Source organism: Artemia sp. Qi Xiang Cuo, chromosome 16 (assembly GCF_049724085.1).
Source record: "Artemia sp. Qi Xiang Cuo chromosome 16, ASM4972408v1, whole genome shotgun sequence".
In the NCBI taxonomy this organism is placed as follows: Eukaryota; Metazoa; Arthropoda; class Branchiopoda; order Anostraca; family Artemiidae; genus Artemia; species Artemia sp. Qi Xiang Cuo.
The window spans coordinates 53518077-53590165 of NC_142809.1; the positions used below are offsets into that span (position 1 = coordinate 53518077).

At 36.7% G+C, this 72089-nt stretch overlaps 1 protein-coding gene across 1 annotated transcript; it reads left to right on the top strand.

Annotated features, from left to right (window-relative positions):
• The first annotated feature begins 8182 nt into the window (after positions 1-8182).
• Positions 8183-27304, top strand: LOC148943096 (retinal homeobox protein Rx1-like). Its single transcript, XM_089102203.1, has 3 exons — positions 8183-8420; positions 15905-16155; positions 26589-27304. The coding sequence occupies exons 1-3, from the start codon at positions 8183-8185 to the stop codon at positions 27057-27059; spliced, it is 960 nt and encodes a 319-aa protein (XP_088958329.1). The 3' UTR covers positions 27060-27304.
• Positions 27305-72089: the final 44785 nt, after the last annotated feature.

Sequence of the window (72089 nt, forward strand, 5' to 3'; positions counted from 1 at the left end):
AATAGCAACCGACACATCTCAAATCATAGGTTTCAGCCACCACACACCTACGAAAGACTAAGAAATCTAGTGATGAAAAGTCGGAAATAGCAACCTACACATCCCAAACTATTGGTTTTAGACAACATTCACCTACGAAATACTAGAAAACCTTAGCTCAGAAAAGCCTGAAATAGCAAACTATACATCCCAAATCATAATGTTCTGACAACATATACCTATGAAAGGCTAAGAAACCTAACTCATAAAAGTAAAAAATAGCAAACTACACATCCCAAATCATAGGTTTCAGACACTACACACCTATGAACGACTAAGAAATCCAACTCAGAAAAGCTTGAAATAGTAATTTTCATATCCCAAATCATAAGTTTCAGACAGCATTCACCTACGAAATACTAAGAAACCTTAGCTCAGAAAAGTCTGAAATAGCCAACTACTCATCCCCAAACTCGAAGTTTCAGACAACAAACACCTATGAGTGACTAAGAATCCTATCTAAGAAAAGTCCAAGAAGCAAACTACACCTCCCGAATCATAATTTTCTGAAAGGACACATATATGATAGGCTAAGAAATCTAGCTCAGAAAAGTCAAAAATAGCAAATTAACCATCCCAAATCATAGGTTTCAGTCAACACACACCTACGAATGGCTAAGAAATCCAGCTCAGAAAAGTCAAAAAAATAGCAACCCATACACCCCAAATCATAGGTTTCAGACATCACACACCTATGAAAGACTAAGAAATCCGGTTATGAAAAGTCGGAAATAGCAAATTACTTATCCCAAATCATAGGTATCAGACAGAGCACAACTAAAATTGAAATAGACACCTAGGTCAAAAAAGTCAAAAAGATCCAACTAGTCATTCACAAAATATATGTTTCAGACAGCAAACACCTATGAATGGCTAAGAGATCCAGCTCAGACCGTTCAAAAGTAGCAATCCACCCACCCCAAATCATAGGTTTCATACACTACACACCTATGAAAGACTAAGAAATCCAACTCAAAAAAAGCCTGAAATAGCAAACTACATATCCCAAATCATCGGTTTCAGTCAACACACACCAACGAAAGACTAAGAAACCTAGCTCAGAAAAGTCAAAAATAGCAAGCTATTCATCCCAAACTATTGGTTTCAGTCAATATTCACCTACGAAATACTAGAAAACCTTAGCTCAGAAAAGCCTGAAATAGCAAACTATATATCCCAAATCATAATTTTCTGACAACGCATACCTATGAAAGGCTAAGAAATCCAGCTCAGAAAAGTCGAAAATATCAAACTACACATTCCAAATCATTGGTTTCAGCCACCACACACCTATGAAAGACTAAGAAAAACAACTCAGAAAAGTCAAAAATAGCAAAATACATATCCCAAATCATCAGTTTCACTCAACACGCACAAACGAAAGGCTAAGAAACCTAGCTCATAAAAGCCTGAAATAGCAAACTACTCATCCCAAACTATTGGTTTCAGACAGCATTCACCTAGGAAATACTAGGAAACCTTAGCTCAGAAAAGCCTGAAGTAGCAAACTACACATCCCAAATCATAGGTTTCAGACAATACACATCAACGAAAGACGGGTGCTCGGGGAGAGCCTTTGAGGATCTGGGGGTTCCTTGAGGGTCGGTGGTCCTTTGGGGGTGCGGGGGGGCAGTTGGGGAGCGGTGGAGGGCCTTTGGGACCCCGTTGGTCCTTTGGGAGCTCGATGGGCCTTTGGGGACCGGCGGAGGACCCTTGGGGCTCCGGGTGGGGCGTTGGGGCTCTGGGTGGACCTTTGGGTGGGCGGTGGGTCATTTGGGGAGCGGTGGAGGGCCTTTGAGACCCGAGTGGTCCTTGGGGAGCTCAAGGGGCCTTTGGGGACCGGAGGAGGCCCCTTGGGGCCCAGGGAGGGTCATTTGGGCACAGGGAGGGCCGTTGGGGGTCCGGAGGGGCCGTTGGGGCGCGTTGGAGGGTCTTTGGGCCCCCGTCGGTCGGTTGGAAGCTCGCTGGGCCTTTGGGGACCGGCGGAGGGCCTTTGGAGGCACATGGAGAGCCTTTGGAGCACAGGGAGGGCCTTTGGGGGTCCGGGGAGCCCTTGAACACTGATTGGGCCCTTTGGGGCCCGGTGGGTCCGTTGGGGGTCTGGGTGACCCTTGAGGACCTGGGGAGGACCTTTGGGGGTCCGGTGGGTCCCGTTGGTGGTCCGGTGGTCCCTTTGGGAGCCCGGTGGTCCGGTGGGGGCCAGGTGCGGGCCTGGGGGGGACCCGTGCGTCCTGCGGGAGCCGGGGGGCCCGGGGAGGCCCGGCGGCGTCCTTTGGGGGGGGGGTCGAGCAATCGGGTCCCTGGGGGAGCCCTTGGAGCCCGGGGAGGGCCTTTGGGGATCGGTGGAGGGCTTTTGGGGGTCTGTTGGACCTTTGGGGACCGGTGCGGGCCGGTGGGGGGCTGGGGTATGGTCTTTTTGGGGGCGGGGTCCGTTGGGGTGCCTGGGGGCCGTTGGGGGACGGGTTGAGGGCCTTGGGGGACCGGGGGGGGGGGGTCATTGGGACGCCCAGATAACGTTTTAGGCCGGGGGGGGTCCGGGGGGGTGGGGGTAGGGGGGTCGTAACCGTTGGGGTTGGGGTAGAGGACCTCACAACACTGTTCAATTGAAACTTGTGTATTATAACGACCACACTCAAATTCTCTTCCAAAATCTCTTCAAAAATCACCTTTTAAAATGTCTCTATCTGTTTCGCCGAAATAGTTCCATAACCTGTCTAAAACGCTTTCGCCCAAATAATCCCTAAACGCAAATTAAGCGTGTTCCATTGTTATTGGCATCTGTGTACTAATGCATTTCAAATTAATATGAAACCTTCTCGCACGCTAAAACAATTCATCACTAAGATGTTTCTTACCTTATTGTTTCCCTGGCCTTTGGTTATTAATATCTTTTGGAATTCGACCAGTAGAACTGTTTCCGTGGCAAAGACATTAATGAGTTTGGATCTATTCCTGGAGAAATGTTTCTAGGCGAAAATTTTTAAAGTCTGATAGATGATGTCATTGATTGATTGATCTGTCAAGAAAGGGAAATTAATTTGTTGTTTCTAAGGGGAATTATTGATTCACGATAGGTGAAATGAGGTCGACAGCACAGGTATTCAGACTCGTGACAGCATCACTTGGTTTATGGTTTTCTCAGTGAGAAAGTTCCTGTTTTTTCAAATTCTCACTGACAAAAACCATAAAACATAAAAAAATGTGAGAAAATTCCTGTTTTTCAAATTCTCACTGATAAAATCCATAAAACATACATAAATTGCTGTTGACATCCATAAATGTGACAAAGTTTCTGTTTTTCCATTCTCACTGACAAAAACCATAAAACATACATAAATTGCTGTTGACATCCATGAAAGTGAGAAAGTTTCTGTTTTTCAAATTCTCACTGAGAAAACCATAAAACAGACATGAATTGCTGTTGACATCCTTAAATGTGACAAAGTTCCTGTTTTTCAAATTCTCACTGACAAAAACCATTAAAACAGACATAAATGTGAGAAAATTCATGTTTTTCAAATTCTCACTGACAAAAACCATAAAACATCCATAATTTTATGTTGACATCCGAGAAAAACATCAAATAAATCTAACAACACACATATCCATCCATGAAAACAACCATAAATGTGACAAAATTCATGGTTTTTCAAGTGAGAAAATTCCTGTTTTTTCATTCTCACTGAGAAAACCATAAACCACGTGGTGCTGTTCGGATCAATAGGGTCATCTCTACTAATAGCTATCTTAAAATTTTTATTGGATGTATTTTGTGAAAAAGGGTTGGGGGGGGGGGGGAAGCTGGTTACCCTCCAATATCTTATGACGCTGAAAATTTGAACTAGAACTTTCAAGTTCCAATCAAATGAGCCCTCTCTGAAGTTTATACGAGCATTCCTTCCATATGAACCATATATGCCCCCAGGGTATAACTTATAACCCTTGCCCCTGAAGACTCTGGGGGGAGTGTCCTGGTCAAACATATAATTTCCAGAACTTTCAAATATGTTGAACAAAATGGCTATATCAAACTCTTGATTGGATGTGTTTGGGGAAAAGGTGGGTGTGAGAGGGGGGCTAGTTCACCTCCAATCGCTTTCGACTATTAAAAAGGGCACTAGCCCTTTGATTTTCCAATCGAATGAGCCTGTGGGGAAGTGTCCTCCTCAAAAACGTATTTTCTATCTGGAAATCAACTACGCTGAACAGAATGGCTATCTCAAAATTTCGATTGAATTTGTTTGGGGGAATGATGGTCGGGGGGGGGGGGCTAGTTGCCCTCCAATCACTTTCGAATATTAAAGAGGGCACTAGCCCTTTGAATTTGCATTCGATTGAGCCTGTTTTGAAGTTTTTACGACAACGCCTTATATAAAAACCTTATATGCCCCCAGGGCATAACTTAACACCCTTGCCCTGATGGTTGTGGGGGAGTGTCCTCCTCAAATACATATTTTCTATCTGGAAATCAACTACGCTGAAAAAAATGGCTATCTCAAAATTTTGATTGGATGTGTTTGGGGTAATGATGGGCGTTGGGGGGGGGGCGAGTTGCCCTCCAATAAATTTCGACTATTAAAAAGGGCACTAGAACTCTCGATTTCCAATTGAATGAGCCCCCTTTTAAGTTTCTACGACGACCCCTTCCGTATGAAGTGCCTCTGGGGATAAAAAAATAAATTATAATGATAAAACACTGGCGCCGTATGGCCTTTACTATAGGCAACGCTATAGCGTTGCCTCTGATGGATACGGAACACCAAACGTTAAAAAAGTAAAGGTGGCAGGGGCTTGCCCTTAATCTTCAACAGGATATTTTTCTTCAAGCGGTAACGAAGGTAGGTTACTATTTAGCAAAGACGGTAATCGGTGAATTTAAAAATATTAAACAATATATGTTAAACACATCTTATATATCAAATAAACATAAAATTAGGTTGGCAGTCCTCCTTTCGAGCCCGTCCAGTGGTGCTGGCTCAAGTCACCAGTGGGTTCTCAGCGACCGGTGTGCATAGCGCGTATATATTTTGCTGAAATTCAACTAGCGCTGTCATAATTTTTACCGAATCAACGCTAATTCAATAGACATAGACATATAAATAGAAATTTTTATTTTACAAAAAAAAAACATACAATAAACATCACAAATACATAGACAACCACATTAAGATTAAAAAAAAATCCTGTTGGTGGCTGTATCTTATAACCGCCCTTTAATCAAAAATAAATAAAAACAATAATAATTATTAATAAATTCTTATTTTTTCAAAAAAAAGAAGGTAAGGAAAAAAAAGTCAAGAAAACAATTTAAATTGTCATACTCTAACCATCCTCCCACTCCTCTCCCTTCCCTCTTCCTCCTCCCAATCTCCAAAAATTATCCTCCTTTTTCAACAAAAAAATTCTTTAACTTTTTCTTAAATGAAATTAAGTTATCGGCCGCTCTAATACTATCCGGGAGACCATTCCATACCTAAACACCTATGTTCCGTAAAGCAAAATGAAATGTATTATTATATATTAATTAATATATTAATTTAAAATATACCTCTTAACCTAGACCAATTTTACGTTTTGACAAAAACAAAATCAACCTGATAACACAAACAATCAACCTGATAACACGGGGGAGACGGGGAGTCATTTGGGGGAGACAAGAGGGGGCACTTGCCCCCCCCCACCCCAATAATTTAGAGAAAAGAATTACTATATAGCCCATACCCCTTGAGCCTCTGGATGTAGACCTCTCTTGCCGCCCCCCCCAAATAAATATGCTGAAGCTACTCCCCTGAACCCAAACCCCCAAATGACAATTATGGTCGGGAAAAAAGATGATAACACAAATTAAAACTCAATTAGTGAACATTTTTCAATTGAACAACCCAATTTATTCAGTTTAAAGTTCATGTCACAGAGTTGGGGTGAGTGACCAAAATTTTTTTGAACCCCCCTGCCCAAACAAATTACTCGATACAGCCCTGATTACAAGACATACTAATTTCTTTAATTGCATTTCTTTTCCTTTTTTTACCTCTGCTCAAGGTCGTATCTAGGGGGGTCAGGTGGTTGAAACCCCTCCCCCCCCCCTAAAATGTTTGTCCGACTCGTAAAAACGTAACAAAAATGAATATAACAAATTTCTTATGCATTTTTAAAAGTTTTTTGTAGAAACCAAAAAAAAAATCTTTTGTACCCCACCCCACCCCCCCCCCCAAAAAAAATTGTGATAAACCCTGTCTCTGCTTTACATTGAGTCGAGGATAGAAGGATCGCTCTGTCCAAGACAGCACGACAGGCACATTCATCTCTACCTTTTTATTTAATAATATAGGTATGCTCACTAGAATAACTTCAACTATTTTATAATCTGTGAAAGATAGCTTAAAAGCAAAATAACTTGGTTGGACTCACAAAATTTAACGTTACATCTGAAGGAACTAAGACATTTAATAAAAATATAAGTGGTAGGCTACTTGTACGAAATTTGGGCTATATATTTGTCCATTGGGGGGAGGGGTTTGGGTAAAGTATAGCGGGTCTTCATTCCTAACGTGTTAGGTGCAATTATTCTGCATATTATGTAGTAAGAATTGTTTTCTAACTTGACAATGTCCAAATACTTTTTACACCCCCTCTCCCTAATGTACAAATTGTGCAAATATATAGCCAAAATCATATATTTTCCGTTTATTCTGTCACTTCTCTTTGTCTTGTCTCACGCTAAGCTGAAAGAAACTAACAAAAACTGGCTCCGTAATGCGTAAATGAATAAACAACTTGAGCGGTAGGGGGTATTTCGTACATGTACCATATAAATTTTAATGGTCAAAACAATGCCCAAATCAAACTTTATTTAAATTTTTAAGATCTGTTGCCACTGCTGGGCAACGCTGCCCTGTCATGGTGGGAGTAATGCTTAACTCATGTTAAACGCATATTATACGCCTACTCTCTGGTTCGTGTGGGATGAATACAGTTGCATGCTGAGGTTTATTTTCCTGTTTAATATTCTGTCGCCTACAATATCAAAACCTATGAAATTATCCACTATTTTCTATATTTTTCGAATAACTACAGTAGGTTTTCAAATTTTACCCCAGGCTCAAAAGATTTCCAAGTGAGCACGCATAACTTGACGTTTTCTCTATAAACTACATCCAACTTCCGAAAATGAATAACATTTTGCTCTAGTTCATTTATGGTCCAAATTTGTAATTCATTTGACCAGTTTTAGCCAAACTTGCTTAGTGACACGGCTGAGACATGATTGGCAATTCGGGATATCTTAATCAAAAATGAGTCGAGAAAAGCAAAAGCACTCCCATCCTAGATTTTTAAAATGCTTCTTTCGTACCTTCATTAGAAAAATTGACCCCCTCCTCACAAATTTTCATGAATTGGTACCACAAGGCTGGGTGCCTTTTATTTTTCCCAAATTTTACATTTTAATGGTTCCTTTAAATTATGAGATTTTATGTTTTGTTTATTCATTATCTCACGCTGAAGACAGATATTGGACGTAAAGCCGCAATATTCGTTTAAGTTTAATTCTAGTATCTGACTACCAAGTCCATATCCAGAGGGAATAGGTAGGGGTTTGAACTTCAACCACTCCCCGAAATTTTTATCTGACTTGCAAAAACGTTAAAATGTATATAAACAGATCTTTGATGTATTTTTTGTACCCCCCCCCCCTCGTCCCGAAAAAATTCTGGATACGGCCTTGCTAACTGCATGGAAAGTTTCCATTGCCATAACTCTTTTTTCTACTAATTTATTGGGATTACTAGTAATTCTCTAGCAGATTATCGAATTTATAAGGACATGGACTCGCTGTGACATTCGAGTATTACCAAAACCGTTGTCTATTCCAATCTTATTAACTCAGAATAGCAAATTACTAAAACAATCTCATGGATGATCAAACCTACTTACTAACGGATATCAATTTGTCTGTCAATTCTAACCTCCTCAATAAAGCCAACAATTATCACTCACAATTCCCACCTTAAAGAATAATGCCTCTTAGGAGGGCGCTTTCCTATTGGTCCATTCTCATTTATTAGCCACGCCTCTCAGCTTGATTTTGAGAATGAATCATCTTAAGGGGAAACACTTCTTGTGAGTGTCAGTTTGATTGAAAATGCCAGAGTTTGAACAAATGGAGAAACAGTCCCTACATGAAGATAAGAATCAAGGGAATAGTGAGGTCTATCCCCAGTTGAAAGTTAAGCAAGATATGTTGGCTCAGCCCCAGTTCGCTGGGTATTCTATAGACGCTATATTGGGTTTCAGAGACCATCTTGTTCAACGTCGTATATTTAGTGAAAATAATTGTAAGAACGAAGAAACGTGCGAAGAAGATAAAGATAGTGTAGCAGGTACTTTACGTCAATTTTTTAACGGATAAGAAGTGTATCAGGGGCATATTTGAAAGAAATTCTAAAAACTATACAATCATGAATACTTTACCTGTCTCATTCCTAAAGGCCAGGGCCGGATAAAGGGCGATTGGAACTAATCAGATCCAGCATTTGAAATAGTCCCACATTACCATCAAAATGAGCAAAAAAAAAAATTTGAAATTTAATGTAGAAATTTTTGAATTTAAAAAAAAAATTTGAAATTTAATGTGAAATTCAAAAAATTGAAATTTTTTGAAGATAGGGGATAAATTATAATTTATTCAAATAATTGGAAAATATTTATCTTAAGTTTGCATTCCTGGATGAGATTTATTAATGTGTTTGTTATTATATAATATATACTTTATGATATAGAAAACCGATACCAGTAAAAACTTAGGGTCACATTTACTGAATTTAATCGGGATAGTCCTATATTAGAGAGATTTTGCACTGCATATGTGAACTATTTGACGTATTTAAACTACTATGCAGACATATTTTTATTTAAACATTGAATACATAGAGAGGGCCCAACAAAAAAATCCAATCGGGCCCTTCATCTGTGCCCTTTTCCCCTTACTCTTACCTGCACCTTTACCCTTAAAGGTTTAACATTTACGTAGACCATCCCCCTTTCTCCGAGATAAAAATTAGTTTATAATTTACGACGACAAAAATAAATTGTTCCTTATGACCGTAATAAATATATGCCGACCAAGGCCGTATCCAGAAAGGGGACGGCTCACGGGGTTGGACCTGACCCCCCTCCCATTCAATTTTTGTCCGATTCGTAGAAACGTAAAAAAACATAAATAATAAATTCCCTTTTTTTTAGTTTTTTTGCATCCCCCCCCCCTGAAGAAAAACAGCCTCCAAAAACAAAAATCCTGGATACGCACTTGACGCTGTCAGCAGTGTTTTCTTAAAACAATCTGAAAAGTTTGTAGAATGTTGAATTAGTTTGCACCCTGAAAGTAAAATACTATTGTATTTATCATTTAATGCGCTTTCGAAACATTATAGTGTATATAATAGTAAATAATAGTATATATGATACATAATAATATATACATTAATTATATACATAATAATAGCCACTATCGTTGCAATAGCGTCCTAGTTTGTGTGAGGTTTTGCCTTCCATTAAGTACCCCCCCCCCCGCACACCGACGAAAAAAACTAGTATGTGTCCCAGCTTAGAATTAATTTTAAAACTAGATTGTATTGTTTAGCGTAACTGTAACTAAGTGAAAATTATCATTCCCAAATCATCGTGATAGAAAAGTTAACTTTCTATAACATTGCTCTTGTGAGCATTCAGTCTTGAAGCACTGAAATAAATAAGGTTTGAGAGGCGCAGCACTACAGCATATACCAGATGAGTAGAGGGTTGTATTTTAACTCTGTTTAACACAAAGAGTAGAGGGTTGAGAGGCGCGGCAGCACCCCATATACCAGATGACTTGTTTCTTTTTTATGACTAAATTTCGGTCTTCACTCGCATTTGAGACAATCTTTTCATTTATTTCATTTAAGTTTATTTAACGTCAAATTTAGGGCTATCCTAAATGTGAAAAGGGTTGTAGCCCCCATCAAGCCCCCGCTCTTTACGCTCAGTGTCTGACTTTTATATCATAGTAATCCAATATTTAAAGTTACCTGTTCGTTAAAACCACCGTTTTCGCAATAAGAGGGGAGCAGTCCCCCCACACCCATAGTACACGCTTAACTCAAATATACAAGGGCGGATCCAGGATTTTTTTAGGGGGGGGACAAAATAGGTTGATTCGATAGACTTTCGTTAGGAGCAAGTTTAATTAACGCAAGCTTGCGTCAATTAAGTAAATTACACTACTTTAGACTACGTTAGGGGGGCTCGCGCCCCCTCGCCCTCCCCCTGGATCCGCTACTGCAAATATATACCTCAACTAAAGGGAAGTAGGGGGAAATCTTCCCAATACTGATCTAAATAGTTACTAATAGACAGTTTAAAAATCTAGGTTTGAAAATGCATTTTTTGAGGCTTCAGCCCTACCCCACCAATATGATCCAATCACCTTACCTCTAATAGCTGATGCGAAACTACATCCTAGGTACCTGTGTTTTACATGATTAAATAAAAAAAACAAGTTTTTTAAACTGAAAGTAAGGAGCGACATTAAAACTTAAAACGAACAGAAATTATTCCGTATATGAAAGGGGCTGTCCCCTCCTCAACGCCTCGCTCTTTACGCTAAAGTTTGACTCTGTCTCACAACTTTATTCTTTAAAACAATAAAACACTTTAGCATAAAGAGCGAAGCGTTGAGGAGGGGACAGCCCCTTTCATACACGGAATAATTTCTGTTCGTTTTAAGTTTTAATGTCGCTCCTTACTTTCAGTTTAAAAAACTTGTTTTTTTTAATTAATTTCTGATCGTTTTTTAGTTAATGCAGGGGATGTTTCCCCCTCTTTAAAAAATCGAGTAAATTTTCTCAGGCTCGTAGCCTTTGATGAGTAATACTAAACTTAATAAAATTTATATATTTAGAATCAGCATTATAAACACATTCTTTTGATACATTTATTGCCATCAAAAGTCCGTTTTTAAAAGTTTCGATTACTATTGAGCCGTATCGCTTGTTTTTTCATTGTTTTTTTTTATTACGTATATGTTATTACGTATATGAGGGGGTTCTCCCCTTAGTCAATACCACGCTCTTTACGTTAAAAGTTAAAAAAAAATTTTATTCACAAACCCCTGAATCACAAAGGCCGTTTAATTAGAATAGATAGCTCTTTTGATAAACAAAAAATCGTGAAGAAAGGAAACGAGGACAATTAACAGCCAGTGAAAAAATTGAAAAATTATGCAAATATTTCGGTCAAGACCTCCGCTTGACCGTCCTCAGTGCAGAATAAAACTGATAAAAATTTAAAAACCAAACCTTAAAATAAAAACACCAAACTAAAATTGGACGACCCTTTCCTAGTAACGGTGAAAGGGAAAGGGTCGTCCAATTTTAGTTTGGTGTTTTTATTTTAAGGTTTGGTTTTTATATTTTTATCAGTTTTATTCTGCACTGAGGACGGTCAAGCGGAGGTCTTGACCGAAATATTTGCATAATTTTTCAATTTTTTCACTGGCTGTTAATTGTCCTCGTTTCCTTTCTTCACGATTTTTTGTTTATCATGATTAGCCAGTGTGGTCTCAGAAATTATTTATAGCTCTTTTGAAAGCACTAAAAAAAAACTGTAGCGTAAAGAGCGAGGTATTGACTTTGGGGAGAACCCCCTCACATACGTTATAATTTCTGTTAGTTTTAAGTTCTAATATTCCTTCTTACATTTCAGTTGAAAAAACTTGTTTTTTTTTATTTAATTTCTGATCGTTTTTTAAATAATGCTTGGAAATCCGGCGCCCCCTTCATAGAAATTTCCCTTACCCCAAAGAAACATCCGCCACGGACATATTCTCAAGATTAACCCCCTCGGATAGCCCCCCCCCCCTCCAGAAAAAATCCATCCTGAAAATGGCTGTATACTTCCCAATAACCAAAAAATAATGCTGGCAAGTCCGGCGCCCCCTTCATGGCAATTTCCCTTCCCCAAAGAAAACTTACTTTATGAACAGATCCTCCAACATAACCCCCGACCCACCCTTCCCACCCCCAACCAGAAAAAAAAACACCAGAAAACATAAGTATACTTCCCAATAAACAATACTATATGTTAACATTGGGTAAAGTTCATAACTTTTAGCCCTCCCTCTGGGAACTTCGGGGAATTAAGTCATCCTAAAAGACATATTTATCATATTTTCGACCCTGCTGAACAAAATGGCTATCTCAAAATGTTGATCGGGTGACTTTGGGAAAAAATGAGCGTGGGAGGGGGCCTAGTTGCCCTCCATTTTTTTTGGTTACTTAAAAAGGGAACTAGAACTTTTAATTTCCGTTCCAATGAGCCCTCCCACGATAATCTAGGACCACTGGGTCGATACGATCACCCCTGGGAAAAAAAAACAAAACAAACAAACAAACACACAAACAAATAAACACGCATCTGTGATCTTTCTTCTGGCAAAAAATGTAAAATTCCACATTTTTGTAGATAGGAGCTTGAAACCTCTACAGTAGGGTTCTCTGATACACTGAATATGATGGTGTTATTTTTATTAAAGTTCTATAACATTTCGGGGGTCTTTCCGTCTTTTTTTGAAAATCAGCCAAATTTTCTCAGGCGCGTAACTGTTGATGGGTAGCACTAAACTTGATGAAATTTATATATTTGAAATCAGCATTGAAATCTGATTCTTTTGATATATCTATTGGTATCAAAAACCCGTTTTCTAGAGTTTCGGTTACCATTGAGCCGGGTCGCTCCTTACTTACAGTTCGTTACCACGAACTGTTTGATTACAGTTCGTTACCACGAACTGTTTGATACAAAATCGAGAATTTGGATCTACGGATCAAACAATCAGCGATTTATGCCTATCAGCATATGAAGAAAATTAGCTTAGGCTCAGTGGAAATTTACGTTGTAGGTATGTTTTATAGTGATGGTGTATTATGCGGGCCCACGAAAGAAATCAAGTTTGGTTAACGCTAATGAAATAAAATAAAATAGAATGCATATATAATAGTTTATAAGCAAATTTGGGCTATATATTTGCACATTGGGGGTGGGGAGTAGGGGTGGGGGGTAAAGCATAGCATATATTAAATACGTAACCTAACCTAACCTAGGTACCTTTTACCCCCCTAAACTCCAAAAAACAATCCTTTAAATGTTGTAAGTTGTAACTCATTGAGAAACCACGGCTTTGCAATCATTTATCTATAGCTGTCTCTCAAAAAGCCCGTTTGACGGGTTTCTTGACTGGTTTCCTTGATACAGTATATAGCGGTGGGCCCGCATAATGCACCAGTACCTAGTTTGTTAAATATTTAATATATAGAGATGGTATTTTGGGTGGTGTAGGTATTTAATATAAAGCGTTCTGTGCGGCCCCCATACCATGATTTTTTGTTGTAGTTTTCATAATTTTGTTACTAAATAATTACATCTTCATCAGATTTTTGTGTGTTTCTTTAGGAATAACCTAACTTCACTTCTCGAGTGTGTACCATATAATACAAAAGTACCACATCCTGTAGCATAACGGCATAAGGGTTGGGATCGTTTTAAACCGTCTACAATGACCGTTAATTCCCTAAATTACATATTTGTTTATAGACGAAAACACCAGCGCGCACTTCGTATTAAGGGGCAAAATGGTGGAAATTGGCGTTTTGCTGCGGCGCAGCCTGTCTTTTTTTAGCTTTAAAGAATACTTAACTTTAAATTTCATCCAAATGGCCCTAATCCCAAAAATTTACAACTACGAATTCAGTATAATCGCCCCCCGGAGAAAAAAAAGTACATCTGTATACTCCAAAAATGTTGAAGCCCAAGAAGTGAAAAAAGTGAAAGTCTGCTTTCTTATGTGGCGCTCAAAATTCTTCTCAGCATTGCGGCAGAAAACTTGCAATAATAGTAGTACGAATATCTGTGAAGTATATTAACTGCACATCTAAAATTCTTATAATATCACTCAGTTTTCTAAAATCTCTGTCTTTTTCATATAGGCAATACTTTACGGATAGTTTAATTTTTATCTGCAAGTTTTCAAAGCAAATGCTGGTAATATACCCTCTCGACTCTTCATGTGAGAAAATTGGGCATTTTTGTTGAAAAGATATAGAGAGGTGAGAAGTAAAACCTACATTTAATACCCTATTTTAAAAAAACTCATGTTGACTTCTTCGGTTTCAAAGCCTAAGTTTGATAGACAATGATCTTCTTTTAAGGTTTATCATTCATACCTAAATCCCTAGATTTGAGCAAGAATTAATATAATGAAAATATATTTCTTTTTTGGTGGAAGTAACGAGCAAAGTTGAAACTAAAAAATAACAAAATTTACTGCTTCGCAGTTTATGCAAGTTATATCTGCAAAACTAGCTCAAATAAAGTGACTCCTGACGTATCCCTATATTTGCGGAATTTCGAAGGACTTGTGTTTTACTTAATAATGAGGTTGCTTGAGATTTCAGGGAATTTAAATTATGCACCAAAACTTGTCGATATTACGAACGGTCTAATACTGTTGAGAGCCTTATATGTTAGTCTTTCATTTTGTGCAGGCTACTGATGGACTTTTCTACTTCTAAAAATGTATCCTGTTTTCCGTAACTTTTGTGTTTTCAGTATAGGGCTAACTTTTTTTAATTCTATAAATGACTCAGATATTTTCCTATATTTATAGTATTTTGAAGGACTAGTGCTTTACTTAATACTGAGCTTTTTTGAGTTTTTAGAGAATTCATATTATGTAGCAAAAAAAGGGCCGTATCTAGGGGGAGAGTGATTTTTTTCTAAGGAGTATTTATTTAAAAAAAACTCAAAAATCCATCAAAATGTGTTATTATACATTCTTACTACATTTTTACGAGTCAAATAAACATTTTTTTTTGGGGGGGGGGGGGTTCATTAAAATCTTTTAATTCTGTGATTTGCTCCGAGATCGTACTTTATTTTTGACTAACTCACCTGTCTACTTCGGTTTTAATAACCTTACCCCCTTTCCCAAGTAAACTCCTCCTTACATGCCTAAATTAGACCTCTTTTCGTAGAAGTTGCCGGAATTAAGACTATTTAACGAATTTTCCTCTCTGATTTAATGAAATAGGCTATCTCACCCCGGCTTTAAGAGTGTATTTAAGAAGTTCCAATATGTAATAAAACACACAAACCGACTATAAAACGGTAAAATATATCAATGTGAGCAAGTATTGAACATTTTCCGTTATACATATACCACTGTAAATTAGCTATGCAGAAGAGAACATACTGTAAAGAAATATAGGCGGTTATCTTTGGTGACTATCACCGGGCTTAGAAGGGGGTCCTTTAGTTGACTCTGCAAAATTTGAATAGCAAGGTTTCCAGTTGTCACCTGATTTTAAAATACAAAATCTCAAAAAAAGGTAAAAAGTGGACACATACGAAGAATTTTGATTCGCTCTCAGCATTAGCCTTAGTCAAGTGGAGGGAGGAGTAAAAAAAAAAGAATTATTTAAAGAAAAAACGTGGCAAGAGGATATTTAATGAAACATTGAAAAGAAAGAATACGCTTATTTTTCGCAAATTATTTGCCAATTTATAGATTGCATAATTTTTATGATTGTTTACACGATCCAAAGATCTTATTCACTTTTTTTCGGTAGAAGATGTGTTTGATGTGAGAACAATCTGACATTTTGTCTCCTTTCCCATTTTTTGTAGTTACATTTATATTTTGTAACATTCGAACCAATTTTTCATAATATTCAGCCTTTAATTGTTACCCAGAATATAATTAAATATCGTACTTTTTATTACATGTGTGTAGATTAAATTGCTTAAATTAACCATCTGTATTCCTCTTTAGTTTCTCCACATAGATCAGTACATTCTCCTGATTTAACCCAACCTGACTGTTCGTTATCAGATTGCGAATCTTTAGCAGACAATAGCCCCAATGATTCTAAGCAAGTGAAGAAACATCGAAGGAATCGCACAACATTCACAACATATCAGCTTCATGAACTCGAAAGAGCTTTCGAAAAATCGCATTATCCTGACGTTTATAGTAGAGAGGAGTTGGCGATGAAAGTTCAATTGCCAGAAGTAAGAGTTCAGGTTGGTCATAAATATTTTGTTATTCTTTTGAAAATGTTCAAGCACTCTTATCAAAGAGCAGTTCTTGATTTCTTTCGGACGTCCAAAAATTCTTTTTAAACCAGACGTTATGAGTGTTTACCCCTTAGAAATCTGTAATTCCCTAAGAAAATACTCTATAAATGGTTTCAGCTTAAACGTTCACTCCTGCATTCCTACAAAATGACAAAAAAAGAAAATATTTCATCTTCCAAGCGACGCAAATTATCAACAGTCAATAATTTTGGCAGAGGCAATACCTCTTTTTGATCAAATATTCATACTAAATTGATTAGCGAAGTCAGTTTTTTCGTGTTTCTTTCAAACAGTTCGTAGTGACTAACTGTAAGTAAGGAGCGATGCGGCTCAATAGTAACCAAAACTCTGTGAAACAGAGTTTTGATAACAAAATATGCATCAAGAGAATGGAATTTTGATGCTTATTCAAAATATGTAAAGCTCATTGGTACTCATCCAAAGTTACGACCCTGAAAAAATTTGTCTAATTTTTGAAAAAGGGGGAAAAACCCCTCCAAACATCAATCGATCTTAACAAAAATCACTCCTCCAGATTCAGCATACCAAATAACTCTACTGTAGAGGTTTCTAGCTCCTATGTACAAAAATGTGGAATTTTGCTTTTTTTTTTTTTTTTTAGAAGAAAGATCACGAATGCGTCTTTATTTGTATTTTTCCCAGGGGTGATCATCTCGAAGCAGTGGTCGTAGACGATCAGGAGAGGGCTCATTTGATCGGAAATACAAAGTTCTAGTGCCTTTTAAGTAATCAAAAATATTGGAGGGCAGCTAGCCCCCCTCCCATGCTCATTTTCCCCAAAGTCACCTGATCAAAATTTTGAGATAGCTATTTTTTTCAGAATAGTGGAAAAAATCTAATAATTATTTCTTTGAGGATGACTTAACCCCCCACAGTCCCAGGGAAAGGGCAGCAAGTTATGAACTTTGCCCATTGCTATTTTGCCCTTTTACCTTTATTGTACATTCACTATCGAATCACTTTGTTTTACCTTTACCTTAATCTTGCGTGGTGGCAAGAGCTTTAGGATTGATTTAACCTCACTGCAAGGCCATATTCAGAGAGGGGGTACCGAATTTAACCCCCCCCCCCTCAGAGTTCTGTCTGGCTCGTAAAAATGCAACAAATATGCATATATGCAAATTTTTTGATGTGTTTTTTTAAGTTTTTTCTACCTCCATCCCCGAACAAAACTCCTTAAACAGCATTGCCTCATTATGAGATTTATTATTATCTTGCGAAAAGACCACCAATTTTTTTGTCATAGTTTTGTTTTTCGACGTGACTATATGTATGTATGTGTGTATTTATTTCCGAAAAAAGCCATCGGGCCATAGGAAAAAAAACAGAACTTAAACATAACAAAAAAACACAAACAAATTAAAAAGAAAAAACGTACTTATATATGAATCTCCACGAAAATATTTATAAAGAGATACATCTTTCAGGATTTATCAGCCCTTCATCAACATACTTAGCCAAATTCCTTAATGCCATTTTAACTCGTGACCCTACAATCCCTTCCACCCATCTTCTATCTGTCAACACTGACGAAAAACAGTCATTTCTCAGATCCGCCAATTCTTTACAATTCCCCCAAAAATTAGAAATATCCTCATCATCTTCCCCACACATCGGACAAGAGACTGGGTTAACACTATGACCCCTAAATTTTCTCTCCCTTTCCCTAATATCAATTGACCCTTCCCTTAAATTCAAAATCCATTTTATTTCTTCCCCTTTCAACCCCAACTTTAAATAAACTTTTTCCCCCTACTCAGAGATCCCGAGGCCTCGTTTCGAGCCTGATCACCTATATGAAGTCTCATCAGCTCAGTCGGTGCATGTTTAGCAGTCGCAGGGATCTAGATTAGGCTTCAAGACTAGAACAAATATCAAATTTAAGTCGAATTTATTGTTTCATAGGAGCATCAAATCTCTTAAAGTATCCTAAATCATGTAATAAAACATTTCAATTTGAAAATATCACGCTAACGATTATGAAGATAGCAACACGGGAACAAAAACAACTGACGCAGAATTTGGGGATTTACAGAGGATACGAACCAATAAAAAATATACTATCACAGGATAAATCCGTAGCGATGACCAATATAGCTAGTCATTAAGCGACTAATCCTCTACAAACATGCTAACACGAATGTGAAAAGAAATCTTCCCCTCTCCTTTTGATAAATCACGGACTAGAAAGCACAAATCAAATTTGTCTGTATGAAGAAATTATTTTAGAAAGGTATTGGGAGTCTTGTTTCCCAGAACCCTGATAAAGCGCATGGAAAAGTTTGGAAAAGTCAAAACTTTTGTGTAATTATCATAATCTTACCGTAAACTTGCCATTAATGTGACGTCAATAAAGCTACAAACTTTACGTAAACGTGCCAAAATTGAGGTTACTGAAACTGTCCAAATCGTGTCAATTTTGACAGTAAATACATTATAAACACATTTTAAACGGAAACCATTTTCTGGATATAATAACCTATATTTTATTTGTAAAAATAATATATGGCCTATACACATAGATATTTCTTCCAGAAAATGGTATTTGCACTTCAAAGTCCAAATAGGCATTATGGTAACTTCTGTTAGCATTGTCATTGAAGGCTACTTAAAAATGGTGTCAGAAAAAAAAGGCCAATTTTTTTTTCGGGAAACCTCTCTGTTGATAGAATTTGCTTCATGGCTTTGTCATAGTGAAGGGCAATGCTGTTGGTTAGAAGCTAATATACTTATTGCAACCTTGCAATCCGCTCAATAGTCGGTAATAACATGCTTATTTGCTCTGGGACACAGATTTGGAAAGTTCCAATGGTAGTCCCTTTCAATGCCAGTGGTATCAATTCAAAAACTATAGGGGAGGATTGGGGCAACTGTAACTTTCAAGACCTAGGGGGGGGGGGGTAAATTTAGTCTTTTCATTTTTCAATAAAAATACAAAAAAGGCATTATTAAATTTTAAAAAAAAAATTAAAACTTAGGGTACTTGTTAAGAATCCAGAAACACACGGGAAAGTGCATCGGAAAAGACCGAGATGCTTAATGAAAAACAGATTTCCGCTAGATGTGAGATATTACTCACTCCGTGACAAAGATTTAAAGTTTAGTTTTTTGGGGTTGAAGGGGCAAAAAAGGTACCTAGGTTAGGTTAGGTTACGTATCTAATATATGTTGTGTTTTACCCCCACCCCACCTAATGTGCAAATATATAGCCCACATTTGTTTCTTAATTATTATATTTTCATCCCATTTTGTATTATTTCATTAGCATTAACGAAACTTCACTTCTTGTGAGTTTCTGGATTCTTAACAAGTACCAAACTTAGTTTTTGAAATCTCAGGGGGAGGGCACAATTGGAAAGGGGACATGTCTGTTTCCCCCTCCCAATTGATGCCACTGTTCGGCGTAATTTTTATGTCGTAGTTGCTTTTATCAAATGCATTGATCTGAAGGTGTCGAGCATGAGCTCAGTTTTCAGCAATTTTCGATCCGGCCATGACATTTTCAGTTTTATTTATAGGTTTGTCTAAAATCTTGACTTTGATGTATGATAGTTAAGATATGTTATTTAAATAAATTATATACAACTGCTAATGCTGATAATTCATCATATTTTCAAGTGAACATAGACCATCACAGCTGCGTACGCTTCTCCTTCACCTCCACTGTTCAGAGCTTTCTTTTTACTCCATCCCGAGGAGTTGATATTGCCGTGAAATGTGTTCTTGTGACCTCCTCCTGTTCCATCCAAGGACGCTCTGCTTTTCTTCAGCACAAACATGATTATGCATAGAAACTCACAACTTTAGAAGCTGTCCCTTGTTATTTTCCTTTTTTTAGAAAAAAATTACTATTTTTCCAAAACAGCTTTGTGCCGTGTAGCAGTATATCGTCAGAGCCTGCGAGATTCTTGTACATTTTTTTGGCTTTTTTTTAAACTAATGTACTACCTAAAAATTTTCTAAAAAAATGTCTCGAATTCTCAGTTTTCAGTTTTACTACTGATGACGGTCACTGCAAATATGACCGAAATATCTGGTATTTTTGTGAATTTCTACCACTGTTATCATCATCACTGTCTATTAAAAGGATTTTATCCCCATTTGAACTTTTATTTATTGTCTCAAATGAACAGTACAAAATAAGAGCCTACTCTAATTAAGAGGATTTTGCAACTGAATTTTTGGATTGCCAAAACTGGCCTTAATCGAAAGTTGGGGTTTGATAAAGTACTTCTTTAAATATTGAGTAGGGTAGCATGAAACTCAAGTTGATCGTTTTAAAGAAAGAACGTATTTCTCAGTATTATTTTTGATACGTTGTACACATCTGCTCGATTAAATAACTGATTTAAAAAGACAGATGGCTGAATAAGACAATACGAACATAACAAGCTTTTCATAGTGATGAACTCAAAACTCAATTTTGCGGAATCAAGAGCCCACTTTTAACCCCTTTCATTCCCTTTTATTCAATTATCCCATTTGGTTTTGCATTAAATTCCTATCCGAAAATCATAGACTTTTCTAAATAGTATTCCATCTTCAAGTAGTGGTGAAAAAATTTGATGTCAAATAAAAAGAAGAAGACTGAAATTGAATTTGAAATGAATTTGTTGAAATTATCAAATTCATATAGGCTTTAACTAAAATTCTTAGGCTTTAATGAAAGGTTAATAAATGTTTGTTTTCATTTGACCCAACTGGATTATTTTGACCGAACAGGACCAGGATCGAATTTAAGGCTTTGACGATTCTAGGCCCAGGAGTCTTTGCCGCTCTGTTTTTGTAAGATTTTCGGGGAAATCCCAGAAAACTCGGGGACAGTGGAAGCACTGAACAGAGCGCAACTAACGGGGCAAAAGTAATGAAAGGGAGAGGTGATACCGAACTCTCAGCTGCCATTCTTGGGAGACATCTGACAGTTTGTAAGTGGCCACGGAATTCCTGTTTTGTTTTAAAATCACTTTTCTACGAACAGGCAGCGCTGTGGCGGAGGGCACTTTGACTATAAATCACATCAGTCCATTTTTTCTTAAGAAAAAAATTACTCAGTGATAATTTTTTGTACCCCCTAGTATTGTGACCCCCCTAGACCCGGGCCTAGTGGGTCTATTGGTAAATCCTGGCCCAAACAGGACCTCATAATTCAGTGAATTTTCTTATTTTCTTGTTCATGAATCAGGAGTAAAAAAACAAAACATCAGCAGAACAAAAGGCACAAGGCGGCCCCGTGTCACCCTGTTCTACAGACTTATTAAAAAAAAAAAAAAAATGAGTACAACATAAAAGTACAAATACTTAGGTAAAAGCAAGGTAGAATTTGCATCTTTTTGATTTTTATCATTAAGACATGCCTTTTTAATGCCCCGTACGGTTGATACCACTGAGCCAAGTTAGAATTGTGTGTTTTATTGTGTGTGTACGGTATACTTTGCTTCGGCTTGGTTTTCGGTGGGTAGTCAGTTTTAGCGTGGCTGGGTGTCATTCTTCAGTTAGTGTGGGTGTGTATTTGTCTGGTTTGTTTGTTGTTTGTTTTTCTTTCTCAATGCAGTCCCGGTCAAACAGCCTTGCGAGGGTTGATCATGTATGTGCTCTAATTGTTTATTGCTCATTATTGATCGTAGATTCTATTTGAACAAATATCTACCCATCTACCCGTATAATTTTGGGTTCAAAGTAAAAAATGCAGAATATTGAATAACAATATCTTGCACGTTAAATAGTTAAGAGGTGTTGAACTTGTTCATCATGAACCTCGATACGCAAATTAACACATCTCAACATGCTTCCGAAGACTTGTTCCAGTTCGATGTGAGTAATTTCCACAACGGTACCACGGATATTTGTACTATGAATGAATTCTTAAAACACTCGCTATTTGTCAACAGACAACCCCAAAAAACGCTTAGAGGAGCCTTTGCATCATAGCTGCAACTTACAAAGCAGCTAACTCCGGCCCATAGTAACCAAAAATGAACAATTATAGGCATTTTGTGTGCAGTTTTAACGTCCTAGTTTATTTATCAGATTTCAAGGTGAGCATGGTTGACGCCTCTTGCGAACTAATGGATGTCCATGATTTTATATTATTTTGTATTTGTGACTTTTAAATGAAAATTATAATTAATTTAGTAATTTGCTTTTTGGAATTACTTGCACCTTTATATTCAAAACAACGCTTCTTCTCTACTTCTGTTCTGCATTTGAATCAATAAAAATTAGATGAGGAGCATTATAAGGAGACAAAACGATAGGAAATCTTTTCTTAAGCTAATGATTTTCGATGGGCATGTTTCATAGCTCTTGTACTTAACTCAATTTCGTAATTCTAATGAATTGATTATGGAATAGAAAAGCCTTGTTTTTCACAGTTGTATACAATCGTTCATGGTGATGAACTGTGAGTAAAAAGCAAGAAAGGCCCAAAAAAGCATAGCAAAACTTATTTTTTGAACTGGCTAAGAATTGGCGAGAGGTTCAATCCTAAACACCGTCTTTAGAGGAGGTGCTACTGCTTTTGGACTCTTTTTAGCTAATGATCAATTAGGCAAACATTTACTAAGCTACTAATTTTCTATGGCCTTCATTAAACTACTTTGACTTACTTATTTGGAATAAACATAAAAAAAAGTTTTTTTAGGCATTTAGCCAAGTGGGGAAAGTCCGTAGTTATATATAGTCTGTTAGAACATATACCCTCAGATGAAAACACAAGCAAATAGGTAAATTTTTCGTTATTCATAAAATTGACTTATGAATAAATTAAACATACCGCTCGATGCCTTTTTTTGTGCTCTTTCGAAATATGATAATCATTTTTGTCGGAAATGAATTTTACCCCCCTCCCCCCATCCTTATATATACCAATTCAGGGTATATATTTGCATATTAGGGGGGGGGGAGTTTAAACCTACCTTTGATTTACATCAGAAATAAGATTTACCCCCACCCCCCTAACGTTCAAATACATACCCTGAATTGGTTTATATAGGGATGGGGGTAAAATTCATTTCCGACTAAAATGATTATTATATTTTGAAAGAGCATAAAAAAAGGAATCCAGAGGTATTTATTTTATTCGTAAGTCAATAATATGAATAACGAAAAATTTCCCAGCAAGTTAAGACACGTGTTCTTTAAAAATAAATAATGGGCATTTTTCTGATTAATGCTTGGCCATCCAAGTGGAGGGGGTGGTAAACAGGGTAAGATTTTTATCTTTTCCCCTCATATGACTGAAAAAAAACCCTCCGTGCTTGAAAAATAATTTAGCTGTGAATCTTCATTTTAATCTTGCATGTTGTTTATTGCTTGGACTTGACCAATTGGCCTTCCAAAAAGATTGTTTAATATTTGATTTTAAGCTTATTAATTCCTTGAGCTTTTCAAAAGTCAAGCTGATACAACATAATTGTCGCTTAATGTCGGTACATCAAACCGTCAAAGGTGTCAAACCGTCAAAACCGTCAACCGGTACATAAAAAAAAGGCATCCAGGGGTATAACGAAAAATTTACCAGCAAGTTAAGACACGTGTTCTTTAAAAATGAATAATGGACATTTTTCTGATTAATGCTTGGCCATCCAAGTGGAGGGGGTGGCAAACAGGGTAAGATTTTCATCTTTTCCCTTCATTTGACTGAAAAAACAAAACGGGCAAATTTCGTAACCCCCTCTCGTGCTTGAAAAATAATTTAGCTGTGAATCTTCATTTTAATCTTGCATGTTGTTTATTGCTTGGACTTGACCAATTGGCCTTCCAAAAGGATTGTTTAATATTTGATTTTAAGCTTATTAATTCCTTGAGCTTCTCAAAAGTCAAGCTGATACAACATAATTGTCGCTTAATGTCGGTACATCAAACCGTCAAAGGTGCATAGATTTTCAACCCTCGCGCTCAGATTGTATCAGCCCACTTACCATCCATTAACGTATCAATAGTATTTCTTTTGCAACAATTCACAATCGGTCCCTATTAGCTTGATGCAGTTTCCAAAAGGTTTATGTTTCCATTTAACTGAGAAGAGGGGGAATAACAAGCTTGGTGATTGGCTATCCCAAATTCAATAAAGATTTGGTGTTGATAAGTTTGAAGTTTCTCTTATGGTGAATTCGTATAAAACTGTGATTTAAAGGAACATCTAAAGAACGAAATTCTATGCTCTCTAATATTCCTGTTTATTTGCGTAATATATAGATAGGAATAAAACTGAAAGTTTGCAAATGAGGCTGCAACTTTCAGAAACACAAGAAGAAGCAGAAAAAAGAAAAGAAAAATACAGCCTTGGACTTTACAGTCCCTACCGGCGGTGCTGATCTCCGTTTCTTGGCCTTTCAGCCAGGAAGTGCAATGGGGGGTTGGGGGCCAACCATCCTGTGCTTTCACACAACCTTCCTGTTTACCTTCCCCAGATTTCTCCAGGTACCCATTTAAAGCTGGGTCGTCTCTGGCTAAGCTTACAGTCACGCCACTGACCCCCGTCCCAAAGATAAAAAAGGAGAACAAAGATAAAACGAAGTAAATCACAAACGGTGAAAAAAAGAGAGAAGAAAGCAAATATTTCCGTCGAGATTTCCACTCAACCGTCCTCGGTGCGGACTGCGGATAATCAGGAGTTGGGTTCTTTTTGACACCTACCACACTAAAAATCATATAGGTACTGATGTCAGCAGAGTCACCGAGAGCCAATATAGAGCTCTGGGACAAATTTCTTTGTGCCCTTCCCTCTATATCCTTTTCAACTCATTTTATTTTTAAAGAATGAAATTTCTGATATAAATTTTCCCACAAGCAGAAATAGGATACAAACTCAATAGATTATTCAATACACAAACACAAACAATAACAATACACAAACAATAATACACTGTGCTTGGCCCCCCCCCTCCCAAGACTCCTTGGCCTGAAATTAGGGGAGTATACGGATCACAAACTCAGAGAACAATAGCCAATTACTTACTGAGATAAAAAAAGAAGAAAAAAAATAGTAAAAAAAAGAACAAATCAAACATCAATAAAGCATAACATAATTCATTTCTCTGCATATTATTCTCAAATCAAAAAAGTGCCCTTAATACCCTTTAGCCCTTCATACCCTGTAACCCTGTAGCCTTCTATGAACCAGCAGCTCAGGGTAATTTTCCCTGGCAGTAATCGCTTTTGTGTTTTATCAAAATAGGGTTAATAAACATCTGATATTATATACCAAGATAATGAAATCAACTAGAATAACTACAGAGACATTTGCAAACTTGCCCCCTCTCCCTGTGTTAGTACCTTTTCATGGTACTACTAACCTCATAAATTTTCTATCCTGTCTTTTCGCCCTGATATCGTCCCGTCTCTTGCTGGTGTAATAAAGAAGTGAAACAAAAATCTAAAAAAAAAGAAATAAGAAATAAATAAAGAAATATAAGTTTGTTAACCGGGTATTTAATCAAAGACGTAGAAGCCCCATCTTGGGCGAGGGGGAGGAAGAATCGTGCAAAAGTTTTAAAAAAAAGCTATTTTATCTATAAATGAACAAACTTGAAGCCCTAGCCCAAGTTTTTTTTTCAGAAACTTTTTTAAATAAACTCGGGGCTATGGTCCATGAAATTGGGATTGCAAACCAACTTAAATTAAAATGAAAAGGAAATACAGCTAAGGTACACATCAAGCAGAATCCGATATTGATAAAATAATGAGATTAAGGTTAAAAAATCACTGATGACATCATCGTATAAGATGATGATTTCATCTTCATATCACCTTATGATAAGATGTTAATCAGATGCGATCTTATGATAAGCTCGAAGTTGTAAAGTAGATTGTTGTAAAAATCTTAAGGCTAAAAAAGTGTAAAAAAATCCCTGCAAACAAAAAAACTGTCAACATCGTTTATTTTTGCAACAGAAATTGCAAAATGTTTTCAACACAAAAGTACATTTTTTTGGCTTTAGAATCTCAATGAAGGATTTGGTAAAATACATTGCTAATATACAACCTCGAGCTAAGGCTGATAAATACAAAATATGTATTTGATATATCTCATAAAACTTTAGGTTGTAGAAAATATTATGCGTTTTTATATATGTTTTTATATACGTTATATGATTTTATATGTGTTATGTTTTATAAATGTTTTTTAATATGTTTTTTATATAATTTTTTATGTAAATAATATACGTTGCATAAATACTATACGTATTTATACGTTTATTATTACGACAAAAATTGTAAAACGTGGTAAATACGAAAGAGCTCGTTTTGGCTTCAAAATTCCAAAGAAGAGCGATTTCAAATTATTAACTGTTGATGCACGATCTCGCACATAAAAAAAAAAAAAAAGTGTTTAAATTTTATTCTTTCTTTTCTAGGTTTGGTTTCAGAACAGACGAGCAAAATGGAGACGCCAAGAGAAGATGGAAGCATCACACCAACTAAGAAAGCTTCAACACGATCTAACTGGAATGTCGAGCGTACTCAACGCAAGAACTCTACCAAACGGCATCCCCATAGGTCTAGAATCTTGGTTATCTCCTCCTCTCCTTGCTTCCTCCCTTCCTGGCTTTCTGGCACACCCACAAGCTGGCTACCCAAGTTACATTGCATCAGGGCCATCTTTAGGCCTTCCTCAAGGATTTAACGGGCTATCAAGTCTTATGGGATCAAGTTTTGGTCAATTTGGGCACAATATTGGCAACCCTGGATCACTACCTTCAACGTCTATTGCAGAAGTGAAAGAAGCGGTGTTTAATGAAGAAATACAAAACTCTAGTCTGAATGCTCTTCGACTACGAGCGAAAGAGCATATGGATACAATAGCTAAAGAGCTTAAAACAACTTAATAGTTTGTTTCAGAAATTGTAGTTGTGAATGATAGTCAAAGCTTTACCAGCACATGAGCAAATAAGGAACATTGTTGAATTCTGAATGAATTGATGGGTAATCTCAGTGAAGCATTCTCCTTCTAAACTAACTACAAAAATCACAAAACTTCGTTTTTATCAAGTATAACTTCACTAAATGCTTTTTCTAGTCATATATTATCAAGGCCGTATCCAGGGGGGGGGGGGGAGGTAGAGGGTTTGACCCCCCCCCTGAAATGTTTGTCTGACTCGTAAAAACACAACACAAATGAATATAAAAAAATTGATGTATTTTTAAAAAAATTTTTACCCCCTCCCCCTATGGAATCCACCTGTCATTGGTTATTCGACAAATAATCTATAACGACGGAATTTTTTGTCTTTTTTCATAAAAACGGTGGAAAAAGTTTTCATGCAGCTTTTTGAAAGCCATGCATGTTGAAAATAATTGGCAGGATTAACAAATCTAAAGAAGAAATACAAAAAAGCAAAAGATAACGAAAAAAACGAAAAAAAGATCAGGAAATATGGAATAGTATTGAATTGGCTCTGTGGGTCTGGAACGGTTGCACTCGTAACTCACCCGTAATTTTCATTTTTTATACCCTCGGGGTAAATTGCACCCCCTTGGAGTTATATTTATATATTTCCTCAAGAGTTACTAGTGGACAAATATTGCATTTTCATGTCATCGAGTATTTGTTGGTGGAAACAAAATTTAAAAAAGGGAAAAAAGAGATGTCTGAAGCCAAAAGGGAACTCTTAAAGAGACCCCAGAGCTAGTTTTTTTTCATAAAGAAGAAGAATAAAGACGAGGTTTGAAAATTCTTTTAACCTGTTCAAAAAGTCAGTTTCAAAATGCTTTCACAGCAACATCGACAATAATATAAATTCAGAACTTTGTTTTTGCTGTAGGTAGTTTAGAAAGGGAATGTTCTTCTAAGATTAACAGCTGATAACTTATTTTAGACACATTTAAGTCTGTTGAGCATAAATGTCAAAGAAACACTGTTTTGGTAACTTAAGGTGTTTTCTCGTGATCTTTTTTGTTCACGATCTGTTTTTGTTGGAAACTGTTGATCAGATACTGGTTTTCAAGCAGTAATTGGCAACGTAGTTTTCAAGACAGAGCCCGAGTTCTAAGTCTTGATTAAATAATTTCCAGACTTAAGACCTATTTTCATATAATTTTCAAGCCTCATTAGCAGGGAAGGGATGGGTTGCAGTAAGTGCACAAAGACTCCTTGGGGGTGTATATCGATTCCTGAAAGTTTCATGACCCCAGAATAAAACTTTTTCGGTGTTGACCAGAAGTAACTTCCCTTAAGAGGATAAAAAATGGAGGTTCCAGCTTGAAAACACCTTCCACGGCTTTATATTATGACCCCCATTGAGTATCTCAGGCCTATTGGGAAAGCCGCCTTAACAAATAGATTGAGTTTCATTATGTACACTTGGCAAGGCATTATATTAAATTTGGAACCGGAAAAAATCCCTTAAAACAGTTTGGCCGAGTTATTTTTTCCTAAGCTGTACAGTATATTTATTTATTTATTTCTCGTAATTATTCGGCAAATTTTTGCTCATTTTATTGTCGTATTTACCAAAGATACCTGTGTGAAAACCTAATGTTTGTGGTGGCTGATCTTTCTCGTCTTGAGAAACAACTGAACTACGTATACGATTTTTCTACTATTTTAATAGTGCTGTTATTACCTTTTATTTTTGTGATATATAAATTGATGAATAAATAAATAAAATACGTCTCAGACAATTTTACACTTAGGAGCAATAACTTAAAATCAGAAATGTTCCAATGTCCATGGAATCAATTTTTCTAGGATACTTTGAAGAATTCAATGTGCAGCTGCTTAAAGAGTGCTCAAATGGTGTAATTTAACCCCATGTGACATCACTGTATAGCATTCGCCCAAGATGACTTTAGCGCTACTAGTGGATTAGTTTTGATTAGGTACTTCATTCCATCACACTCATCAGGAATCGCACAATACGTGTGACACAACTTTATATTTTAAGGCAAATAATTAAAAGAATGTCAGTTTTACTTCAAGGCTCACTGGGGGTCCTTCAGGGCTTAATATGGTGAAAATATAGCGAGAGTTCCCATTGCATAAAAACGGATTCACTGAGCCATTAAAGTCAATCCTACGCCATAAAACATTATAAAGACATTCAAAATACGTTCAGTGAGTCTTAAAGTCAATCCTACACCATAAACCATAAGCAAGTACATAGAGACTCAAAATGCATTCAGTGAGTTGTTAAAGTCAATCATACACCATAAACCATTATATAGAGACTCAAAATGCATTCACTGAGTCTTTAAAGTCAATCATAAACCATTACATAGAGACCCAAAACGGATTAAGTGAGCCATTAAAGTCAATCCTACGCCATAAAATATTATAGAGACACTCAAAATAAATTCAGTGAGTCTTAAAGTCAATCCTACACCATAAACCATAAGCCAGTACATAGAGACTCAAAATGCATTCAATGATTTGTTAAAGTCAATCATACACCATAAACCATTATATAGAGACTTAAAATGCATTCACTGAGTCGTTAAAGTCAATCATAAACCATTACATAGAGACCCAAAACGCATTCAGTGAGTCATTAAAGTCAATCATACGCCATAAAACATTGCAGAGAGATTCAAAATAAATTCAGTGACGTTGAGGATAATCCTACACCATAAACCATTACATAGAGATCCAAAACGCATTCAGTGAGTCGTCAAAAATAATTCTACACCATAAACCATTATGCAGAGACTCAAAATGCATTCAATGAGTCGTTAAAGTCGATCATACACCACAAGCCTTCAAGTGATAACATATCTGTAAAATTCCTTCGTGCGTTCGCTGAATAAGCACAAATGATGGTCATTTTTCCACACCATGTATTTTTTTTTGTTGATTCAAGTAAAAAACAATCTTAATATATTCGCTGAGTCACAGAGCAAAAGTCTTTGAGTTGTAAAATATCTATATATTACATTTCTGACTGTCGGTGCTAAATGTTTGAATGTAATTCAATTAAAATAATTAATTGCAGTATTAAGGCCAATTATCCCGTTTCCCACGTATTATGCTTCGACGCTTAGAGTGATTTCAACTCCCAAAAAATAATGATAATAATTAATGAAATAAAAATACATTATGAAAGCAAAAAATTGAATGGAAAAATTAGTTATTTTAATAAACTAAGTTTTAATCAATAAAACTCATTAATAAAATTTAGACCTATAAATTCACATAAAAAAATGCCATGCCAATTAAATTCAGTCTTAACTTTATGGCCTCTGAAACTTCTCCAAGTAACCTATCTTTTAACTAGCTTTGCGAGACAGAATCTTCTATTTCAGCACAAGTTAAGATTAATAATCTCAACAAATCCACTAGATTACAGGGCACAATCTTTAAACTTGAAGAACATCTATAACTTTGGCTCAATAAATCCCACATTTTCATAAGCGAACATAACAAGCTTGAAGAACTTATAGGTCTTTATTTTCAAATCAAACTATACATTTTTCGAATAAGTGAAAACTCCCTGCTGTCTTTTAAACCAAAAGTTATAGAGAATCCGGATAAGGTATCGGCTGCACTATTTAGAAATATGTTATATGATAGCCTTGTGGCATTGTCAGGTTCAAACCTGCTTGGCACAACGCAAGTTAAACGGAGGTGTTACTCAAATTGATAATTTCATACTTGAAACATTAATTGCTATATTTAGCTTTCTCTTTCTTGAAACTGGATTTTTGATAAGACTTTCAAATTTGAAGAATTTTCTTTTTAAAAAACGAAAGAGTAGAAGTGATAGAGTCAGACATTTAAATTTTGATTTCGAATCAAGTTCAGTAGTAAACTCTTCATTTAAGACACAAACCAAATTTTACTCGAATTACTCGAAGTTACTCGAATTACTCGAACATCTAATCTCGATATTGTAATCGATTGCCATATTTACTTTTTTTAAACAAGTTAATCATAAGAGTTTTGATTTCTGTGGTTTATCAAACAGTTCATGATAACGAAATGTAAGTAAGGGGTGAATCGGCCCAGGAGCAACTGAAATTCTAAAAAAGGTAATTTGATAACAATTAGTTCATCAAATTGGCTTTTTGGGCTAATTTCAAATATGTGAAATTCATTAATTTAGTGTCACTTCATCAAAATCTAAATCATCATCAAATTCATCAAAATCATCAAAATCAAAATCTTCATCAAAATCATCAAAAATTTGTCTGAATTTTAAAAAGGGGCAAAACACTCCCCCCCCCCCAAAAAAAAAAATACAAATCAAGGAATCTTAATGAAAATTATATTGTCGAGAGAGGCTCACTCGGACGGAAATTAAAAGTTTAGTGCCCTTTTAAAATGACCAAAAATATAATTTCCTCCCACTAACACCCTTTTTTTTCCCAAAGATATGTAATCAAAATTTAGATATAGCCATTTAATTCAGAATAGTTGAAAGGTCTAATAGCTATGACATGAACTCAACAGCCCCTGGGGAAAAGCCTGTAAGTTATGCAGTTTGCCCATTGTTTACAATTAGTGTTTGTCATTGAAAATATACGGACACTTTTCAGGGGAATTTTTTAAATTAAGGGGGAATTTCCTGGGGTCAGTTGAAATATGGTCAGAATTCAAACACAAAAAAATTGTTTTTTTTCAACTAAAAGTAAGGAGCAGCATTAAAACTTAGGATGAACAGAAATTATACCGTATATGAAGGGGAGACTGCCCCTTCCTCTTCCCTAGCTGTTTGTGCTGAAGTTTAATTTTTGTTCCAAATCCTTTAGAACAACTCTTCAAATACAAAAGGCCATTAAATTTGAATGAGAAGCATTTTGAAAGAACTCTAAGACCTTAGTGTAAAGAGAAGAGGTCACAGAAGGGGAAGCCCTTCCATGACCTTTTGTGACCTTCCGTGACCTTCGTATATGACCAGGGCAAGCCCTGCTCATATACGGGGTAATTTCTGTTCATTTTAAGTTTTAATGCTAGCCTTCTCCTTGTTTTCAGTCTAAAAAAATTGTTTTCTTTAATTTACTGGAAGGTATTACTCGAACAACTTCTCTCGCAATTGTAATTTTTGTACCATATTTACTTTTTCGATTTCATTGAAACAAGTATATGTTTTTGTACAAGGCTTTTGACAAGTACAAAGCTTTTGATTTGTACACTTGATTTAAAAAAATTAAATCAGAAGCGTAAGTTCCTTTTCGCAAAATTTAGTCTAAACAAAAAGCTGAAATTATCAATTTCATACTAAAAGCCTTCATTTTCAATTTTTTTCCTTAAAAAAAATTAATATAACTATTTTTTTCTATTCCTAAGGAAACATTTTGCTAAAAAAAGGAGGAGAAAAGCATAATCAGGTGTAAAAGCTTCAATATCAAATTAAGATAAATATACAATTTACGAAACAAACAGTATTTCTATTAACTTAAAATTTTGAAGTTGTTTACTTTAACCATAGTTAAAATATGCGACGTCGAACTGATGATTTCAACAGGAATCAAGGAAATAGTGTTGAAGTATAAAAAACGTCAACATAAAAGGATTTTAACCCTGGACCCATCTTAGATCTAGTCATATCTGAATACCCCAATTTTCTAAAATTATCCTTATGGTTGTTTTAAAATTATGAAGCTATTGGGGTAGTATCATATTTTCACCAGTTTTGCAATAGCATGAACATAAATTACCAAAAATAATTTTACGAAATTACCAAAATTACCAAAACTCAAACATTAACCATTTGTTGTTGCAAAAAAAAGACCAAACCTTCAAAAGAAGGCTAAACCTTCTTAAACTATTTGGTACCTCATCTTTTGCTGATTATCTTTTTTGGTTTAGCTTTTTAGCTTACCTTTTAGAGGTAAGAGTACTTATCTGTTATAGCGCCGATCACTCAAGTTGTTCGTCCATTGACGTACTCTAGAACCAGTTTCTTTCGTTAGTTTCTTTCAGCTTAGCGTGAGACAAGACAAAGAGAAATGTCAAAATAGATGGGAAATATACAATTTGGGCTATATATTTGCATATTAGGGGGGATGGGGGTAAACAATTTGGACAGTGTGAAGTTATAAAAGAATTATTACTTCATTATTTGCAGAATAATTCTACCTAACACATTTTGCATGTAGACCCGCTATATTTTATCCTTACTCCCCGCCCCTAATGCGCAAATATATAGCCCAAATTTTTTTCTAAAGTATTTGATTTTTGTTATATTTTTATCATACCTAGGTATGATATAATCACTCACTTCTTGAATAGTCGCTGATATAACTGATAAGTACCAAGGTAAGTTTTTAGCTTTTCATCCACATCTCTTTTTTAACTTGTTTTTAATTAGTTTTCCTCAACTCACCGACTTGTTGTATTTTTGTCACATAATTATCTTAAATTTGTGAGACAGTTTTTGACATCTTCCAAATGTTTAATTATTTCCAAATATTATCAGTATATTTACTTCCGGGGACATCGCAGTAATACAACATAAAAATCCCCCCACCTTTATATATTCCCCCTTGTATAACAAAATAAAATAAACGGATGATTGGGTACAGCAAAAAGTATGAAGCCGTGACATGCAACCGTGGTAACTTACGTTCGAACCTCAGATGGACAAATTTTGTCTTTGAGAAGACCGAAGACTTTCTTGTCATAGAGAAAACTAAAAATTTGAAAATAAAAATAAATAAAGAAATTTCGGTTTCAAATTGATTAAAAAAAAGAAATAGTTTTTATTTGATATCTATGTTATGCAAAGTCCAACCTGATTTGTGCACCTCGTTTTCACTTACATTCATTAATTCTCGAGAAAAAAAAAATGTTTTCTACTGTTTAATCCAGTTTGAAAACGAGTTAAAAAAAATTATCTTTTCAAATTTTAAATTTAAATTTCTTGAAACTGCATAACCGTATATGGAGGTCTTTTTCATTGATAATTGAACCCTCCAAGTCTCCTCGGTTTTTAAAGATGTATAGAAATGTCTAAGGTTTCTGGGCGATTCAAATAATCAGATTTAATTTGCACTGTCCTTTGTAATTTAAAATTTAGAAGTTGTCTACTTTTACCATAGTTAACAAGAGCTACGCAGAAATAATGATTACGGCAAGGATTAAGATAATATTCTTTAAAAAGGTGTTACTCAAATTACTAATTTCACACATGAAATCTTCATTGCAATACGCATAACCCTTAATAAGCCGTTTTTTCGCTAGGTAATCTATAAAAAGCCTAATTTGTTTTGAGTCCCCTAATAAAGGGTGTAATCAGGCGTGTAACATGGGCAATTTTCTCATGTCGAGTCAGATCAAAGACCAAATTGATTCCCAAGGTTTACTTACAGTAAATAAACGAGACAATCTCGAGCTTCCTTTGGAAGGGAGCCGTAAAAACAATGCTGGATTTTGCTAAAACAGAACGGATATATTAATACACAAAATAATCAAAATCCTACCGCACCAAAACAAGTTATAATTATTGCTTCTGCTTCAGCGGAAATGACAATTTAGTATTAAAAGTGAAATGTTAGACCTCACAGGCAAGGTTAGCCCTTTTTTGGGAGAAATGAAAAACTATATTTACATGAAAAATTAAAAATAAATAAAAATATATACATGATAAATATCATCTAGACCATATAGGGTCGTATCTAGGATTTTTTTTTTCAGTTAAATCCTGGATACCTCTAGGGATACATATTAAAATTTTAAGGCTTGATAAACGTAGAGTGTATATTATAAAACGTAAATGTTCTACCAGAAGGCTATGGCAGTATCTGAAACATATACTGACATTTCGTACAAATATCAGTATATGGCAATTTAACTGACAATCCATGGTCATTTGTTTGTTTTTGTTTTGTTTTTTTTCAGTAAAGCGCAAATTGTAATATGGTCTTCAGAAGGCATAGGGGTTATCAACCCTTCTCATGTTAATTTTTGTTCGTTTTTAGTTTGACTCGGCTATTTATTATAATTTCTGTTCGTTTTGAGTTGCATTTATTTATTGATAGTGATTTGTGGTAGTTTTACGCTGGGAAAATTATTTGATTTTTTTTTGCTCATTCTTGGATTAATGGACCTCTTTACTTTTCTTTGAAAAACTTGTCTGTGGAAAATGTTTTTTTTAAATTAATTTCGGAAGAGACTCATAACCCTGATTTTTAAGAACCTGACTGTTTTAAAAACCTCTTGTGTAAATTTTAAAGCCAATAAAAGGAAGAGAAAAAAAAATCCAGGCCATTCATAGCATTACTTGTTTCAGAAGAGACAAACAACCCGTCTTTTCAGAACCTGATTCGTTTAAGATTACCAAGTGAAATTTTTAGCCAATTAAAACAACACAAAGTTTTTTAATCACATGATTTTTTGAAAAGCAGTCTCTCTCTACTTCTTTGTGGTTAAATGGTTGCTGAAATACAAGAATAATAAGAAAATAAAGAAAAAATATTTTCTCAATAAAATAAAATTTTATAAAATAAAAATTTTACCAAAAAATGATGTGGGGAGTGGTGCCCGAGCCACACCTGTTGACAAACAAAAAACTCAAGATTTATGAACGTTGTGCGTTTCCCTAAATTTTAACGTATCATTGATACTGCATGATTGAAAAATTGAAGTGATGATAATTAGTCCGAAGAGCCTACCACAACATTAGTTTGTTCCCAACATCGGCATTGTATCATAGGCAGCGCGCTAGCGCTGCCTAAGTAAAGAACGATGTGGGCCAAATGTGTTTTTTTTTCCATACCCGGGCACTTCGTATCGATGGAGTTGTCGTGGAAAATTCAAAAACGGCTCATTCGATTGGCAATGGGAGTAGCTAGTGCCCTTTTTAAGTCAAAAGTGCTTAGAGGACAAATAGCCCCCCCCCCACGCCCATCACTCCCCAAAACACTAATCATCAGAATGTTGTGAAGGCATTTTAGGTCAGCTTAGACGATTTCCTTGTAGAAAACACGTCTTTGAACTATACACTCCCCCCCAACCCTCAGGACAAGGGTTTTAAGTTATGTCCTGAGGGTATATAAGAACGATGTTGGCACAATGCACTATTTATTAATTTTTCCTTTAGAGCAGGGCACTTCATATGGAAGGGGTCGTCGTAGAAACTTCAAAAGGGGCTCATTCGATTGGAAATTGAGAGTTCTAGTGCCCTTTTTAATAGTCAAAAGTGATTGGAGGACAACTAGCCCCCCCCCCATCATTCCCCCAAACACATCCAATAAAAATTTTGAGATAGCCAATTTGTTAAGCGTAGCTGATTTCCAGATAGAAAATATGTTTTTTTGGAGGTAACTCCCCCACAACCCACAGGGCTAGGGTTTTAAGTTATGCCCTGGGGGCATATAAGGTTTTTTATAGAAGGCGTTTTCGTAGAAACTTCAAAACAGGCTCATTCGATTCTAAATTCGAAGGGCTAATACCCTTTTTAATAGTCGAAAGTGATTGGAGGGCAATTATCCCCCCTCCCCACGCCCATCATTCCCCCCACAACATCCAATCAAAATTTTGAGGTAGTCATTTTGTTCAGCGTAGTTGATTTCCAGATAGAAAATATGTTTTTGAGGAGGACACTCCCCCACAACCCCCAGGGCAAGGGTTTAAGTTATGCCCTGGTTAAGGTTTTTATAGAAGGTGTTGTCGTAGAAACTTCAAAAAAGGCTCATTCGATTGGAAATTCAAAGGGCTAGTGCCCTTTTTAACAGTCGAGAGTGACTGGAGAGCAAATAGCCCCCCTCCCATGCCCATCATTTCCCCAAACACATCCAATCACAATTTTGAGATAGCCATTTTGTTCAGCGTAGTTGACTTCCAAATAGAAAATATGTTTTTGAGGAGGACACACCCCCAGAGCCCTCAGGACAAGGGTTTTAAGGCATGCCATGGGGGCATATAAGGTTCTTATAGAAGGCGTTGTCGTAGAAACTTCAAAAAAGGCTCATTCGATTGGAAATTCAAAGGGCTAGTGCCCTTTTTAATAGTCGAAAGTGATTGGAGGGCAACTAGCCCCCCCCCCCCCGCCCATCATTCCCCCAAACACATCCAATAAAAATATTGAGATAGCCATTTTATTCAGCGTAGTTGCTTTCCAGACAGAAAATATATTTTTGAGGAGAACACTCCCCCACAAGCCTCTGGGCAAGGGTTTTAAGTTTTGCCCTGGGGGCATATAAGGTTTTTATAGAAGGCGTTTTCGTAGAAACTTCATAAAATGCTCATTTGATTGGAAATCCAAAGGGCTAGTGCCCTTTTTAACAGTCGAAAGTGATTGGAGGGCAACTAGGCCCCCTCCCACGCCCATCATTTCCCCAAACACATCCAATCAAAACTTTGAGATAGCCATTTTGTTCAGCGTAGTTGATTTCCAGACAGAAAATATGTTTTTGAGGAGGACACTCCCCTACAACCCTCAGAACAAGGGTTATGAGTTATGCCCTGGGGGCATATAAGGTTTGTATAGAAATCTTTGTCGTAAAAACTTGAAAAAGGGGTCATTCGATTTGAAATTCAAAGGGCTGATACCCTTTTTAATAGTCGAAGTGATTAGTGATATTTGTTGTTGTTGTTTGGACCAGGGCACTTCGTATCGAAGGAGTTGTCGTGGGAACTTCGAAAAGGGCTCATTCGACTTAAAATAGAAAGGGCTGATGCCCTTTTTAATAGTCGAAACTGATTGGAGGGCAACTAATCCCCCTTCTACTCCCACCCTCCCATTTGCCCATTATGTTTAAAAACTGAATGTTGCTTAAAAGCTAAATGAGATTAAATCAAAATGCACTGTGATAATGCTCATTCCCAATAAGGCATCTTAGCAGTATCCCAAGAACGAATGAGGGTGTTATGTCCAAACTTTCGGGGCTACTTCTGCTCTTTAAATTTAACCAAATCAAAATAGCATAAGTGTATCCAAGCAATCAAAGAAAGTAAACAGATTTTTTTGCGAATGGTATCAAGTTTTCCTTTTCAGGTCAACTACAGGAGGTATGAAACTAAATTAAACACTACTATTTGTGTCCAGATTTTTAAAGGGTGTATGTTGTTAAAAAATGCTGAAAATTTTTCTCCAGCATACAAACAGCAGGCCAAACTATAAAGTCTTAAAAAACGAAAAGATTTAAAGAATTATTTTCTTTCTCCCTGAAAAGACTATTGCATTTTACTGAAAAATATATAAATGTTTTTCCTTTTATAACCTTAATAAATCAAATAATATTAACATTTTTATTACCAATTATCAGTATATGTGTATTAAACTGACAATGCACATTCATTTGTATTTTTTCAGTAAAATGCAAAATTTGGTTCTGGCCTTGGGAAGGCATAGGGGTTTTGAGCCTAACTTATATTAATTTCTGCTCGTTTTGAGTTTGACTCGGTTATTTATTGTAAATTCTGTTCGTTTTGGGTTTCATATATTTATCGATGCTGATTTGTGGTAGTTTCACGCTTGGTAGATTTTATTTTTGCTCATTTTTTGTTTAATGGAGTTCTTTACTTTTCTTTGAAAAACTTATTTAGTGGAAAAAGTTTTTTTTAATTAATATTAATACAATGCCGCTGCATCTTCTGTGAGATAGCAAAACTACTGTTCCAAGTTTTCATCTTTTCTAATTAAAAAATTTTGCCTTAACTATTCATTTTGATGAGTCAGTTATGAAGTTTACGCTCGAAGGTTGAACAGTGTTCAACCTAACTAGCTACAAATGATATTGGTTATTGGTGCTGATTCTGATTGCCCTGAGGGCTGTGGCGGGGGGAGGGTGTCATCCTCAAATACATAATTTTCAGATCTTTCAACTATGTTGAAGAAAATGGTAATCTCAAAATTTTGATTCAATGTGTTTGGGGAATTAGCAGGCGTGAGAGGGGGGTTAGTTGCCCTCCAATTACTTTTGACTATTATAAAGGGCACTATCCTTTTCAATTTCCAATCGAATGAGCTCTTTTCGAACTTTCTACGACAACTCGTTGGATGCGAAGTGCCCTGGTCTAGACAAAAAAAAATAATAATAATACATTGTGCCTATTTAGGCAGCGCTATTATGCTGCCTAGGATAAGCAGTGACATGACTGGCTAACGAAACTGTATCATAGATGTAAAACAAATAAATTAGAGCACGTTTTTTACCATAAAATTATAGGTAAGAAACCTCTCTTTTTCTTTTTGAGTTCACTCTAAAACTAGATGTGTCGGAACATCAAATGGTTTCCTGTTAATTAATTATAACAACTTCGTAATGTGTACTTTGTCTTGCATTTATCCTACTTCATAGCTCATCAACATTGTATCAAAACTTTGACTAATATGTTAACTACATTGTAACAAAACGATAACAGCATCAATTTATTGACAACTTTATTTGTCATTGAAATAAATTTCGGGAATAATCTTGTTTAACCGTCTTTAAAACTTCATCAAGGATACAAAGAGGGGGAGCTACAAATAACAGTGCTCTATACAGGGGCGTAATAATCTATCAGGGGGGGCGGGCAGCTAGCCCCCCCCCCCCAGCTGAAATTTTGTATCTTCATAAACCTTGTCAAAACTAAGATAGGTCTACATAATTCAAGCATCCACAGAAACAGATCAGTTTTTTTCAGTATACCTTTGCCTTTATTGTACTATATGGCTCATATTTTATTTATTATTGTTATTTTCACTTGATTGCGGAAAATAGGCTCCATATTTACCCCTCCTCCATCCCAGAATTTTGACGAAATTACACCACTATAATAATAGGATCTATAGCCTATAATAAAGTAGTTTAGATTTTAATTAAATGTGTTACTTTTGCAAAGTTTGCCAACTTGTCCTCCCCCCTCCAAGCCTACCGCTGAAAAATAAACATTATATTACGAGTATAGGAAACTGAAGAGTTCGTAAAAACAAGGAGCTTCGCGAGGAGGATGTCCGGCGAGAATATACTTATGTAGTCGTAATGTAGTGAAAATTCCAAAAAGGAATAGCATGAACCATCTGGTGAAGATCAAGTTTTTAATTTGGTTTTAGAATATAGCAGGAATAGTATCGAAATTAGATAAAAAAAAAAAGATACTGATTCTGGAGTGCCTTGAGTATTATGGACAACTTTAGATTATCCTCAAGATCCTCACTGGTCCACATCTCTGGAACTAACACTTCAGATGAAGTCAAAAGTTAAGCATCACGGTTGCAGCGGTAGCTCTTACCTAGTAAAGACCAAACTACGACCCATAACGACAGAAAGTTTAAAAACGTGTTTGGAAGAAAAAAGTGTCTATTGAAAAAAAAAATGCGATTTGAACCTGTTTAAGGAATGATAAATATTATTTTTAGTTTTTTACAAATCTTGATATTAAAATTTATTGCAAAAACGAAATATTGGAATTTCGAATAAGAGTCTGAAACATATGAAAATGCGACAGATCAAAATGAAAAGTGCACCACCGCAATCACTATAGTTGAAAATCTTCTTCAGAAACATTATAATCCATTAACTTGAACAACCAAAAATCCTTTTTTTGTAATGTTAGCATTATTCCCCTTGTTTATTTATAATTCCTTTTTTACTACGGAATAAGCAGGCTACCACAAGATCGCAGAGAGATCTTTAATGTTTCAATTAAAAGCTACGGCCTCTGCCTAAATGCATCATATAAATTCGTATTAATAACTCCATTATAAAATGCCTTATGGCACCAAAATAGGCACTTCTTGGTCCCATATCCGGAGTGGAAAGGTTTGAAGCATGATAATGATACCATTGTAATATTGATCCCTCCTAACCGAGTGGATAGCGCGCTAGAATTGGAATCCTTTATCCTTTATTTGATTCCTGCTGTTGCCGGTTATTGGGTTTTGTATGGGGGTTAGGCGTGTGACCCTGTAAGCTCAGCCTGAGTCTACCTCGCCTTTAAACGGGTACCCGGAGAAGTCCGGAAAAAGTAAGAGTGAAGGGTGTGCGAAAACACAAGCTGACTGGCTCCCAGCCCCCCATTACACTTCCTGGCTGAAGGGCCATGAAACGGAGATCGGCACCACTGGTAAGGAATAATAGTCCAATGCTGTATTACTACTACTTCATTGTAATCTTCATGGTCAAAACCCTTAGCTGGAGGCTTATAATCCCTCTTCTTGTATACTCCCAGCCCCTTAGCAAGTGAAAACTGGAAAACGCGTTTTGGAAAAAAAAACCGCCTGGTGAATAAAAATCGTTATTTATTTTCAATCAAATAGTTTACTTTTTATGTGTAAATTCTAAAGGATATATGTGACAACATACCACTCGGACTCTAGTTGAGATAAAATTGTACATATTTTGTGAGAAAACTTAAGAGAGATAGAAAATAAAACTTATATTTAATATCCTCTTCTAACAAAAAAAATATTGAATAAAGAATTCTAACAAAAAAAATTATTGAATTCTGTATTTATATGCCCAAATTAAACAAAGGTTTTTTTGTGAGGTTTATTGGGTATATTGAAAAAAAGACAAAAACTAATTTTTAAAGCCAATTTTTTTACGGAAGTAAAGAGCGAAGTTGAAATTAAAACGAACAAAAATTACTGATTTTTGTTGTGAGGTTTTTTTTTATTTTGAATTAAAGTTATCAAGTATTTTGCAGTAGGTTGCATAGGTTGCATCAAGATATGGCTAATTGTAGACAGAGAAAAGCCAAGACAGATAGTCCAAGTATTTGAGAGGCAAATGTTTAAACGGCTGGGGCACGGGTTAGGGCACGGGTTGAATTAAAGTTATCAAGAATTTTGCAGTAGGTTGCATAGGTTGCATCAAGATATGGCTAATTGTAGACAGAGAAAAGCCAAGACAGATAGTCCAAGTATTTGAGAGGCAAATGTTTAAATGGCTGGGGCACGGGTAAATCTTACATAAGATATATCTACAAAACTGCCTCAAATAAACTGACTCAGGATATTTCCTAATATCTGTAAAATACTAGAAACTAACGTTTTACTTAACATTGAGCTTGCATGAATTTTTAGAGAATCATAGTTGCATGCTAAAAGTGATCGATGTCATCAAAGATCAAAGACTATGAAGAACCTTATCAATTATCCTTTTATTGTCTGGCCGCTTATGGAATTTTCTACTCCTAAGACAATGTCCTGTTTTCTTTGGGGTTTTTTCGGGTTTTCAGTAAATCGCTAGTTATTTGAGTTCTAGGAATATTGAAAAAAAATAGAAATCAAGATCAATTTGTAAGAACCAGTTTGTAAATATATATTGTGCAATCTGAGAAGCAATATATTTCTTTTTCGGTTTTTCCACTTCAATCTCTACTTTCGTAAGAAAAACTTTCTTCTTTGCAAAGTTATTTAGACCTATTTTTCTCAGCCTGCGCACTATGGCACACTAGTGCGCCACATGACATTATGAAGCATTCAAGTATGAAACATAATACACCACAGACATCATACGTTTTCATAACTCCTCTGGGTGTTTGTTGAGCATAACACTTCCACATTTCAATTTTTCTTCCATGTCACCAGTAAAGGTTTCCTAATGTGTTTCAATAATGTGTTCCTAATGTGCGAAACTCATTTATTTTATTTTTCTATTATGCTATTGACTTCCACTGCTCTTGTTATACACCTGGAGGTTGTTTATCCCCTCACTTTGTGCAATGCTTTTCCTATATTATCTATATATCTATTCAGTTAATAAATTTATGGTTTTTGACGATTTTCTAAAAATAGCGGTTTTTGACAAATAGTAACAGCTTGCCACAACAGTTTTTGACAAAAAATTTAAATATTTTTTTATTTTTTTAACTTTGAAATAGCAGGCACATTTCAGAGCTACCATCATGGGTATTTTTTTCTGCAAAGGATTGGAGAGAACGATGACAGAGAAATATATTTGAACTTGGAAAAGAAAATATTTTAAGCTTATTTTTGTCGTGGAACAACTGCGGTTGTATTTGCACAGATTGGTATTCGTCATGTTAAGTAACCAAAGAAGATTTACGCACGCGCTTGCCAATAAAGTGGAAATAAACAGCCACCACATAATTTTCAGAAAACTTTATTTGAAGATTCTAAAGCCAGATGTGTTGCCTGTTAAGAGCCAATCCATCCGAAGGGCCAATTTCATCAAGAATTAACCTCTTAATTCTTGTAGTTTCTCTTGACTGTGTTTTGAAATAGCACTAATCCCTGAAAGTAGAGATGATTTTGTGAATTGGGGGAGGGGGCGGAGGTAAATCAAAAGACCCTATATGTACCATCAAAATAGCATATCTACAATATCTCGAGAATTGCTAGAGAGATGGGTTTGAAACTTTCAGATACTGTTGAGTAAAGGAAGTTGTAGGGTGGGGCTGTGGAGCAAGGGGATTTTATGTTTTGTCCTGGCGGAAGGGATTAAAACATTTTATGTACGATCCACCAAAACTTGTTTGCACCATAAGCTCCAATAGAACTTGTAATCTACTGCACGATCTGAATGTTATGAGACAGTTCTTACCCCTTGAAGAAGATATTTATTTATGGGTAAAACGTAATGTTTTCTAAATTTTGTCTTTGTGACGAGATTTGATTTCTTAATACTCAATTTATCTCAGACTAATTTGAGCAAACAAATCCTATAAATTTGACAGCAACAGAATAAAAATAGCTAGTTGATCTCGGAAACGGCCAATTCTATAGTTCAACATACCTTGAGAAAATTTTGGAAAGTTTTCGAGTTGTACCGAAAACTTGCAACTTGCAGTCAGTTTGAAAACTATTGAACTATTTTATTTCTTCATGGCTCTTTGATTTCAGAAACCACGAGTTCTACAGTTACACATTCTTCGAAAAAATTTTAGACGAGGGCCAGATCTCTGTCGGATAGTTTAAATTTGCAATTACGCTTGAAATTAATTGAACCATTACATTTTCTGAACACCTCGGAGAATGGCTGAGACCTCAAATTCAATAAATCCTGTAAGCACAGCAAATTGTAGAGGTTTTTGTTATACAACATTAACGATATAACTTACTGTATCCAATGTTATCCTATAATATTATCTATTTACCATGCCATGTTTATCAATCACAAGCTTAAATTTGCCATTTATTGTACGGTAAAATATTACCATCAATATGAGAATTATTGCGCTGCAAATCATTCTAAATATTTTTAGTTTGCCGTTAACCCAAAAGGGGCTCAGAACAGGCCCCACCGGTGGAGCATGGCATCATTTTGGTGGGTCATGTGCAGGAGATGCACCCTTCGTCTGAATATACTTTAGAGCCTTAATTTAAAAAAAAAAATGTTAATGTGAATAACGTCACTCTCATATCCGGGTTGTAGCGATAGCTACCAACCTAGTAAGAGACGATTTCAATTAAAGAGCAAAAAAAAACGATAGTATTGCAATGACGTCTTACATTGTATAAAAGGGGTTATATTCAGACAATATTTTTGATTAGTATAAAATCTACTTAGTAGACCACCCTTAAGAACATGTTAAGTTAATTTTCAGTTTCGTTCAGATGGATACACGTGTAATTTTGTATGATGATGGGGGCATTAGAATTTTAGAAGTGCCTAGCTGTGGCATTGCTCAAAATCGGCTGGGAACCACTGGTCTAGACAAATAACGTTGCTCTTTAAATGCCCCAAAGGAAAAGCCCTGTTTAGCTGCCCATTAAAGGCTCAATCAAGGATACAAAGAGAGGCAGTTGGAAATAATAGGGATTTGTAATCCCTAATAGAGTAGTTTAGCTTTTGATTAAATTTGAAATTGTTTGCCTAACATTCTCATTATTCCCAGTTAGCTGACTTTAAAGTCAACAAAACTATTATTCCGCTCCTTTTAAACAATTCATGGCTCATTAGGTCAAACAAACTTCATTTACATATAATTGGTCCGCTTTTCTGATGTATCAATAGCTTATAGGGGCCGCATGAAGCTTAATGCGAGGGGATACCCAATTTCAAAAATCGTGCGAACCAGGTGGTAAATGTTGTACATAGAGGAAGTGTGCCGTTCATCGTATCAAGTCTATCATGGGTGGCACGAAGAGGTATGGGGGGGGGGGGGTTTAAGTGTGCAAGAATTTGCGCTCAAAACGTACACTAGTGGCGGAAAGTTTATGACCCCTTGCTTAGATTCTGCTTGAAAGCATTTTGGATCTCGATATAACGGAACTTTTGTTTTTAAATATTCTAAGTTTCTAAGCATATTTATATAATTTTTACGCGGTATTCTGATAGACATTTTATGTTGAAAGCAAAGAGTTGGGGTTTAAAGTGGAACCAATTCATGAAAATGCTGGGGAGGGGAGGGGGAAAATATATTTCAAAATATTGAGGGGGGCCAATTTTTTTGTTTTTTTTTCACTGAAAACCCAAAAAAGGTTTTTTTCAATGAAAACACCAAAAACTAGGTGTTTTCAAAATCGGGGGGGGGGGTATATCATTCAGTGGAGGCAAATGTAGAGAAAAGTAAAAAAAGGTTATTTTTTAACATATAGTCAAAGTTTCTGCTTAATAGTCCCTTTGAGAGATTCATACTAGAACATCTTGTACGGGGTCAAAAGCGGCTCACTAACGTGTAGTATGGTGTCGTTTATGTGTACTGCTACTGCTAACATTTCTTTTCAGCTAGAAACTGCCTGAGACCAACAAAGCTGCGCAGCTTCTTCTCCCGTCAAAGCATATTTAAAGCTTAACTTTTTCTCCCTCCTAAATAGTTCTGATTTCCTTTAAATCCTTTCTTACGGCTTCTTTCCACCTCATTCAGGGACGAACTGCTTTTCGTTTAGCTTCATGGATAGTCAAAAAGCGCAATCTTTGGCAATCTGTCATCCTTTAGCCGCATGATCTGGCCTAGCCATCCTAAGTAAAGCTTACTGTTTATATACGGCGGCCAGTTAAACGTGTACCTTAGACAGGGTCGTATCCAGGATATTTTTGCGCGGAGGGGGGGGGGGGGGTAGAAAAGTAATTGTTTCGGGGGGGGGGGCTTTTCAAAAACGCATCAAAAATTTGTGTGTATTCATTTTTGTTACGTTTTTACGAGTTGGACCAACATTTCCCTCTGGATACAACCTAAACCTAAGATTATCGTTACACATTTATTTGAAAAGCCTTACCAAATCTTCTTCAGCCTTTCGAAGTGCGCGTTTTCAGAGCTATTTTTGACAATTACCGTGTCTATGCATGGCTCCCATTGCAGAATTATGTTCTACTGCGAAACTAATAACTATTATTCAGATTTGAAAAAAGTTTATAATTTTTGAAATTTTTTCTTGAGAATTCCAAAAAAGCCTAAAATCCCTCGAAAGTGATTTCAAATCAGAGGCAACGCTATAGCGTCGCCTGTAGTAAAGCGGCTGTGATAATTAAAAGGGCGACATACGCCATTTTTGCTACTTTTCAGGAGAGCCAGAAAACGGAAAAAAGTTTGTTGGCTGTGGTCGCTCTGAAGGGCGAGGCTAATGGAGTTCAAGGGAACAATATTCTAGACCAGATTTTTCTGCTTTTTTCAGTGGTATAAATTGAATTCAAGTATTCTGAGAAAGCTCGAAATTATTCCATTTTATGGCGTATGTCTCCTTTTTCCTTGACAGAAAAGGAGACATATGCCAGGTCCCCATGTTATAATTACAACAACTGTTTCTTCTTTTCTTCTAATCACGATGATTATGCTGAAATTCGGCTGATTCTTGAGCCAAAAAGGAGACATATGGCAAATATTAAAGTTCAAAAGAACAGGGTCAACAGGGGACATGTGCTCTACACGTATCTCCTGTTTGGCCCAGCTGCACGCTACGTGCAAGAGCGGCACATGTCTCTTTTTTATCTTTGCAACAGTCGGAGATAGGATAATACTGACTTCACCATTCAATTCCTCGTGCTGGGTTTACCTATGACATACACATAACTCATTTTTGACCAAAATGGCATATGTCGCCCTTTTAATTACCACAGCCGAAAGGCTGTAAGGCTTCAATTTCTTATTATTATTTATTTATTTTATTTTTTCCCAAATGCACTTCAAATGGAAGGAGTTTTCGTATAAACAACGGAGGGGGAGGGGGTCATTCGATTGGAAATCAGAAGAACTCTTGTTTTTTTAAGAGTCAAAAGTGATCGGACGGCAACTAGTCCCCAACCTTCTTTTCCCCAAATGCTTCTGATAAAAATGTTACGATAACCATGTTGTTAAAAATATTTGGAAGATAAAATAACAGAAACTCCAGGTTTGACCCCCCCCCCTCAGAACGCAGGGGCAGGTTTTGCAAGTTATGCCCCAGGGCATATAAGGTTTTTATGAAAGGGTTTTTAAAATAGTTCATAGATCAGATAAGCTCCCCCCCCCCCACACTCAAAAAACATGTTATTGATATTTTACTCCAAACCCATTGGAGCTGACCCCTGGCCCTCGATGGCTCGATCCGCCTTCCGTCTCCCAAAAAATTTAATAATGATAGCTTATTCCAGAGCTTAAGGGAGCTGGTTCCTGGCCCTTGACGGCTCGCCCCCCCCCCTAAAAAAACAAACTTTTAACGATATTTTATTCAAAAAATTATGGGATCTGAGTAGAAAGCTATCTATAACTCGTGACCCCACACCATATATGGGCATAGAATACTGACGGGGCACATGTGCTGCCATCTAAAATTTAGTCTAATGCCGACGGGACATAATTTATGCATGTTTTTATGGTTTTTGTCACTGAGAATATAAAAACAGGATTTTTCTCACTTTGATGTATTTTCATGGTTTATTGATTCTAATGGGGTCAAACCTAACCTAACCTCACACCATACATGGGCATAAAATACTGACGGGGCACATTTGCTGCCATCTACAATTTATTCTAATGCTGATAGTACATAATTTATGCATGTTTTTATGGTTTTTGTCACTGAGAATGAAAAAACAGGATTTTTCTCACTTTGATGTATTTTCATGGTCGATTTATTTGTTGTTGTTCGTCCAGGTGTAATGACTCCTGGGGTGAAGTTTGCACATGCGCATTAACGGTGGGGAAGAGATGTATTGATCTAGGACTCGAGGGGGAAGTGAATTTCCAAGAAATTGATTGCGTAATCGACTAGGACAAATGGATTTCTGAGAAATTGATTACATAATCGGTGGGGGAATTTTATTGATCCGATAACGGGAAACAGAATCACATGTCTCCTTCTAAACCAATCAGGGGGCCGGAAATATCAGCTGGAGAGGATTGCAGAGAATATAAGAAAAGGATTTTTTGCTATAGTTTTTATTAGTCTGTGAATTAAGTTTAAAGGAGTGAGAACAGTTTGACTTTACTCATTTGGATATATTTGTGCTGATGATGATTGGAATGTTTACCCTATTAGAAGTTGACAGTGGAGTTGGTAGCAATAATACAAGAGCACCAAACATTGCGGTGGAAATCACGAGAGGATCACGGCTTTGTCTGGAAGGGGATGAAGTATATGCAAGATATGTGATATCCTTGAGCAAATTTAAAATGGAGGATCAATTATGTTTCGCTGCAAAAGTTGATATAGCACATGTGAATAGACTTCAATGTGCTTTAAGTGCATTAGTGAAACATATCGAAGACAATAAACAGTATCACTAATTGTAGATGCTTAGTATTATTGTTGTAATTATCCAATAAAATTGTTTCGAAATCGAAAATTTTCCCTTTCATTTTGTTGTTAGAATGTTAGGCTAACCATTCATGGTCAGTCTAGAGTCAGCAGTCAGAGTGATAGGATTGAAAAATGAATAAATTTGAGAAAGATAGAATTAGATCGAATCTGGTGTTTATGGAAAAACAGCTGATTTTGGATGATTATTTTCTTGAGTTATCACTTCAACACAGGATATTCTCTCGGGGAACACTTGACATTATAATGGGGATTGATTCTCCCCCATTGGACTATTGTATGAAGCTTTGTCAATGTGACTCAAATACTTATGCTCAATTTATTGATATATTAATTGGAACAAGGCAGAATAATATCGTGGATACACCTTGAAAACATTGCCATAGATTAAATGTAGATGGCTCCCCCCACCATTCGAAAGAGGTGACGTCACAGAATTACTCCTCTCCCATTCCTCCACCCTGAATTTTTCCGCCAGAAGGGACGATCAGTTCCTTTTTAGCTGTGAGAGAGAGTTGACATCGGAAACTAAAAAAAATGTTCTATAAATGTCCACTATGCATGTACACTCTTGGCAGTTGAACTCAATGTGAGGATTGTACAACCTTTGATAACTATAATGAAAAGTGCAAATATATGCAATCCTTTTGAATTACTTAGAGGTTAACCGCTACAAAGTAAAGGAAGTAATTCAAGTCTTGAAGAGATTTGTGACTCTCACCGTAGAGGACATCCGTGCTCCAATTGTCACTATGATAAATATGATCAGCGGGAGAATACTTACCCCGCTATGATTGAAAAGAATGCCAAACGTGATTTTAGGTTATTTCTACGAGATTGGTATCGTCGTGGATTTAAATTATTCTGGGAGGAAAGATCGGGTCTACGATTCAACTATTGGGGTAACAAGACAATTCGGTTTCTACGTCATCGTTGTGACGACACTGTCTATTATGACTATAAACTAAGTGATTTTTATTTGGCAGTTACCAAATGTGATTCAATACTTGAAAACACTGTATGTGATATTGCTTCAAATAGACCGATTGAAACTCGTGAATTTCATAAAATGAATGCAAATAGTATCATTGACTATACAAAGAGATATGACAAGAGTGAAGTTACATTATACTATAGAAAATGTGACAAGACTTTGCAGTCAATCAGGATCCATATACAGTGAATCCAAATGATTTACCGACATTAGTGGTTCACGACAGTGCCTATACACCGAAGAAGAAGAAATCTAAAGTAAAGATTTTAAGACATTGTTGTATATACATTTTTCATTTATTCACAAACATTTTCTAAGCACTTTACTCTTAGAGCACTGAAATTTATATTATACAGGTCTGAGAGGATATTTTCTACTAGAAAGCCGTTCAAACGTGGATTGTCACCATAAATGTTGAGAAACTGCTTGTAAGTATAGCCGCGACATCGGAACACAAAATATAGTAGTGCACGGAAGTCACAGCTTTTAGTCGTCAGATCCTGCACTCTCCTCAGATTTTGAATAATATTTTTCCCACAGCTCTCAATATAGTTGCTGATGTGGGGTGTGTAGAATGTAAAGGGTAGACCAAGAGGATCAAAAAATTCAATCCTTTTCAGTGTTTGAAAGATGCACAGCCAAAGACCCGTCAGCACAGTCGACGGACTGCTATTAACAATAATTAGGGTATTGTTGGCACTTTGAATTTTTCCAAGAAAGTCCGAGGGCAGACAATAGGATTTGTGCTGGGACATGTAGGGATCCATATTAAATACATTGATTATTTGACTGGTGTTCATGGTGCCAAGTCTAGTAGAACACTGCCTTCGGGAGTAATTTCCCAATAGGTTTCATATTGATTTAGTGAGATTAGTGCAATACTCTCAGCCAATGGGTTGGCAAATATACACTCTAAACGCACACTCCCCGTACGTACTATACTCATATCCTGTGTGCCAGACAAATCCATTACAATGATACCATGTGTTTTAGCAAACATTTCTTCGGTTACACCATTTTCAAATAGTCGTGAATCATGATCTAGGGTTTGCATGGTCAACTCATACAATGTTCTATAGGATTTATAAAAAGATAGATTGTAGAGTGGGATGCCGTTTACTTTGCACACAAGAGATGTAAGCCCAAACATTTCGAATTTATGTGGGCATCCAGTCCATGATCCTATTGCACTAGCACTTTTTACAAATGCCAAAGCAAGTTTTGACGGAATTTCGCCATTGCTAAAGGATGAGTCGCTGAAGGTGCGTGACCCCATAGTAATATGACGTTGATTGGTGATTGTATGAGGAACAAGTAGTTAAATATTATTTCCACTGACTCTCAGTTTTTCCACTGCCAAAGCAAAAGAACTCATAACTTGTTGTTTACGTACATAAAGTATTGCCGAGGTGAGGAAGAGACTTACATCAGGATTGGCAGCAAGTTCTTTTCTCAATGTGAAATTGGATGGAGCAAGCGTTAATTTTATATCCACTTTAATATTGGGTGGTAGCCATTGGAGTATATGAAATATTTCATAATATGTTTTTCAAACTAGATGTAATTCACTAGTTGTAGCATTTTCAAGTGCATCTGTACTATCAGTATTAGTAATATATTCATATCCTTTGGAGGTGCCTCTCAATTCCTTGTATATCTCGGGTGTCATCAGCATGAATTGCATATAGCTTGTATAATTTGAGAGATTGTTGCTTGTGCTCACCAGCGTGCCATTGATGTAGACACTGATTTGACGAAATAAATTATGTAATATACAGTTTTCATAGGATATTCCATCGGCAAGAATTGGCAATGTATTATCGGATTTCCGGACTTTCATTTGTAAATCTATAAATGTCGAAGACATGTCCATAAAGTAGTCTTCATTGAAATAAATATGGAGGTGAACAATATAGGAGAGGGGTGGTTGAGGATAAAATTGTTAATAGTTTCCATGCTTGACATTCAAATGAACCTTTTGAGCATTGAATAGATTCAATGAGGCGGTGATTGAAGGTTGAGAATCCTTATGTGGTAGGTAGGACATCTTATGAATATAAATCTAGTTTCGATCTAACAATTCTCTTCCTGGGGCTTCTTCTTCTTCTTCTACTACTGTTTACAGTACGTTTCGGTTTTTTCCTTCTTTTCTTTGATAGGGGTTATGTCTTTCGTTTCTGACCTGATTAGAGACTGATGAGTGATGCATTGTTTCTCGACCTTTTTAAACCTTTTCCATTTTGTTTTAATCTCTCGCCAAGGGTTCGCGCACCGGACCTAAGATTTTCCGTAGCACTTTTTTTTAAAATCCTTGCCAGAGCCCCAATCGTATAGTGTAGAGGATGCAAAATCTGTCGCAGCCGGTACAAGATATCTTCTAGCCAGTGGTAGTGAAGAGCGAAATAGCTTTGCAAACCAACTGCCAAGACAATAGCCAGACATTGACGAGCGCCCATTGTAATAGTCCATTCCATGGCCCTGTTGTCTTGGGCCAAGAGTATTAACTTAGCAGTCAATATCGCGACAAATGAATACCACTTTTCTATTATTAGACATCTTGTCGTTGTTGTTGAACGACGGGACGAAAATGGCATGTAATCACAGCCAAACCTTTTTAAATTACTATGGGATCACCTAATTCAGTTTTTTGTGTTAACTGACAGAGTTCCAAATAGGAAGTGTTTACGGGAATATACTGAAGATGCTGCATATTATAGTGGTGAACATGCTGTTGGTTGGTTTTTAGCTCTAGACCTCGAAGGTGAAGAGAATTTGAATTGCCGGCTTAAGAGGTTTCCACAAGCGAGGCGCAAAGAAAAATGCATATGTTCGTAAAGAAGGCAGGCGGGTAGCCAGTAGAAATGAAATTAGTGTATCAAGCACTGTTACCATTGATTATATTGGGCTTAAAGCCAAGAACGTCCTTTATATTATCATTGAGAATAACCTTTTCATTGGCAATAGGTGAACTAATGTAGATCTGGCTCTCCTCCTTTGGATAGTTGAAATGAAAAGCTCCTTTTTTACAAGCGGAAATTCTTTTATTAATAGAACGACATAAATTATTCATACAGGTGAGTTCCTCGTAGGGTAATTCAATATATGGATAATCCATCCAATTGATCTTTTGAATTTGTTCTTGATCACCTGAGGGTGGTGGCGGCCAATCATAGGGTGTAATTTTTTTTCATATTTACGATCTTTTCTCAGGATGTCGTAGGCATTTTGAGAATACAGTCGACAAGAGCCACTTCATACTTTCCATCGAATTTGATGGTGGGGGAGAGTTTCGTCCAGAAATCACTTGTTCTATTCAAGTCATTATAGAGAGGATCAGAAACATTGGACATGAAAGTCACATAGAAATCATTGGGCATTGTTAATATCTTCAGCACTGACCCAAGAATCAAAATCAGAGTTGTATCCTAGCCAGCGAAAAAGCAACTGTCTCTGGCCCCTACGAGTACGACTCTTTAATATTTTTTCAATTTGATAAATTTCGCTAGTGTTTCTAACTTTTTGCAGTTCATATTCATAAAAACCACCGAGAGTCTCATCATCTTTGGTGTCTCGCAGTCGATATGTTGTGTGTTCAGTGTCCAGGATTTTGGACACTTTAAAAAGTTCAGTGCTCCATAAATAATTCCCCTTTTCAAAAATATTGGTGGTTCTATGAATTCGAACAGTATCACCAACATTGAATTTCTTCTTCTTCTTCACATTTTTTTTTCTTTTTCACCACTGGAATATTGCTTTAGAAAAGCATCAAATGTATTTTCACTGCAATGAACTTCCCGAGGGCTTGAGTTGTACAGAGATCGATGGGGTCGATGGTTGCATATCCGCATGATTTTATCTAAATCATAAATAAAAGCAGATGTATTTTTCAGTGTACAATATCTTGAAATTAATAGACGAATCGTTCTTATCAATCGTTCAAGCAATGCAGCCTTTCCCGGGCTTTGACTATAATAAAGTGCTGTATTATATTTCAATAGAACCTTTTGCACAAGAGGATTAATAAATTCGCTACCACAATCTGATTAAATTTTTCTATAGCAATCCTGTTCAAGAATACTTTCATAAGCCTGAGCAACTTCAACACCTCTCTTTGACCGTAATGGGATGGCATAGGCATAGCGACTAAAGACACTGATTGCCACAAGAATATATTTGTAGGGTGCATTGTGACGTCGTTGAATCGCGTCTAAAGATAAAAGATCAGTTTGCATTATATGCAGAGGGAAAAAGGCTTTAGTTTGTCGATATTGTTTGCCACGAAGCCTGCAATTCCGTTGCTGTGTGTCAATCAGCTCTTTCTGTATATAACTCTTTTGCTTTTCTTAATGTACTGTCATCATCTATGTCAGAAGCAACTTTAGAAAGCGTTTTGTGTGAACTTAGACTTCCCACTTCACCCATATTTTCATAGACATGCTTCAGAATTTCAACCATTTTGAACGCAAACACGTAGTGTAATGTCCACTCCCCTTTTGCACACTGGAGGGTGAATAAATCCGTCTTCGTTTTTGACTAGATTCCAAAGGTATTATAAAATCATTGTTGCTGCTGTTATTATGTTCAAAGATTGAATCTTCTTCTTTTTTAAATGGTGGTGGTGGTGTTGGAGGATTATATTCTCTTAATTTCTATAGAATTTGTTTATTGCCAATAAGACTTTTGGGGAAGTTTGAAGCATTTAGAAATGAGTATAGGTTATTGTCAAATGATAAAAGCCCTTTACGATTCGTCACCATATCGCAAATTAAATCAACTAGATTATAGCTTTTTCCTGAATTATAATTCGTTTCCCTGCGCTGTCGACTTGAACATGATGATCATCACCACCAGTTTTCACCATGAGGTAAGTTAATACTCTTTTACTCTGTTCTCGATAGGTCACTGGAAATAGCTTTCCAATTGTTGTCACTATAGAATTCAATTCCTTATCCTTTGATTGCACTGCTGCAGAATCTTGAGATGTTTCCTGTTTGGATGGATCTGTGATAACAGCGGGTTTCTCACGATAAGGTCTATGTTTGTCCACACGTCGCAATGCATCTTGAAGTAAAAGCAGTTTTTTGTCATCAGCAATATTCTCATCATTAATGAATTGGCTTAGATTGTCTTCAAAATGTTAGACGAGTGAGAGGACAAATTCAAATGGTATTAATTTATAGGGTTTAGCCATTCTCTATAGAAAACTGTTTACAAGTCCTGTAACCATTGGCAATAAAAATGTAGAAAAGCTACCACCCGCTTGAAGGAGACGTTTTCTTTTAAAAAATTGTCCCTTTTTTTTGTTGGCCAAGGCGCGTACAGTGGAACAATGTTGCTTTGTCTGTTGTCTAACACCTTCTGGCAAGTGTGCATTACCCTCAGTTAAATTTAAACAAAGTTCAGATATTAGATTAATGAAATCATTGTCAACACCATGTTCGAGTGTAGCCTTCCTGAGTGGGGGTTTTGGAGTGCCTAAAATGGAAAATAAATGCCGTTGTTCGTGTAGTTTCTTCAATGTCACAATGGCAACTAATAGCTTTTTCTACTGTTCACTGGAAGATATACGGTAATTTCATTGTCGAAAATGTCGGTGACTAGACGTAGATTCTCGGGTATGCTCTGATTAAGATCTAGCAAAATGTAGCCGTAGGGCTTATTTGTCGCCTGAGTGTACGCTGACAGAAGAAATTTAGGGGCGCCGGGGTATATTTGCTTATTGAGAGCTATTAGTTAGCTAGAATCACGAACAACTCGCTAGATAATATAGATGGTGCAGTTCAAAGCAAGGGTTCGCATACATTTGCTCTGATGAAACAGATTGTGTAGAACTAGGGTTATGGAAATCTGTTCATGATGAGAGCGAACGGTTAACAGGTGTAGCATTTCCTGTGAGAACTGTTCAATGAATTCAGCCAAATCATCAATAATCAGCCACGAGTCTGGTTCAATAATATTGAAAACATCAAGTCCCCGTATGACTTGTATTGGTATGGATGTGGCAATGGCTTTTATTTGATCGTAGGACTCCTGCCAAACACTATAGCAATAATAAATTTTCTTTGGTTTTTCCAAAAACATTTTATTACAATTTTGAATTATTTTAGCTAAAAGTTTCGTTTTTCCCGACATTGATGGACCACGCAGAAACGATCTGAATGGTTTTTTAAATTGATACATGTTACTGCTGCTGCTGTTGACAACAGTCGGACTACAACTAACTGTAAATCATACTTGTCTAATGAATAAGTAGTAGTAATAATTTTCCCATAGATCTATCTAGTAGGTTAACAAGAACAACAAAAACAATATTTCATGGTCATTTATTCGACATGAAATCTATTTGTTCAAACATTGTTGATATGAAAAAAAAATACACTTCTGTTCAAACATGAAGATCATAAAATTACAGTTCTGTTCAAACATGAACAACATTTATTATCAAAACACTTATGTTCAAACATGAACAACAATAACACTTTATGTACAACACTTATTGTCAAAAACACGTTTTTTGTTCAGCATCACTATTTGTACATTAGCACTCTTTTTGTACAACAGCACTTGAAAAAAAAAACACGAACATGAACATGAACTTAAAATAGCACAGTTGAACATTATGAATTTAAAGGGACCCGACCCCCTCCGGGGAGCCGCGGGGCCGAAAGCCGGCCACGGGCGGGACCCCCACCCCCCGGGGTCACGAGGCCAAAGGCCGCCTGCGGGAGGGACCCTCCCTCCCCCGCCCCCCGGGCTCGAAACAGTATACAATAGTTGTCATCACTACTGCTGCTACAGGTTAGGTAAGGTTTAGGTGAGGTTAATTCATGAAAGGTTTAGGTGAGGTTGGGTTAGTTAATTTATGAAAGTGTTATGTTGGGCTAGAGCATTTAGGTTAATTTATCCAGACCAAGTTGATTGTAATAGTCTATGCATTCAACACAGTCTGAAATAAGGTGGTGGCCATGGGGTAGTACACTCAAACTATTTTCAACCACCAAGACTTTGTCGGTTATACATGACATTGCAACTTTTTCCACTCTTACAGTATAATTTTTATACTGTAGAGAGCGAATTGCAAGCACTTGTGCTCTCGGCACTAGGCTACTTTCTACACAGTCTCTGTACACGCTCATGTTGAAATTGCTCTTTACAAAATGTGTAGGTACCCCTTTACACGCCTGCTTTACATCCCTATTATGAGTTTCCACGCAATAAACTTTAGGACCCGGGGACACCCCCCTGGATATCAAATCACTCCCTGTCTCTGATTTTAACATTAGTAGTTGGTTGGGGGCTTGACGTTTCACCAACTCGGGGTAGAGGGACGGATTCCAGTTGGTGAAATCCATCCGCGTGCTGATGTGTTCCCCATTTTCTAAGTCTTTCAATAAATCCTCGGTTTTTACCTTCAACAGCAGAGAATCTGTATCCCCATAGTAAACTTGAACCTCCCCCCCCCCCGTGGTCATTGTACCTTGCACACAGTGTAAAAAAACGACAAAATGAGCTTTATGGAAATTTCAAGTACTGAACTACCTCCAGCTATATTCTTGTTCAGTACCACATTTCTCTTTTTCCTGTGTAGAAGAAACATGCCAGCCTCTATGCTCGTGAACATTGTAACATTGGGGTCGGCAAAAATTCGTGCACACTCTTGAGGGTCAGTAACGACGTCACAACAAGATCTGTTGCGTAGTCTTTCAAGCATTTTGCAAAACACTGAATTTAGAATGAGCTTGTACATTTCCTTCTCTACTTTAGTGTTTGCCCGGGAGCATTTATCAACAAAAGTGTCGATAAACGTCTTTAAGTAGGGTTTTTGACTGAATCGCAGTACCCTATGTATTTTGGTGATCTTGAAACAATTGTTCACCATCTAGTGCAAAAGCACATGATGAACAACGATATTCTCCTTAGGGTCCAGATCTGCAATCAGTTTTTGCTTAGAGGGGGTCCAGTGCATCCCCATATCCTCAACCAATGACCGATTGTAGGGGCTCAGTGAGTCCCTGGTTGCTTTTTTTGTCCGCTTGGATCGGTTGTCAAGACGCGATCCCCATGAAAAACATACCCACCCCTCATTGATCTTTTACAAAAAGGTGTTGATCCACGTCGGTGATTAAGCCTATTTCCTTCCTACTAATTTTCAAAATCAAGTCCGTCACCAAATGTGGTGTGGAAAAATAATAGCCTATATCTAGTCCAAACTCTGAATAGATTTGGTCTGTGTTCCTGCAGACTATGTCTAACAGAGTTAAAACATCACTGACCAATTACAGTCTAAAATAATACCACCCATTTTTACAATTCCCCTTAGACCACACCTTTTTGGCAAACTCATATCCCTCGGCTGTGCATTCACTGTTGGTGAGTGAATTGTAGAAAGCTTCAATTGGAGGTAGTTTCACCTCGCTTAAGCAAGCGCCAGAACAGTAATAGTCGTATGCATATACACCTTTACAGGTCAATAGGTCATACATTTCACTGTCTGGAAAGTGCTGTTTAAGCAAAGGAAAACTATGAAAATTGTCGCTTTTCTGCACTTGAATCAATTGACTCAATGCCTTGGGAAAAAAACTAAAATAATCTAAAAACCTGATTTTATTCCAACACGTATGCCCATTATTTACTACCTGCCATTTAAACTCGAGAAGCACCAACTTATCGGCCGATTTGGGAATGATGTTATAGGTAAATGAATTATTTACCCATGGAATATCTACTCCCCCTCCCTCCCTGTGCATGCGTGCCAGTGCCGGTAAAATAAATTTTAAATCATAATTTGAATTATGGATAAAACTGGAATAAAAAACTGCTGGCTAACATTTAAGTTACACGATTGATGCGCTACCCCTCTAAAATTACTACTCCCAGAGGATATTTCCTGCCACAAGTGATTGTGGTCTCTGACTTTCCCCTTCCCCCCTCTTTTCCCTTTCCCCTTATCCCCCTATTCAAAATCCCCCTTACAAACCCAACATATTTTTTGATTTCTAATCGCAATATGATCCTCTGTGGACAACACCATTGGGTAACGGGCATTTCTCAAACGAAAAATAGTGCCAGTAGATGTGTCAATTATTTTGGGCAGTGCCTTGACCATACATTCTCCCTCATCCAGCTTTTCAATTATGTATCGCAAATACATTGTGTTAGAACTGTTTCTTTGTGCGAGGTCGTAGGAAACTGCAATAGCTTGATTTTCTTTGATTTGGTTTGGAATTCGAAAATCGTTCATTTCCACTAGCTTCGCTTCACAGTCCAATAGGATTTTGTTGCTCTGGAGGAGGGTATTTAGAAAATTTTTGAAGCGTAAAATAGCCCTATCCCCTGAAATTGTTTCCACTGACTGGTAGCCATGCCGTCTAAAGTGCTTCATACGATTTTGCAACTTTAATTCTGTCCAAAATCAAGACAGGCATGGTGGACAGTAGAAACGTACCCCCCGCCCCTGTTTACCCTCCCCCAGAACTCTACTAATGTCTGTAATAGGGTTAAAATGACCAATTGAATTGGGTTCACTAGGTGGTGTGTACAACAGCCATACCCAGTGTTTAACCAATTCAATCGACGGGCCTCTTACTGGGAACACCACCCCCTTCTTTTTAGAACAAACCCCATCTTCAAATTCAGTTTCATATTGAACCACAGTAACGCCGATATATAAATGGGCATTGGCCCTTTCAAAAATATCGATGGACCTGAGCGTCATTGGGTATTTCCCCTCTAAACAAGTTAAATCTACAATGGGAAAATTGGACCCCTCCTTCCCATGTACAGCCTAATCGTCTAAATTCGCCTTGGTAGCGTCACGTGCTAGAGGCTAGCGTACTTGAAACATTTTTGAGCTGTTTCAAAACAGATTCGCTGGACACCTTTACATCCTTATAGATCAGAATTATATTTTCATTCAATTGCCCTCCCTCCCCCATGCCCCCTCTTAAAATAAAATCTTTTTTAAATTTACAAATATTAACACTTAAATTTTCAACATAAAGAACTACAGACCCGCTCCCATTTTCGTTATAATTCTCGAGATGTGTAACAATGTGGCCTATCCACTCAGAAAAAACACTCTCAAAATTTTCTAAATTTGGATAGACCACTTGTATCTCGGTATGTACATAATGATGATAAACCTCACTTTTTCCCTCATTTAAATAAAACACCTTTAAAACAATAGAAACCTTAATTGAATCCCTACCTCCTCCCCACAACTGAATTTGGTTCTCTAGCAGTGCACGAATTCTATCTACATATTCATGAACAATTTCTACATGGTCAAACACAAAATTACCACACAAAAGCGAATTAAATGGGTCTCCAAAGGTTGCAGTGTAGACAACTATCGTATTTAAAATTGCATTTGAGAGTTGAAATTCAGGTAAATGTCGTAAATTGTATATTACCCCCTCCTCCTCCTCCCCCTCCTCGTGTATATTATCACCAACCCCTCCCCCACATTGTTCAATAATAGGGCTCTGGGAAGCCACTTCAGTTGTTTGAAGTGGAAGTATGTTATCAGTGGGGGTAAGGTTCCCTGTTAATTCCCAGGTAAAATCCTCTAAAAGCTGTAAGGTGTTTGGACTTAGCAAAGTTATGTCCCCTGCTCAACTGTGCTATTATCAACATTAAAAAAATCGGTTAAAAATTGTCATCGACACAACGTATTTCTAGAGAATTAACGATACCATGCAATTCGTTGATAGTTGGCGATTCATTGTCGTGAATTGCATGAAATTCCATTGCCTCTTCAATGAGTTCAGTACTACTTTCTTCAGTTGGTGAGGGGGTCAGAGCATATGGAACCAGAACAGCCTATAAAAGAAAAATAGCTTATTTTCAAAGTGTCTAAATCCCCCTATTTTTAAAAATTGGACTATTTAAAAACGTGCTTAGCAGTAACATTTAGTTCTCTACTCTATATATATATTCTGAAAGTTCCAACTTAATACAATCTAAAAGATGACATAGAAGATTTTGAATAAGTTCAAACAGCTCCTCAAAAAATTATTCATACTAATACTCTATATCTGCTTTGAAAAAACCACGGTCTTCAATTGATAGCCCAACTCTTTCCAGCCATACAGTTTATAACGCAAAGATTTTGCTATGGGGAAATTATGTCTGGGATATAGTGCCTTTTGTGGCTTCACTATAAGAATTCAGCAGGCTGAATGTATACGATAATTGACCTGATTTAAAAGGGGGAACAATTTCCTTTAATATCTCTGACACGCTTTTACTGTGTTGAAATGAATCGATTGTTGGAAGGCCCCTTAAAACTTTAATATTCTAGCGAAAAATAGCATTTTGGGATAAAAAGGCTCTCTAACAGTAAACTAGAAATTAGCTAAAAATATGATTATGAGGTTGAAAAATAGTGAAGATACCTACAGTGGGCAGAGAAAATAGGAAAGATTAAAAAAAGAGCGGTTTCTTTTACAAGCAAAAAAAACATTATATTTAGATATCTCGGAGGGAAGGGGGAGCAGAGAAATTTAAAACATGGGGTGGAGGATTATAGAGAAAATAGCATTTTTAATATCTTTGACACACTTTTATAGTGATGAAAAATGGGTTTGCTTAGATATTTCTATAACCAGGTGAAAAATGCTTACATTTTTATATTTTGGCTGCAGTTGAGTGCCTGAAGGCCCTGGCATAACATGCTGGAGGGCAACCTCCTAACCTTGTGTAGGTGGGGCAGCTTTTGAAGGCCCAGGCAACAAATGATGGAGGCTGGACGGGCCAGCAGCGTCATGTTCTTGTGTAGATTGGGCTGTGGCTTGTGCAGTAGGGCCAGTGACGGCACGGACTTGTGCAGTCGAGCCAGCGATGTCACAGGCTTGCCCAGATGCGGTGACGGCGATCTCTCTCGTAGGTTGCATTGGTTCCTGATTGGATTGGAATTGGGAGGCAACACTTGTCTGGATGGCCTCGGCCAGCGACCATACTGCACAACTGTCGCCTTCGCAGAGGTTTTATTATTACCCCTCTCTTCGATGGAGGGGGTATACATAGTTCATAATTGTCCTTAAAGAAGAGAAAAAAGTTAGTATTGACAAAGTATTTCCCTTTTTTACAGAAGGAAAATTAGTACCCCCCACGCCCATAACCATAATTTTGTCTAGAAAGCATTTACGGCAAAGAAGTCCCCTCCCCCCCCCTTTTCAACAAAGCTCAAAGCAAAATTTTACGAGAAATACACTATGTATGGAAATCATACGTTTTTATTGCAAAACTTGTGAGAAAAATAAAAGTTGACAATCACTAGTTTGTAGCCTTAGGATAGATATCAATATTTCAATTTTTACCATTTAGAAACATTTTTAAATGTTCCCGTCTATAGGCTCTAAAATAGATAAAAAGATTGTTAACCCAGCAGCTTATAGGCTTAAAATTTAGGATCTTAGACGTAAATGCTATTCAATTTACGCATAATAAAGCTGTTTATTCTTTTTCTTAGAAATCCTGGCCCCTTACTTTTCACATGAAGAAACACTTTGTTTTCATTTTACAATGATGGTGTTAGAATTGAGGCGTTGCCCCTTCCCCCTTTTAACATATAGTCCTAAAAAATATTGTTAGCAATTATTTTGGGAAATAACTCGTTTCACTCTTCTATACAGGTTGCGAACCCACAAGCTTAATAAACAGCAATCTCCTTCTGCATGAAACTGTTTTTAATTTGACGGGGAAAAGTATCCTTTTTTTTCTCTGTGAAACCTTTTTGTTAAACCACTAACATAAGGATTATGAGGCTGGAAGTGCAATTATAGGGTGACAATAATTATCAGCTAGTTAAATCTTTGCGGGAATGTTTATGTCAAGTTAGCGGCGGCTTAAATGGAAACTGTATATTAATAGCTAAGGGTTGACAGAAGTTGACTGTCACTTTTAGAAAGGCTACAGAAAGAATAAATTTATCAAAAAGAGAGTTATTTCCAATGGAAGAATTAAAGTTATAAACAGAGGAGGGGTGTGGAGGGGGGAGGTTAGGTTTACGTGGTAAAAAAGAACATGTTTTAAGCTTTCTAGCGAGTATAAACAATATATTGTGGAGTTTGTACTGTGGGGGGGGTATACCCTGAATTTACTGGAGGGGCTACTATGTAAAATGATTTTATTTGAAAATAAAGAATGAAAATTTACTAAACAGAACTCACATTGTAAATCGCTGTAGCCAAGACTTCCATCTCATCAATATATCCCATTGTTATCTCCATAGTGTCTTGGAACTTTCTGAATGTTTAATCACAACGCATGTCCGTTATATACGAAATCTCAAGGGCGAATTGCAATGTAATGGGAAACCATATGTGAGCGACTCTCTGATTGGCTTAGAATGAGTTGTAACCGACTCTCTGATTGGCTTAGAAGGAGACACGTGATCCTGTTTCCCGTTATCGGATCAAAACATTCTCTCCACCAATTATGTAAATCAATTTCTCGGAAATTCACTTCCCCTAGATCAATACATTCGACACTATTAATGTAAATCACCCCTCGTATCATTACACTTGGCCAAACAACAGGAACAAATCAATCGACCCTGACCCCATTAGACATTAATAAACCATGAAAATACATCAAAGTGAGAAAAATCCTGTTTTTTTTTATTCTCAGTGACAAAAACCATAAAACATGCATAAATTATGTCCCGTCGGCGTTAGACTAAATTGTAGATGGCAGCACATGTGCCCCGTCAGTATTCTATGCCCATATATGGTGTGGGGTCACGAATTAAAGATAGCTTTCTACTGATCTGACCCCTGGCACTTCTTTGCCGCACCCTCAAGGAAACTCATTAATGATATTTTATTCCAAAACTTAAGGAAGCTGTGCCCTGGCCCTCCTTGGACCGATCTCCTCAAAGTGTATGTGTACTGCTAACATTTCATTTCAGCTAGAAACTGCCTGAGGCCAACACAGCTGCGCAGCTTCTTCTCCCATCAAAGCATATTTAAAGCTTAGCTTTTTCTCCCTCCTAAGTAGTTCTGATTTCATTTAAATCCTTTCTTACGGCTTCTTTCCACCTCATTCAGGGACGAACTGCTTTTCGTTTAGCTTCATGGATAGTCAAAAAGCGCAATCTTTGGCAATCTGTCATCCTTTATCCGCATGATCTGGCCTAGCCATCCTAAGTAAAGCTTACTGTTTATATACAGCGGCCATTTAAACGTGTACCTTAGACAGGGTCGTATCCAGGAAATATATTCGCGGAGGGGGGGGGGGGGAGGGGTCAGAAAAGTATTTGTTTCTGGGGGGCCTACAAAAAACTAAAAAACGCATCAAAAATGTGTGAATATTCATTTTTGCTACGTTTTTACGAGTTGGACCAACCTTTCGGGGGGAGGAGGTTCAAACCCCTTAACTAACCCTCTGGATATGGCCTTGACCTAAGACTATCGTTACACAATTTATTTGAAAAGCCTTACCAAATCTTCCTCAGCCTTTCGAAGTACGCGTTTTCAGAGCTATATTTGACAATTACCATGTCTATGCATGGCTCCTATTGCAGAATTATGTTCCACTGCGAAAATAATAACTATTATTCAGATTGGAAAAAAAGTTTTTAATTTTTGAAATTTTTTCTTGAGAATTCCAAAAAAGCCTAAAATCCCTCGAAAGGGATTTCAAATCAGATGCAACGCAAGTAGGGAGGGGCATTGCTACACAGGGCAAATTCCATATACGGATATTGAATACTAACGAGGGTGACGCAACACGCTCAGTGAATACAACCGGTACAAGATCTTTGACGTCCAATGAGTTAAAATACTACCGGGACAAGATCACAGCCAATCAGAGGCCTACAACCCATGGACGAACAAGATCACGTGTCTATTTCTAAACCAATCACTGAGCTAGAAATAATAAGGGGAGCGACGCAACTAATATAAAAAAGGATTTTCAGTATAGTTGTTATTAGTGTGAGAAAAGAATTCAAGGAGTTAGAACAGTTTGACTTTACTCGTTTATTTATTCGGCAAGAGATGTATTTGATATAATGAGTGAAATGTTTATGCTATTAGAAGTTGATAGTGGAGTTGGCGGCAACAGTAATGATACAAGAGCACCAAACATTGCCTTAGAAAACACGAGAGGATCACGACTTTGTCTTGAATGGGATGAAGTATATGTAAGATACGTGTTATCATTGAGCAAATTTAAATTGTAGGACCAGTTGTGCTTCGCTGCAAAAGTTGATATAGCAAATGTGAATAGACTTAAAAGTGCCTTAAATGCAATAGTGAAGTATATAGAGGACAATTAGCTATATCGGTAATTGTATATGTGTAATATATATTAGTTGTAATTATGCTGACGCAATAAAATTGTTTCGAAATCGAAAATGTTCCCTTTCTTTTTGTTAGATTTTTTTAGGTTATCGAATATTCTTGAACTAGAATGAATCAAGTTAGTCTAGAGTCAACAGTGAGGGTGTTAGGATTGAAAAATGAATAAATTTGAGAAAGAGAGAATTAAGTCAAATCTTGTGATTATGGAAAAACATTTGATTACAAGTAACGATTTTCTCGAGTTATCTCTTCAACGGAAGATATTTTCTCAGGGAACACTTGACAATATAATGAAAACTAATTATCTCCCATTGGACTATTGTATGAAGCTTTTACGACGTGACTCAAATGCTTTTAGTCAATTTATTGATCAATTAATCGAAACAAAGCCGAATAATATCGTGGATATACTTTTGAATACATTGCCATAGATTGTATGTAGATGGCTCTCTCTTCGAAAGAGGTTATGTAACGTCTCAGAGTTACTCCTCTGTCTCTCTCTCTCTCTCTCTCTCTCTCTCTCTCTCTCTCTCTCTCTCTCTCTCTCTCTCTCTCTCTCTCTCTCTCCTATCCTCCCTCTGAATTTATTTAACATGGGTCATTTTCCTTTTAGCTGGGAGAGAGTTGACACTGGAAACCAAATAAAATGTTCTATACATGTCCACTATGCATGTAGACTCATAGTAGTTGGTCATCATGTGAGAATTGTACAGTTATTGATGAGTATAACGAAAAGTGCCAATTATGCAATCCGTGTAAATTACATAGAGGATATACAGTACAAATTAAAGGCTGTAATTCAGTTCTTGAAGAGATTTGTGACACTCACCCTAGAGGGCAACTATGCTCCAATTGTCAATATGACAAATGTGATCAGTGGGAGAGTACTTATCTCGGTATGATTGGAAAGAACCCTAAACGTGATTTTAGTTTTTTTTTTCTACGGGATTGGTATCGTCGTGGTTTTAAATTATTTTGGGAGGAAGAGTCAGGTCTACGATTCAACTGTTGGGGTAACAAGACAATTGAGTTTCTACGTCATCGTTTTGACAACACTGCCTATTACGACTATAAACCTAGTGATTTTTATTTGTCAGTTACCGAAGGTGTTTCACCACTTGAAAACACTGTATGTGATATTGCTTCATATAGACAAATTGAAACACGTGAATTTCACAATATGAATGCAAATAGTATCATTGACTATACAAAAAGATATGACAAGAGTGAAGTTACATTGTACTGTAGAAAATGTGACCCTCACTTTGCAGCCAGTCAAGATCAATATATTCATAATAAACAAATTTACATACATTTTTAAAGCACTTTACTCGTAGGGCAAAAAAATCAATATTATAACGGTCTGAGAGGATATTTTCCACCATAAGTCGTTCAGACGTGGATTGTCTACGTAAATGTTGAGAAACTGGTTGTAAGTATAACCGCAACATCCGAACACGAAATATAGGAGCGCGTGGAAACCGCAAATTTTATTCGGTAGATCCTACACTCTCTTCTGATTTTGAATAATTGTTTTCCCACTGCTTTGAATATAGTTGTTGATGTGTGGGGTGTAGAATGCATAGGGTAGGCAAAGAGGATCAAACAATTCAATCGTCTCCATTGTTTGAAAGATGCACAGCCAATGGCCGGTATTCACAGTCAACGGACTGCTATTAACAATGATTAGAGTATTGTTTGCACTTTGAATTTTTCCAAGTAAGTCCGATGGTAAACAATAGGATCTGTATTTGGACATGTAGGGGTCCATATTAAATAAACTGATTATTTGACTAGTGTTCAAGGTGTAAGGTCTAGTAGAACACTGCCTTCGGGAGTGAATTTCGAATAGGTTTCAAATTGATTTAACGAGATTAGTGCGATTCTCTCAGATAATGGGTCTGCAAATGTACACTCTAAACGCAAACTCCCCGTTCGTACTATACTCATATCTTGAGTACCAGACAGGTCTAGTACAATGATACCATGTGTTTTGGCGAACTTTTCTTCGGTAATACCATTTTCAAATAGTTGTGAATCATGATATAGGGTTTGCATTGTCAACTCATACAATGTCCTATATAATTTATCAAAAGATAGATTGTAGAGTGGATTCCATTTACTTTGCAGACAAGAGATGAAAGCCCAAACATCTCAAATTTATCTGGCCAGCCAGTCCATGATCCTATTGCACTAGCGCTTTTTACAAATGCCAATGCTAATTTTGATGGAATTTTGCCATTGATAAAGGATGAGTCGGTGAAGGTGCGTGAGCCTGTGGCAATATGACGTTGATTGGTGATTGTATGAGGAACAAGTAGTTTAATATTATTTCCACTGGCTCTCAGTTTTTCTACTGCAAAAGCAACAGAACTCATAACCTGCTGCTTTCGTACTTGTATTATTGCCGAGGTGAGACAGAGAGTTACATCAGGGTTGGCAGGAAGTTCCTTGCGTAAAATGAAATTGAATGGAGCAAGCGTAAATTTTATATCCACTTTAATATTTGGTGGTAGCCATTGGGGTATATTAAATATTTCATGATATATTTTTCCAACTAGATGTAATTCACTAGTTGCAGCATTATTAAGGGCATCTGTACTATTAGTATCAGTAATATATTCATATCCATTGGAGATACCTCTCAATTCCTTGTATGATTTGGGTGTCATCAACATGAACTGCATATATCTTGTATAATTTGAGAGATTGTTACTTGTGCTCACCAATGTGCCATTTATGTAGGCACTGATTTGACGAAATAAATTATGTAATATACAATTTTCATAGTATTTTCCATCAGCACGAATTGGCATTCCATTGTCGAATTTCTTGACTATCACACGTAAATCTATAAATGTCGTAGATATGTCCATAAAGTAGTCCTCATCGGAATAAATTTGAAAGTCGATATTATCGGAGAGCGGTTGTTTAGGATAAAATTGTTCAGGGTATCCATGTTTTACACTCACATAAACATTTTTTGCATTGAATAGATTTAAAGATGAAGTGATTGAAGGATGGGAATCCTTATGCGGTAGATATGCCATTGTTCAGTCTATGAAAAGAAATCCTGTTTCGATCTAACAATTCTCTTCCTTGGGCTTCTTCTTCTGTTTATTTTACGTGTCGTCTTCTTCCTTCTTTTCTTTGACAGGGGTGATGTCTTTCGTTTCTGACCTTAGTAGAGACTGATGAGTGATTCTCGACATTTTTAAACCTTTTCCATTTTGTTGAGATTTCAATTCCTCGCCAAGGGTTCGCGCACTGGACCTCAGATTTTCCGAAGCACTTTTTTTAAAATTCTCGCCAGAGCTCCAATCGTATAGTGTAAAGGATGTAAAATATGTCGCAGTCGGTACAATGTATTTCCTAGCTAAAGGTATCGCAGAGCAAAACAGATTAGAAAACCAAATGCCAAAACCATAGCGAGATACTGATGAACGACCTTTGTAATAATACATTCCGTTGCCCAGCTGTCTTAGGCTCAGAATACTAACATAACAGTCAATATCTGGACAAATAAATGCCACTTTTTTATTAGACATCTTGTTTTTTTAACACCGACAACGATGGGTCGAAAATGGCATATAATCATAGCCAAACCTTATGATATTGCTGGAGGTTCACCTAAGTCAGTTCTTAGTGTTAACTGGCAGAGTTCCAAATAGGAAGTGTTTACGGGGATATAATAAAGATGCTTTATATTGTAATGACGAATATGATCTTGATTGATTTTTCGTTCAAGAACTCGTAGGAGAGGGACATTGCTATTGTCAACTCTGGATGTTTCAACAAATGAGGCATAAATAAACATACAAGTGTCCGTGGAGAAGGCAGGCGGGTAGTCAGCAAAAATAGAATTAGTGTTTGTGGCACTTTTGCCATTGATTATATTGAGTTTAATGCCAAGTACATTTTTTAGATTATCATTGAGAATAACCTTTTCACTGGCACTGGGTGAATTAATGTAGATCTTGCTCTCTCCCTCTGAATAGTTGAAATGAAAGGCTGCTTTTTTTACGAGCGGAAATTCTTTTATTGATAGAACGACATAAAATATATCGCAGCCATTACAAAATATTTTGTAGCCAGAGATAGTGCAGAGCGAAACAGCTTAGCAAACCAACTGCCAAGACCATAGCCAGACACTGATGAACGACCTTTGTAATAATCCATTCCATTGCGCAACTGTCTTGGGCCAAGAGTATTAACATAGCAGTAAATATCTGGACAAATGAATACTACTATTCTATTAGACATCTTGTTTTTTTAACACCGACAACGATGGTTCGAAAATGACATGTAATCACATTCAAACCTTTTGATATTGCTAGAGGATCACCTAATTCAGTCCTTAGTGTTAACTGGCAGAGTTCCAAATAGGAAGTGTTTACGGGGATATAATAAAGATGCTTTATATTATAATGATGAATATGATCTTGATTTATTTTTAGTTCAAGAACTCGTAGGAGGGGGACATTGCTACTGCCAACTCTGGATGTTTCAACAAATGAAGCATAAATAAACATACAAGTGTCCGTGGAGAAGGCAGGCGGCAAAAATAAAATTAGCGTTTGCGGCACTTTTACCATTGATTATATTGAGTTTAAAGCCAAAAACATCTTTTAGATTATTATTGAGAATAAACTTTTCACTGGCAATGGGTGAACTAATGTAGATCTTGCCCTCTTCCTTTGAATAGTTGAAATGAAAGGATGCTTTTTTATGAAAGGAAATTCTTTTATTGATAGAACGACAAAAATCATTCATACAAGTGAGTTCCTCGTATGGTAATTCAACATATGAATAATACAACCAATTGATCATATGAATTTTATTTCGCTAACGGGTGGCAGCCAATCATAGGGTCTAATTTTTATATCATATTTGCGATCTTTTCTCAGGATATCATAGTTATTTTTGAGAATATTGTTGACAAGAGCCACTTCATACGCGCCGTCAAATTTGATAGTGGGAGAGAGTTTCGTCCAAAAATCACCTGTTTTATTCAAATCATTGTAGAGAGGGTCGGAGACGTTGGACATGAATGTCACACAGATATCATTGGGAATTGTTAATGTCTTCAACTGCAACCCAAGAATCAAAATCAGAGTTGTATCCTAGCCGACGAACAAGCCACTGCCTCTTGCCCCTGCGAGTACGGCTCTTTAATATCTTTTCAATTTGATAAATGTCACTACTGTTTCTAACTTTTTGTAGTTCACAATCATAAAAACCGCCGAGGATGCCATCTTCTGTGGTGTCTCGCAGATGATATGTCGTGGGTTCGGTGTCTAGGATTTTGGACACTTTAAAAAGTTTAGTGCTCCATAAATAATTCCTCTTTTCAAAAATATTAGTGGTTCTATTAATTCGAGCAGTATCGCCAACATTGAATTTTTTCTTCATAATTTTTTTTTCACTGAAATATTGTTTAAGAAAAGTGTCAAATGTATTTTCACTGCAATCAACTTCCTGAGGGATAAAACTGGACAGTGATCAATTGGGTCATTGTTTATATATTTGCAAGATTTTATCTAAATCATGAATAAAAGCAGCAGTATTTTTCAGTGTACAATATATGGAAATTAATAGACGATTCGTTCTTATCAATCGTTCAGCCAATGCAGCCTTTGGCGGACTGCGACTATGATAGAGTTTTGTATTATATTTCAATAGAACCCTTTGCACATGAGGATTAACAAATTCGCTACTGCGGTCCCTTTGAATTTTTCTATAGCAATCTTGTTCAAGAATACTTTCTAAAGCCTGAGCAACTTCAACACCTCTCATTGATCGAAATGGAATGGCACTTGCATGGTGACTAAAAACACTGATTGCCACTAGAATATATTTGTAGGGTGTATTTTGACGTCTTTGAATCACATCTAGAGTTAAAAGATCTGTTTGCATTATATGCACTGGGAAAAGGCTTTAGTTTGTCGATATTGTTTGCCCCGATACCTACGATTCCGATGCAGATTGTAACTCGGTTCATTTTCTAGATACTCTTTTGAATTTTTTAATGTGCTACCATTTACTTCAGAGGCAACTTTAGAAAGTTTTGTGGGGGAACTTAGACTCCCCGCTTCACCAATATTTTCATAAACATGTTTTAAAACTTCATCGATTTTGAACGCAAACACGTAGTGTAATTCCCACTGCCCTTTTGCACGCTGGAGGGTGGTTCCTGTGACGGCGAGTTGATATCAATACGTCTTCGCTTTTGTCTAGCCATCATCGTCGTCGGTGTTATCAAATAATTGCTGCTGCTGCTGCTGCTAGGAGCACTAGTATTTTCCAAGATTGATTTAAAATCTTCTTCTTTTTTTTTAAATGGCGTTGTTAGAGGGCTGAAACCTTTACTATATTCCTTTAATTTCTTTAGAATTTCCTTATTGCCAATAAGACTTTTGAGAAAGTTTGATGTATTTAGAAAGCTGTATAGATTATTGTCAAATGATAAAAGTCCTTTATGATTTGTAACCATACCACAAATTAAATCCAGTAGATTATAACTTTTTCCCTGAATTATAATTGGTTTCTCAGTGCTATCAACTTGAACATGATAATCATCACCACTTTCCAACATGAGATATGTTAATACTCTTTTACTCTGTTCCCGATAGGTGTGTGACAATAGGTTTCCAATTGATGTTACTACTGAATTCAATTCCTTCTCCTTTGATTGTGCTGTTGTTGTTGCTGCAGAATGTTGAGGAGATGTTTCCTGTTTTGGGGGGGGGGGGTCTGTGACATTGACGACGGCGGCGGGTATCTCACGATAATGTCTATGTTTGTCCACGCGACGCAGTGCATCTTGAAGTAAAGCTAGCTTTTTATCATCGACAAAATTTTCATCATTAATGAATTTCCTTAGATTTTCTTCAAAGTATTCAACTGGTGAGAGGACAGGTTCTATTGGAGTCAATTTGTAGGTTATAGCCATCTCGAGAAAAATTTTTTCAAGTCTTTTAATTATTAACAATAAACGTGTAAAAAAGAAACCACCTGCCAGAAGAAGACGTTTCCTTTAAAAATCTT

Bases quoted from the DNA above. Each gene is read 5' to 3' on its own strand.
- LOC148943096 (XM_089102203.1), top strand. From the start codon at position 8,183: ATGCCAGAGTTTGAACAAATGGAGAAACAGTCCCTACATGAAGATAAG. The intron at 8,421-15,904 runs GTACTTTACGTC...ATTCCTCTTTAG, and splicing joins AGATAAAGATAGTGTAGCAG to TTTCTCCACATAGATCAGTA. The intron at 16,156-26,588 runs GTTGGTCATAAA...TTTCTTTTCTAG, and splicing joins TGCCAGAAGTAAGAGTTCAG to GTTTGGTTTCAGAACAGACG.